This window comes from Lactuca sativa, chromosome 5, assembly GCF_002870075.4.
Source record: "Lactuca sativa cultivar Salinas chromosome 5, Lsat_Salinas_v11, whole genome shotgun sequence".
Lineage (NCBI taxonomy): Eukaryota > Viridiplantae > Streptophyta > Magnoliopsida > Asterales > Asteraceae > Lactuca > Lactuca sativa.
In genome coordinates this window covers 366419753-366491841 of record NC_056627.2, presented here as the reverse complement: position 1 = coordinate 366491841, position 72089 = coordinate 366419753, and the positions used below count along the sequence as shown (strand labels likewise).

At 34.6% G+C, this 72089-nt stretch overlaps 8 protein-coding genes across 11 annotated transcripts; 3 read left to right on the top strand and 5 right to left on the bottom strand.

Annotated features, from left to right (window-relative positions):
* Positions 1-16109: 16109 nt before the first annotated feature.
* LOC111917615 (blue copper protein) lies at positions 16110-17163 on the bottom strand. The gene is made up of 2 exons (XM_023913277.3): positions 17007-17163; positions 16110-16882 (listed from the first exon to the last, which is right to left on the bottom strand). The coding sequence occupies exons 1-2, from the start codon at positions 17161-17163 to the stop codon at positions 16218-16220; spliced, it is 822 nt and encodes a 273-aa protein (XP_023769045.2). The 3' UTR covers positions 16110-16217.
* A 1763-nt stretch (positions 17164-18926) lies between these two features.
* LOC128126174 (uncharacterized) lies at positions 18927-19764 on the top strand. The gene is made up of 2 exons (XM_052763945.1): positions 18927-18977; positions 19051-19764. Exons 1-2 carry the CDS (start codon positions 18927-18929, stop codon positions 19762-19764), a joined length of 765 nt encoding a protein of 254 aa, XP_052619905.1.
* A 15932-nt stretch (positions 19765-35696) lies between these two features.
* On the bottom strand, positions 35697-40505 carry LOC111917632 (protein arginine N-methyltransferase 7). The gene is given in 15 exon segments (XM_023913301.3): positions 35697-36009; positions 36127-36226; positions 36307-36381; positions 36461-36601; positions 36791-36884; positions 36961-37034; positions 37152-37257; positions 37259-37386; positions 37475-37811; positions 37903-38021; positions 38102-38266; positions 38349-38682; positions 38753-39067; positions 39831-39947; positions 40374-40505. Coding segments are annotated over 14 exon segments (2145 nt in total). The 5' UTR covers positions 39848-39947; positions 40374-40505; the 3' UTR covers positions 35697-35869.
* Positions 40506-44015: 3510 nt separating this feature from the next.
* LOC111917633 (bifunctional adenosine 5'-phosphosulfate phosphorylase/adenylylsulfatase HINT4) lies at positions 44016-49221 on the bottom strand. 4 transcript variants are annotated; one of them, XM_023913303.3, is made up of 8 exons: positions 49047-49219; positions 48845-48955; positions 46575-46707; positions 46423-46469; positions 44888-44964; positions 44698-44764; positions 44488-44565; positions 44016-44346 (listed from the first exon to the last, which is right to left on the bottom strand). In XM_023913303.3, exons 3-8 carry the CDS (start codon positions 46653-46655, stop codon positions 44259-44261), a joined length of 438 nt encoding a protein of 145 aa, XP_023769071.1. In that variant the 5' UTR covers positions 46656-46707; positions 48845-48955; positions 49047-49219; the 3' UTR covers positions 44016-44258. The 4 variants fall into 4 exon arrangements, with proteins under 4 accessions (XP_023769071.1, XP_023769070.1, XP_023769072.1 ...); XM_023913302.3 differs by having other exon boundaries at positions 48845-48942; XM_023913304.3 differs by having other exon boundaries at positions 44016-44343; positions 48845-48942; positions 49047-49214.
* Positions 49222-50423: 1202 nt separating this feature from the next.
* LOC111917599 (uncharacterized) lies at positions 50424-52253 on the top strand. The gene is made up of 4 exons (XM_023913263.1): positions 50424-50664; positions 50952-51703; positions 51822-51846; positions 51952-52253. Exons 1-4 carry the CDS (start codon positions 50424-50426, stop codon positions 52251-52253), a joined length of 1320 nt encoding a protein of 439 aa, XP_023769031.1.
* A 1325-nt stretch (positions 52254-53578) lies between these two features.
* LOC111917636 (chemocyanin) lies at positions 53579-54520 on the bottom strand. Its single transcript, XM_023913307.2, has 2 exons — positions 54120-54520; positions 53579-54048 (listed from the first exon to the last, which is right to left on the bottom strand). The coding sequence occupies exons 1-2, from the start codon at positions 54367-54369 to the stop codon at positions 53693-53695; spliced, it is 606 nt and encodes a 201-aa protein (XP_023769075.1). The 5' UTR covers positions 54370-54520; the 3' UTR covers positions 53579-53692.
* Positions 54521-54648: 128 nt separating this feature from the next.
* On the bottom strand, positions 54649-56705 carry LOC111917635 (fatty-acid-binding protein 1). The gene is made up of 4 exons (XM_023913306.3): positions 56247-56705; positions 55265-55511; positions 55046-55137; positions 54649-54927 (listed from the first exon to the last, which is right to left on the bottom strand). The coding sequence occupies exons 1-4, from the start codon at positions 56629-56631 to the stop codon at positions 54788-54790; spliced, it is 864 nt and encodes a 287-aa protein (XP_023769074.1). The 5' UTR covers positions 56632-56705; the 3' UTR covers positions 54649-54787.
* Positions 56706-59833: 3128 nt separating this feature from the next.
* Positions 59834-61068, top strand: LOC111917601 (uncharacterized). Its single transcript, XM_052763944.1, has 3 exons — positions 59834-59980; positions 60313-60391; positions 60497-61068. Exons 1-3 carry the CDS (start codon positions 59834-59836, stop codon positions 61066-61068), a joined length of 798 nt encoding a protein of 265 aa, XP_052619904.1.
* The last annotated feature ends 11021 nt before the right edge of the window (positions 61069-72089 follow it).

Here is a 72089-nt window from a genome sequence, read left to right as displayed (position 1 = left end):
AGATCTACAATCATACCTTTGAATCTCTTGTTTGATCTTGTTGTCTTGGAGCTCTAGAGTCACAATTGTCACTCCTCTAATGGCTTACAAACACCAAATAGCAAGGAGGATGATTTGAGAGAGAGGAGAGGGGAGGAATTCGGCCAGGGGTTCTCTACTTTTTTTCAAGTGCCGATTTCCCTTTGCCATAGGGTCTATTTATACTTGTAGACTCCTTAAGGGTTACAGCTTAAACCCTAATTGGATAATCTTCTCTTAAAGCAATCCAAATCCATTCCTTAAATAGATTTGGACGATTTTAAGCTATCCTTAGCTTCTAGAATTCGTCCAACCCCTATCCAATATGGATTTACAGTCTAAAGTTTAACTATCAAACAATTGACAGTTTATACCCTCTTATTTAATTAATCTCTTTAAGTCACCAAATTAATTTACAGTCTAAAGTTTAACTATCAAACAATTGACAGTTTATACCCTCTTATTTAATTAATCTCTTTAAGTCACCAAATTAATTCTAATTAATTCTATGACTTATATTAATCAAATAACAATATTATTATTCTTTATATTATTCCCATAATATATTAATAATATTTATTCTCTCTTAATAAATCATCCTATCAAGTTGCTTTGGTGAAGGTAACCCAAAAGGACTATGCACAACCCGGTCAAATACTTACCTAATATAGTTGCAGCCTTAGACACTATTCCAACAATAAGATGTTATCATCTCATAATTACTCGTGATAAATTCCATAAAGTAATTTTCTGAGTGTGGCTTAATCCAATACTCAAATCTCCATTTCTAAGTACTCATGAACATTACAGCAATACTATTGCTATGTCTAACTCCTTATACAATCTACAATCCATTTCATGACAGTCTTAATTTACGACTAACTTCCAAAGTACGAATGACTGTGAAGTTTGAATAATCGAATTATTCAGGATGTAAAACATGCAAAAATGAAACACAAGAGTAAATAATTAACAAACGGCAGTAAACAAAATCATAAATAATTCTCTATTATTTAATCACCAAAAGTCCATTAAATTTACTTTGTTACAAGTTTCAAACTAGTTAACTAACTACTAAAACTAATATCATATCTCAGGCTAATGCTCCTAGCATGATGAATGTGTTTAACCATACTCAGACCCTTTGTGAGTGGATCTGCAGGATTTTCTTCAGATGATGCCCTATTCACTACGAGGTGACCTTTTTCTACTCCGTGTCTAATGAAATGGTAATTACTATTGATATGTCTTGATCTGCCATGATCTCTTGGTTCATATGTCAAGGAAACCACTCCTTCATTATCAAAAAATTTCCATTGGCTCCTTGATGGCTGGCATAACTCCAAGATGTCCGATGAAGTTCTTTAACCAAATTTCTTCCTTCGATGGTCGCTTGCCGCTATGTACTCTGATTCACAGGTAGAATCAGCCACTGTCTCTTTCTTGCAACTTTTCCAAGTAACTACTCCTCCATTTAAAGTAAACACCCAGCCAGATTGAGAATGGAAGTTTTCTCTGTCTGTTTGAAAGTTCATGTCACTATACCCAATTACTCTCAATGTATCACTTCCACCAAGCACTAGGATCCAGTCCTTTATCCTTCACAGATATTTAAGAATATTCTTAACTGCTATCCAATGAGCTTTACCTGGATTTTCCCTGATAACGACTGACCATGCTTAAAGCAAAGGACACATCAGAGCAAGTACATATCATAACATACATGATAGATCTAACAACGGAAGCATATGGAATTCTATTTATTTATGCTTTCTTGGAATTTTCCATACTAAAACCTTTTAGCACCTTTTCTAAATATGTACTTTGACTAAGTCCAATTAGTCTTTTACTTCTGTCTCTTAGAACTCTTATCCCCAAAATATAAGCAGTCTCTCCTAGATCATTCATAGCAAAACACATTCCAAGCCAAGACTTAACCTCTTGAAAAGTTGGAATGTCGTTTCTATAAGAAGTATGTCATCAACATAGAATGCTAGGAAGGTAACTATACTCCCACTAGCTTTGACATATACACATGACTCATCTTCACTTCTAAAGAAGCCAAGCTCTTTGACCTTCTTCTCAAAACAAAGCTTCCATCTACAAGAAGCTTGTTTCAACTCATAGATGGACTTCTCAAGCTTTCACACTCTATTGGGAAACTTTGCATCAATAAAACCCTCTGACTGACTTATGTAAACATCTTCATCCAAATTCCTATTAAGGAAAACGGTTTTGACATCCATCTGCCAAATTTCATAGTCATGAAAGGCAGCTATGGCTAGCATGGTCCTAATTTTTTTTATCTTAGCAATTAGTGAGAAGGTCTCATCATAGTTAATCCATGGGGTATGAGTAAATCCCTTCACAAACAGTCGTATTTTGACTGTGTGCACATTAACTTCCATGTCAATATTGTTATTGAAGATCCATTTGCAACCAATTGTCTTCTGACCAGGTTGTTGATCAACCAAATTCCAAACTTGGTTGTCATACATGGACATAATCTCGCTGTCCATTGCCTATTTCCATTTGGCTGCCCCAGGGCCTTCCATTGCTTCCTTTGTAACATCTCGATGACAATGTACTTCTAATTTCAACCCTATAATTTAGTTATGTTGAATTTTGGTCCCTAAGTTTAAGAAAGTGTGAAAAAGGAGCCCTATTGGAATTTTTGTAATATTGGCCTTGGGAGTACGCCATGTGTATGTGGTGTATGGTGAGTATACTAGGGCATGCCATAGTACGCGAGGCGTACATCAATGTACGTTGGGCGAACTTGCCAGATATTGAAACCCTAATTTTTAGGCGTGACACGTATTTAAGCACTCTTATGGCCTCATTTCATCTACCTTATCTGCCTCCATTCCTCTCATAAGTCCTTGCAACCCTAGTTTCACCTTGTGGAGCCTTTTCAAGCTTGGAGTGTATATTTTGATTCCTTAGAAGAAGAAGGAAGGAAGCCAAGCTCATCTTGAAGGAGATAAACACTTGGATATGGGATTTCTACATCATTTGCAACCTTCCAAAGGTATAAGGCTAGAAACTTTATCCCTCTAGTATATAGATCCAAATTTGGATGTCTTTATTGAGTTTTTGGTTCCAAAAATGATAGATCTTGAACATGGAATGTTCTTAACCATTAAGTTGTCCTTTCATACCCTAGAAGGGGTCTTAAGTCATAAAAATTGGTTCCAAATGATTAGTCTTACTGCATGCATCATTTAGATGGTCTTAATGGAATAAGACCTACTTATTGGTCATGCTAAGTGATAAAGTTGGAGACTTTATGACTCCTAAGAGTATTTTAGCCATGGATCTGAAGTATGGACGTAAGAGCTTAAGCCATTAAGCTCTTAATGGAATTTATAAATTTGCGAGGGTATGCTCTTCATACTCGGAGTACGCCCTGCGTACGAAGTCCACCATCCTGATGGCGGTCAACCTACGAGGCTTCGTGTACGCCTAACATACCTCCGGAGTATGCCCTACGTACGCATCCTGAGTTGACTCGGTTGGTTTGACTCAGTTGACTTAGTTGTGTTTGACCAGTTGACTTTGACTTTGACCAAGTTTGAGCAAAGGGTATTTTGGGATTTTGATGGATATCGATCTTTCGGTTAGAGTAGGTGCTGGTTTGAGAGTTGAGATTCAGAGTCGAGAACTCATCAACTTTTGTCTAGTTTGCGAGGTGAGTTTTCCTCACTGTACTTTCGGGTCGAAGGCACCAAGGCCGACCCATTGGATTGTTATTCTGGTTTATCGTATGTTGGTATGATGTAGTGATCTGTTAGATCTATATCCTGATATATATATATATATATATATATATATATATATATATATATATATATAGGATGATGCTATGCTTAGTGATCTGTAAGATCTGTCGGAATGTCTGTTGACTGGTTATATGTATGATTATCTGTTATGTATATGTCGACATGGTTTATGTGTGGTTGGGTTGAGGCGGACCAGTGTAGACTGAAGGCCAAGAGACCTAGGGCGTCCCGGATAGAGTGCAGTCCTGAGGGGTGTACCAGTCAGGCTGAAGGCCTGGAGAACGTTCCAGATAAGATAAAGGCCCAGTGAGGCGTACCAGTCATGCTGAAGGTTCTGTGAGCATACCAGATAGATTGTAGGCCGATGGTGCGTTCCAGTCAGGCTGAAAGCTCTATATGCATGATGTTTGTATTATGCTTATGTTATGTGTTTATACTTTGGGGGAACTCACTAAGCGTTGGTTTACAATTTTGGGTTATGTTCTAGGTACTTCGGATGATCTCATGAAGGCGAAGGTGTGGTCGTACACATCCTCATGTTTTTGACTTATGATTTTGGGAGACTCTGATGTTGAACATGTTTAGAAAGCAATGATTGTAAACAATTTGTGAAATTGGTTGGTTTTAAAAAATTTAAATTTCTTGTAATTTTTATGAGGGTTACATCCTTGTAGTTAGTTAGTTCATCCAGATTTACTAGTGTACTATCATTGTTAAACGTATCGTTGTATGTAGTTATATGGAAACCATAGAAATCAGGTAGCATGCTAACTCTACTGGAACACCTAAGAGGTAATGAATTGTCAACTGGTTCAACTAGAATCTCTTCCTCTGGTTGAACCCCAATGTCTTCATAGGTTCCTTCATCGTTTAACTCTTGTTTCTCTTCAAGGTTAATGGTACTCTCACTATCCTCTTTGCATATGAGCTCTTTCTCATGAAAGACTCCTATTCGTGCTATAAAAACCATGTTGTCACTAGGTCTGTAGAACAAATATCCAAAGGAATAATGTAGGTAATAGATTGTAACACCCGTGTTTCTGGGCCAGACATTAATGATGATGTAATAGTCTAAGTTAACCTTTGTAACCCTTTTTGAAATAATAAGAATGTATTATTTGAGTATTATGTGTTTTATGTTTAATTGCTTGATTGTGTGGCTTAAATGAATTAAGAATAAAAATAAGCGTGAAAATGAAATGTTAGATAAACCCAATATTGATACATGAAGACACAGTGGTCGTGACGAGGTTTCTGAATCTATATAGAATGCCGAAATCCGAGTTATAACAAAGAAGTTATGACCTGTCGAAGTTTCGCGATAGAACCGGCACGACGCTGAATGACGTAAAATCCGAATTAAGATAGAGCGATATTTAGACTTAGTGATATAAACGAAAGTCGTAGAATATGTTAAACCGAGAGCGTGCATAAAGAGAACGTCTAAATCTGACTTCGTATAAGGAAGTTATGATTTTTCTAAGTTTCGACTAAGCGGTATGCAGCCCGAAGTTCGAATTTGAGATCGAGAGATTTCTTGCCGAAAAAATCTAAACGGGAATCGAAGATCTTGTCGATAGTAGTCCAACGGTAAAAAGACAGACGAAAACGGATGTCCGATGAAGAAGATAGGAATTTCTAACGGAGTTTTCCTGTCCCGGCCTACTAAAAATAATATAATAAAAATAAAAGTCAAAATTAGTTGATGGAGTCTAAACGAAAGTTGTAGAGCATAATCTCACCTACGCGTGCATATAAAGAATGTCGAAAACGAAGATCGTATGCGAAAGCTATGAATTTCTGAAGTTCGAGGCACGTATGGAAACACCCTGTGTTCCTTTGGGGAACGCCCTGCGTTCAGTGCTTGGCTCCGGATTGGCCACGTCGATGCTGACTCAACGGATAAGGAATAGGATCGGAACCCCGCTCCTACGCACCGTGTTCGAAGGGAACGCACTGCTTTCGCGGCAGATTTCACCCTAGAAATAGATATCAAAGGGCAGCCATTTGTGGTTGCCAAATCTCTTCTCTCTCACTCTTATTTCATCGATCTACGTGCAAATTATACCCCCAAAGCCCCGGTATCATCCCGAGACCCGAAGCGAGTCCCAAAGCCCTGAAGATCCCGAGAAGTAAAGTTTCTGAGCCGAAACTCTTCCCGCAAGAAGCCCGGTTTTTTGTGAAGATCTCCCGGTTTCACCGAAGAAATACTACTTTTAAAGCAGTAGTGCTGTCCGATCATCTTCTGATCAAGTGAGTGTATATTCCTTTTCTTCTAACACATAGATATAAAGTATCTCTGAGTGAATACGTGCTATGTGTATATAGATATATATTATCTGTTACTTGGAATGAATTTGTATATTTGGAACGAGGATTAAATGAATATCTTATCAATTTCTAAGTTGCATATGTATGTATATGTATATTGTTATCTATAGAATGTTGGGTAGAACTTGGGTAGATAGTCGTCGTGTGATAAACTGATGAGAGGCCTCAATGTTGTTGTTGATCTAGTCATCTAGCGGAGTATGGATGACGACCACAGACTCTTTCTAGACAGTCCAGTGGAACGCTGGCAGGTTCATAACCTGTAGGTGTTGTGAACGATGTGTTCGCCGGTGTACTCTATCCCCCTCATCATTGCCTTTAGGACATCTATTGTTGAGGAAACTCCTTGCAGTAATGTTCGTCCCGATGCAAATCCTAGATTAGGTCCCTTGAGATAGATGTTGTTTTAGGGACGTAAAGTGAGGATAACGGGAATGGGTAATCGGGTTATTGTTAGTTGGTGAAATTAAATATAATTATTTATTGTGGGTTGAAAACCCTATATGCTCACCAGGCTCCCAAGCCTGACCCACTTAGTTTTGTTGTATTACAGGTGGTGACGCGAGAGCATAAGTTGGATGACTTATCAAGATCTTTTGATATTAGACCAGTTGTTATATGTAACTGTTGTATGGTCTATCTTTTGTTGTTTATGCTTTTGGTCTGTTTATCAAAACATGACATCCCGAATATTGTTATATAATGAAAATGCATCTCTTGATGAAATGCTTTGATAAACTTTATTTTATCATATTTTGTTTTGGGAACAAATTTAGCAACTCTTTTAAATCAATGGATTTACTCTTAAATTATTTTAAAAGCATAAATTAAAACGGTATTTTCTGGTCGTGATTTTGGGGATGTCACATAGATGCAAATACATCTCTTGCTACGAGGTTCAAGCTTGTCGTGAGTCTCTCGTCTAATGAAAGCTTCACAACCCCAAACCTTTGTATGTGCTAACGAGGGAACCTTCCCTGTCCATATCTCGTGAGGTGTTTTGGCAACCTTCTTAGTTGGGACAAGATTAACAATATGGGCGGCAGTCTCTAAGGCATACCCCCATAATGAAATTGGAAGACAAGCTCGACTCCTCATGGAACAAACATTGTCTAACAAGGTTATGTGCCTCTCAGCCACACCATTAAGTTGTGGTGTCATAGGAGGGGTCAATTGTGAAACAATTCCACATTCCGTGAGGTAGTTGTGGAACTCGATACTAAGATACTCTCCGCCTCTATCTGACTGGAGCATATTTATCCTCCTGCCTAACTGATTCTCGACTTCATGTTTAAACTCTTTGAACTTTTCAAAGGTTTCCGATTTATGTTTGATTAAGTAAATATAGCCATATCTATTATAATCATCTGTAAATGTTACATAAAATCGATTGTCATCCCTTGTGGTGGATCTGAAGGGCCCACACACATCTGTATGTATAAGTTCCCACAAACCTTCACCTTTTTCACAAGATCCGGTGAAAGGTGAATTTGTCATCTTACCCAAAAGACAAGATTCACACGCATCATTCGACCTTAGGTCAAATGAATCCAACACTCCATCCTTTTGGAGTTGGGCAATGCATTTATTGTTAATGTGTCCTAGATGACAATGCCACAAGCATGCTTTTTCTATACCATTAGACGATTCAATTTGAAATATATTATTCCCTAAATTGTCTACATGCATCATAGTTTCATACACATCATCACAAGGTAAAACTTCAAAATAAAAAACACCATTTTTATAAGTAGAAATTGAACCATTAAAATCATTAAAAGAATATATGAAACCTTGTTTGAATAATGCATGAAAAGAAATAATTTTTCGTGTCATTTCTGATGAGTAGCAACAATTTATTAAATCTAAACTAACACTATTACTAAGCACTAGACCATAAACTCTAATATTGGTAACATGACAAGAATGTCTATTTCCCATGATCAAGTTCATTCTACCGTGCTCCACCTCCTCACTTCTTTTTAGCCCCTACAAATCAGAACAAATGTAAAATCCACATCCTGTACCAAGGATCCAAGAACAAGATGATGATGAGTTATTAGATGAAATGGTGTATATACCTGTAGAAGTTGGCTTCACTTTGCCTTCCCTGATATCTTGCAGATACTTTGGGCAACTTCGTTTCCAATTCCCTTTATCATTGCAGTAAAAGCAAGTGGCCTCTTTGGGACCAAATACTGGAGGAGCATCAGAACTGGATTTACCTTTGGGTCCATTGCTTGACAACCCAACATGAGACTTTCCCTTCCAATTTTTCTTTGGAGGACCTTTCCGCTTCTTCCCCTTCCCTTGACCAGTAGCTAGAACAGGAGCGCAGGACTAGGGTTTGAGATCTTACCCCTCAATCCAACTTCAGTTGTCTATAATAGGTTGTGCAACTGAGCCAAGGTGGTCTCATTGTTGTTCAAATGATAAGTTAATATAAATCAATCATAACAACTTGGTAAGGAGTTCAAGACTATATTAATAGCTAACTCCTCATTAATGTGCACGTTCAACCTAACGAGGCGCTCCACATATGTTTCATTCTATTCACGTGGCTACAGATAGATGCTCCCTTTTTCATTTTGCATGCCATGATGGACTTAACCACCTCATACTTTTTTTGACGAGCTCGCTTATGGTACTTTTCCATAAGGTCCTTGTTCATCTCGTACAACCAGTAATCCTCATAGAATCTTTGCAACTCAGGGGTCATCATGGCGACCATGATGCAAGCAACTTTTGTTGCATCGTCGTAGTGTTTTTTATAGGAGGCATATTCTTCAGGATTGACATTGGCCTCTTCGACTTCAATTAGTTTTTTCTCAAGAACATACTCTTTGTTCTCGAAGCGAAGTGTCATTTTAATGTTTCGCATCCAATCATTGTAATTGGACATCCCAAATGACTTTGGAGCATATTGATAACAAGGAGAAGTTGTTGTGTGAGGAGGATGAGGAAGTAGAAGCATCAACGTTGGTATACATCTATAAAAGAAAGTAGTTTTAGTTAGTTAACAATAATCCTTAATATAGAAACCCAAAATAAAATATTAAGGCTATGATCCAACTATATAATTCACAACTTAGAAAAGGATGTCGTAATCTAATTGTAAATTTTATAAAGCTAGGTTTAGTGAAATTCTTAGGTCTTTTGAGATTCATTGAAACTATTAAATGTCATGTTTGATCTCAGATTATGCTCTTCTATTTGTGATTAGGATACCGAGAATCACAAACAAGATGTGAATAACCATGCAAATATGCTTTGTAACCTCAATGTCGTTTATCATCTCGATTGATGTGCTAGTAAACCACACACGCTTCATTAACAACGATAAATAATGAGATTGGGAATTTTTAATAAAAGGTTTAGTTACTTTTAAGGGATAACGTCACTGTAGCACAATGAACTTTTGTGAGTTGTCCAACTTGACCAATTATGTTTTTTTTGCGCATCAGGTCATCTAACTTTTACTGTACATGTGAATTAGGTCATTATCGTTAGTTTTTTACTATTCCTCCGTTAACTAGTTATCTAAATGCCATGAATGGCCCCTATGGTTTAATTTTTTTTCGTAATTGGTCGTTATCAGCCATGTTTTAAATCACACAACTAAAACTACCACAATTATTAAACTCTAGGGACCAAAGTGTAACATTTCACGACTTCTAAAAACGCATTGAATAAAGAATGTGGATTCATTTTTTGACCACCGTCTTTATCTTTTGGGTGATGTTTAGCTCCACTCCATTTCATCTCTTTCATAGTGTTTGATCGAAACCAAAACATAATGTCGTTTGGAGTTATATACGCAACTGCCATTCCGCAAACTAAATCTCCTAATAGAACAGCTCCAGGTAACCAACATCTGCTAAACTATATGTGTTTAAACCTGTTGAAAATCTATGGCATGAAGATAACCAATCGACAATGTCTTTGATTTGTGATTCAGTTAGAGTCACGCCTAAAGGATAATACTTTCCTTGATTGTATAAATCAGCTCCATCACATCTCACAAGATCCATAATGCTCAAAGGGTTGAATCGTCTTTTTCCATTTGTCTTATTTTTCCGGACTTTTCCTTCAAAGCGTCTTCCAGATATGCTAGGGCTTTTCCTGCTAAGATACTCCTCATTCCTCCACTGTCAATCGATAGAACGCGGATTTTGCCTCTCTGGTTCTTAATCGATTAAACACCTTCGTAGTCAGCCGCCGCAACAGAAACTTCCGGAGAAACCTGTTTAGGCTGCCAAAGCTCCTGATCGTCATAACCATAACCGAATAAAAACTTGCTCTCGAGGATCGAAAAGATCTCGTAGCTGAGTTTATCGGTGTCGATGCTCGGTTCTTGTAACATTTCTAATGATGAATGATTCAAAGCCATTTACTTCTAATAACAACAATCAATTACTTTCCGAAATCTTCACACACACACACACACTTTCCAATTAGAACCCTAGGTACGTAAACATTAATTTCTGAACAAATATAGTCGTTAAACACACATACATGTGTTTCTTCAGCCAAATTTACACGATCAAGTGGATTAAACAAAAGCAAAAGCAAGGGCTCATCAAGAACCTCCCGCCAAAAAAACATGAAACTCGAGTTCTTGTCACAATAATACGTAACAAGTTCTTCAACTTTTCCATCAATGTCAGACAGTTAAACTTACTAAATCTCAAAAATTATTCCACTTGATTCCAAATAATAAAAAAAGAATTGCAATTAGAAGTGGAATCAAACTATGAACATGTCAAAAGAGTTGATCAGAAAAATGGAAGGATGGATAATGGAAAAAGAAGACAAATGGAGGCCGTGAGGATCTAAATCGTCTCAGATGCATGATTTCACGAGCACGAAAAGCCCTTTCAACCAGATTTAATGGGGAGAATAATGTAAATGTTACACTTTGGTCCCTAGAGTATAATAATTGTGGTGATTTTAGTCGTGTAATTTAAAACATGGCTGATAACGACCAATTACGAAAAAAAAATTAAACCATAGGGGTCATTCGTGTCATTTAGATAACTAGTTAACGGGGGAATGGTTAAAAACTAACGATAATGACCTAATTGACATGTATAGTAAAAGTTAGATGACTTAATGCGAAAAAAAAACATAATTGGTCAAGTCGGACAAATCACAAAAGTTTATTGTGCTACAGTGACATTATCCCTACTTTTAATAGCATTATACTTTAAATGAGAATTAATTTGTCCTATCAAATCCGTTCGGCTAACGGCCATCCACTAATCAAGGAAACAGTGGGTGAGAGTGAACACCCATTCAAATACCATATTATATACATTTATTTTATACCACCTTATAGACTAGCTTCGTGAATGAGGTGTACTAGCGACTTAAGTGAGTTATTCTTATACATATAGTAATAATTAAGCTTTTAATTTTACGTATAGTATAAGATATAAGATGTATTTTAAACTTTTCAAAATACTAAGTTTATTTTATTTAAAATTTCGTAATTAATAAACAATTAGTTAAATTTAAAATAAACCTAAAATCATTCCGTAACCCAACATTCCAAGATATTCATAGAAACCCTAATTTGTTCGATTCATGATTGAAATTAGGTTTTACTATAAATCAACACTTCGCCGATTAAAGTTACAATATAATTGCTTCTTGTTTCTCTATATTTTTTAATAATTTTTTATCAAAATTTTATGATATACATTTGTGTGATATTGATTAAGAACGAAATATTGGGTTAACAAAATATATTAAGAGAAACAAGAAGCATATATGTAATGTATTTTTAACATTTTTATCATAATTTTGTGATATAGATGATGAATTCACCGGTACGAAAATAAAATCGCCTAGATGATAAAAACAATTAGTTGGATACCAATTGTTCATGAGAGAGCTGAGTCTAAAAAGACGTTATATTTGATACACTAAAAAAGAACTAAAATTTATTCTGAGTATGCAATAAATGTAGGTTTTGATATTAGGCCATGATTAGAGAAAACAAGTAATCAAATCCTCTGTTATAAAACTAGTGGGTGTGGTGCTACACTTGTTACAGTCCACGTATGCGTCATGTCAGCTTTGTCACACTCCTTTAAATTTTTGTCATTTTCATGGCATGGGTGTCACACTTGCAAATATATTTTTTTAAATTAATTAATTTAAAAAAATAAACATTTCAAACATACATTTAAAAAAAAAAACTAAAATTTCATTTAACTAGAATATTAATTAGGATTTATAAGTCTATTGTTGATAATTTCATAAACTATTTATGTAGAGAGAATTTAGGATGGGGGTACTTTTGTTATTAGACCAAAACCTAGGGACCTTTTATGTTAAATCTAAAAAATTGTTGTCTTCTCCCTCATTTGAACGCATACACACAAAGTTTCTTCCATTTTTGTTATCTGCAACTTCAAAAAAAAAAAATTCTCACATTCTCTCCATTTCCCTAACCATACACACTCTCTCATCGGCACAAGTTTACCGAGTTGCCGAGCTTGCCGAGGGTTCGGCCCGGTGTTTGAACACCAAGGTAGCCAAGGTGCTTGCCGAGACCACACCGACTAGCCTAAATATGTATGATGCAACACATCGGGATCAATCAAAAAGTGCATATTGTCACGTTAAATGGAAACAAAGACATGAAAAAAAGAGCACGGCCAAGCAAAATGAATATTCTCCAACAAGAATATGCATGATCATCCGATTAATACCAAACTAGTTGTAAGACTAATATATTACATGGATTAATTTTAAAAAATTAAATATAAATCTACTATAATAAATTAAGGTTTTTTTGTCAAATGTCCCCTTCTCCTTCCTTTAGACACATGACATTTTCTAGAATTTTTAAATTTTCTATTTTCCACTTGTCATTTTATTGTATTTTTCATTTTATTAAATTAAAATTTCATATTTAATATATAAGGTAATATATATATATATATATATATATATATATATATATATATATATATATATATGTATGTAAGGTATTTATTAGAAATAGTTTATATATGTAATGTATTCAATACATTAAAGCTTCATTAATTTTAATAATTCAAAAATTTTCTCATTTTTCTTATAAATAAAATTTTTTCAAATTGTTAAAATTATATATATATATATATATATATATATATATATATATATATATATTAAATAAACCTATGTATGTAATACATGGGTTTCACACATAATATTAAAATATTTCAGAACTTTGAATTTATAAGAAAATAAAAAAAGTAATAATTTTTTATAATGAAAATATTTATTATCTTTAAAATTAAACCCATCCTACATACATTTTATATATCTAAAAAAAACATAGAATGTTTAGTGTAATCCTAATTTGTTGGACGATCTAGATCTAGGTATGCTATCTCTCGGTCAAGAAGATAATACTTTAGACAATTCCCCTTCTAGTATCCGATTTATTCTTGGTTGAAGCAATCATTATCTTTTGCTGGGCTAAAGATATTATATCAACTTCAACTTTAGACGGTGGAAACTTATGTTCCGCTGCTAAGGGTACATAACTAGTTATAAGATAGTACACATCGATATAAATAAAAATATATGATACCTTTGCTACCAAGTCTGAACCACCAACTAGCTATAGATATATATAAATTACGTTCTTACTATGTTTAAATTACGTTCTTCTTTGAAAAACAATGTTAGAAATATAAGCCAGACCATCTCAAGCGCACAATCTAAAAGCAGTTTATAATTTTTTTTAAAAAAAAAGAGCACGGCCAAGCAAAATGAATCTTGCCCAACAAGAATATACATGATCATCCGATTAATACCAAACTAGTTGTGAGACTAATGTATTAATGGATTGATTTTAAAAAATTAAATATAAATCTACTATAATAAATTAAGGTTTTTTTGCCACATGTCCCCTTCTCCTTCATTTAGACACATGACATTTTCTAGAATTTTTAAATTTTCTATTTTCCACTTGTCATTTTATTGTATTTTTCATTTTATTAAATTAAAATTCCATATTTAATATATAAGGTAATATATATATATATATATATATATATATATATATATATATATATATATATATGTATGTAAGGTATTTATTAGAAATAGTTTATATATGTAATGTATTCAATACATTAAAGTCTCATTAATTTTAATAATTCAAAATTTTTCTCATTTTTCTTATAAATAAAAAAATTTCAAATTGTTAAAATTATATATATATATATATATATATATATATATATATATATATATATATATATATATATATATATTAAATAAACCTATGTATGTAATACATGGGTTTCACACATAATATTAAAATATTTCAGAACTTTGAATTTATAAGAAAATAAAAAAAGTAATAATTTTTTATAATGAAAATATTTATTATCTTTTAAAATTAAACCCATCCTACATACATTTTATATATCTAAAACAAACATAGAATGTTTAGTGTAATCCTAATTTGTTGGACGATCTAAATCTAGGTATGCTATCTCTCTGTCAAGAAGATAATACTTTAGACAATTCCCCTTCTAGTATCCGATTTATTCTTGGTTGAAACAATCATTATCTTTTGCTGGGCTAAAGATATTATATCAACTTCAACTTTAGACGGTGGAAACTTATGTTCCGCTGCTAAGGGTACATAACTAGTTATAAGATAGTACACATCGATATAAATAAAAATATATGATACCCTTGCTACCAAGTCTGAACCACGTAGCTATAGATATATATATAAATTACGTTCTTACTATGTTTAAATTACGTTCTTCTTTGAAAAACAATGTTAGAAATATAAGCCAGACCATCTCAAGGGCACAATCTAAAAGGTTTATAATTTTTTTTTAAAAAAAAAGAGCACGGCCAAGCAAAATGAATCTTGTCCAACAAGAATATGCATGATCATCCGATTAATATCAAACTAGTTGTGAGACTAATGTATTACATGGATTAATTTTAAAAAATTAAATATAAATCTACTATAATAAATTAAGGTTTTTTTTTTGCCACATGTCCCCTTCTCTTTCATTTAGACACATGACATTTTCTAGAATTTTTAAATTTTTTATTTTCCACTTGTCATTTTATTGTATTTTTCATTTTATTAAATTAAAATTTCATATTTAATATATAAGTTATTAGAAAGAGTTTATATATGTAATGTATTCAATACATTAAAGCCTCATTAATTTTAATAATTCAAAATTTTTCTCATTTTTCTTATAAATAAAAATTTTTCAAATTGTTAAAATTATATATATATATATATATATATATATATATATATATATATATATTAAATAAACCTATGTATGTAATACATGAGTTTCACACATAATATTAAAATATTTCAGAACTTTGAATTTATAAGAAAATAAAAAAAGTAATAATTTTTTATAATGAAAATATTTATTATTTTTTAAAATTAAACCCATCCTACATACATTTTATATATCTAAAACAAACATAGAATGTTTAGTGTAATCCTAATTTGTTGGACGATCTAGATCTAGGTATGCTATCTCTCGGTCAAGAAGATAATACTTTAGACAATTCCCCTTCTAGTATCCGATTTATTCTTGGTTGAAACAATTGTTATCTTTTGCTGGGCTAAAGATATTATATCAACTTCAACTTTAGACGGTGGAAACTTATGTTCCGCTGGTAAGGGTACATAACTAGTTATAAGATAGTACACATCGATATAAATAAAAATATATGATACCCTTGCTACCAAGTCTGAACCACGTAGCTATAGATATATATATAAATTACGTTCTTACTATGTTTAAATTACGTTCTTCTTTGAAAAACAATGTCAGAAATATAAGTCTGACCATCTCGAGGGCACAATCTAAAAGTAGTTTATATTTTTTTTTAAAAAATCATTTTAAATAGAATTAGGACATATTTTCATGAGAAAACAAAATAATAGCCTTAAAACACTTAAAAACGTAAATTGTTCATAACATAATCCTAATACAAAAATAGAAAACCAAATTCAAATTAGATCTAGATACATAAAGTCATAAACCAAAGATATAAAGAAAAATACGTTACTAGCTAGCTACTCTAAAAACTAAATCCAATCAAAGAAAAGAAAACCGCCATCAACGTCGACCAAAGCTTGACTTTACCGACAAATTGACTTGCAGAGTTCTTGGTCGGCGCCGGTGAAACAACCGGGGAAGGACTGGCCGGACTGGAGGGGGAAGATTTTCTGGGTACCGACGGTGCTGGCAATGGGGATTTAGATGCTGCTGCTGATGGGGATTGAGACGGCGGTGGCGATGGGGATTGAGAAGGCATTGGTAACGGTGATTTAGGCGGCGCTGCTGACGGGGATTTAGACGGCGCTGCTGACGGAAATTTAGACGGCGCTGGTGATGTGGATTGAGACATTGCTGGCGAAGGAGATTTAATCGGCGAGTGTTTTACTGGAGATAGAGACGGCACAGAAGGTGGAGGGTAAGGGAAAGGAAGTGGCTGAATTGGGGCGGAACTGGACGGAAGAGTGGAATGTCTGCCGGCGACCGGTACACGGATGTCGACTTTTTCACCAGCTTCACAATGCCCAGGAATGGTGCAGATGAAATAGTAGTGGCCGGGGTACTTGATCCGAAATGAGTCGTTGCCGGAGGTGAAGGTGGCGTAAGGAGCGGCGCTGCCCTTGCATGTTAGAAATTCGGTGTATGTAACTCTTGCCACGTTGTGGAAGTCTTTATTGTACTCAAAAACTACATACAAAAAAAAAATCATGTAATATTAATATATTTTAAACAAATAATATATTAAATATAATATAAAAATAACAAATAGCTACAATAAAACAATCTAAAATACATAAATTAAATTATTTACCAATGGTGTCACCAACTCGAAATGTTTTGGTAGAAGCCCAAGTCTTGTAATCCACATGTCCAATGTTGGTCCAGCCAGCAGAACCACCAACTTTATAAACTTCTCCACCGACCGCCACCGTAAACGCCGCCAGGAACACCGCCATAACCACGGCCATTGTTGTCCTCATAGTTCTAAGAATTTCGGCTTTGAAACTTTGCTCACCACTATTTGTATTTATCGATTAAAACCAGGAAAATTTGCAAATTTAGATGTAGAATGTAAAGAGCAACGATGTATTTATGCATGAGTTTTAGGAAATTACGGAAATAATATTATTATTTAATTTTTGATTCGCTGAAATCTTTTTCATTAATTAGTTGCCTTAATTAATCATAATCCTTGGTTTCAAGATTTTATTTTGGAAACTATATAATGTACTGATTTTTTCCTTAGTAAATATAAATTTCAAGTTAAGAAATACTAATGGATTATTGAAATGTAACGTTCCAACTTCCAAGTTCTTATTGAAAATATAATCAACATATTCTAATGTTTGAACAAACTTTATAAAGTATTATTTTTGAAGTTTAAATTTAAAAAGTTAAATAAAACAATACTTTTTTCATTTTAGTTAACTTAAATCTTGATTTATTTCGACATACAACCTCGTTTATTTTCTGATTTTTTTTTTCTCTAAAGAGAAAATTTTCTAAATACGCTGTCTAACCTTTTTGTCAAGTTAAGTGTCATATATATATATATATATATATATATATATATATATATATATATATATATATATATATATATATATATATATATATATATATATATATATATATATATATATATATATATATATATATATATATATATATATATGGCTAAATAACAGAGGTTTAAAGTTTTTAAAAGGATAAATTTAGACATTTTTTTAGTTATTAATGTTGTCACAAAAATTCTTTATTGAAAACTCGAATAATTTATTTATTTACACATATTTCAATCAGCATAAAGATTCGATATTGTCCACTAAATATATTATTTGATTTAGAAGAGAAGTTAATTTCGAAAAGAACATCTACTACTTTTATATTTTTCATATTTAAATCAAATTATTTATTACCAAATTAAATCACAGATAAGGTTTTGAAGAATTACATATATATACCATAAATAAATAATAAAATACCATATTTACCTTATCTAATATCCAAATATCATTTATATTTTAAATAAACATACAAAATATTATATTTGTTCAAACATTTTCTCTAAACATTTTAAAACATTTTTTTTAATTAATTTTTTGTTATTTAAAATTATTTATAGAAAATTTAGATTGAGCATAATACCTTTGATACTTTGTATACCAGGTAGAAACGAATGGAAGACGTCATCTTCTTCATGAGCCTTGGAAGCTCATATTTTTAGAATTATGTTTTGTTGACAATCACATAATGTATAAATTATATAAATTATAAATCTATAAACAAAATTAATTATTTGTATATAACTATTTATCATATTATTCAAACAACCATTTTACTAAATAAAACAAAATTCAATTTAACACCAAATGAAAATAAATATCATACATTCATTATGGAAATATATATATGTTATCCTAAGTCGAGTAGGACTTGGAGACCAAGTAATAGCAACCTCGTTTTTAGGAAATTATAAACAAGTAGGTTTCTAGTTTCCTAATTGTAATCTAATTACAAGTCAGTAGTTAGGAGTATATATACACATGGTTTTAGGTCGAGTTATGATCATTGGAAAACATTGTAAACATCGTGAGTTTTGAGTGATATTCTCACAATAATCAAAGAGTTATTTTGATTAATATAACTGTGTTTACATATTCTGATCTTTAATTGGTATCAGAGCTAAGAAACAAGAGGGTTGTGAGATCGAGTTCGTTACCAGATCATCATGTCAGACGGAGAAGATGGTGCAGGGGCTCCTCCGGTGAGAGTGAAGGAGGTTGGGACAACCACAGTCGCATGTACGATGCTTACATCCACCAATTACATTGTATGGTAAAGTGGTATTAAAGATTCACAAGGCTTGGACAGTGATCGATCCAGGAACAAATAAAAATGAGGAGAAAGATTACCTTGCTATGGGGTTGCTTTATCAGGCAATTCCAGAAAGCTTGATAATGCAAATTGGTGATGTCGATTCTTCAATGGTTCTGTGGGAATCGATCAAGGCTCGTTATGTAGGAGCTGATAGGGTGAAAGAGGCCCGATTGCAAACCCTAAACGCCGAATTCGATCGGCTAAAGATGATGGAGTCGGAAACCATCGACGCGTATGCTGGAAAGCTGTCCGGCATAGCCTCGAAATCAGCAGCTTTAGGAGAGATTATTGATGAATTGAAATTAGTGAAGAAGTTCCTCAAAACCTTGCCTCGTTCGAAGTTTATACACATCGTTGCCTCTTTGGAACAGGTGCTCGATCTGAAATCAGTCGGATTCGAGGATGTTGTTGGTCGATTGAAGGCATATGAAGAAAGGATAAAGGAAGAGGATGCCGATGAGAATGATCAATCGAGGGTGCTATTTGTGAAATTGACCGGAGACGGAGGAGTGTCGTCATCTGGTGGTACAGGTGCGTCGAGGTTACAGAGTGGAGCGAAAGGAAAAGGGGCAGGTGGATCCGATGGATATAGTCATAACAACGGATCCGGATCGGGTGGTTCAAATGGGCCCAAATCAAATAAAAGCCTACATGGAAATAAACACAATAGCTCATCACAAGCCCAATGAGGGGAGCCCAATTCCAATTCTAATTGCAAAAATTGTAATTGTTGTTGTCACAAGAATCGGAAAAATATGGAAAAAGACCGATCTAAGGTGATTTGCTTTCGGTGTGACAAACCGGGTCATTTTGCTTCTAAATGTCCGGAACGACTCCAAAAATTACAAGACGGTGATTTTTCGGAACGTGACGACAGTGACGAATCCGTTTTTTAAATACGGATCGGGTTGAAGAATTCTCTAGAAGGACTTAGAGATTCGGGGGTGATTGTTGGCATCCTAAGTCGAGTAGGACTTGGAGACCAAGTAATAGCAACCTAGTTTTTAGGAAATCATAAACAAGTAGGTTTCTAGTTTCCTAATTGTAATCTAATTACAAGTCGGTGGTTAGGAGTATATATACACATGGTTTTAGGTTGAGTTATGATCATTGGAAAACATTGTAAACATCGTGAGTTTTGAGTGATATTCTCACAATAATCAAAGAGTTATTTTGATAAATATAACTGTGTTTACATATTCTGATCTTTAATATTTAAATATATATTATACATTTATGCATTGATATGGTTTTCCCTTAAGCTTTAACTAACAAGAAATACACTAAAAATGTGTAAGTTCAAAGTTGAGGACTAAATTGTGCTAATAAAACTTTAACATTATATTTAGTGTTGATGAATAGTATAACACTATATATAGTGTTAATTTTAGTTAAGGCATATACCCTAAAATATTTTAGTGTTTGTGTCTTTATAATATTACTTTAGTTAGACAACCAAAAATATACTAGACACATCTATCACCATCATCGTTTAATCTCTAAGTTTAAGTTGAAAAATAATTACTATTTTTGGTTTGCTTAAACTAATGCTCTGATACCAATATGACATTCCCTTTTTTCAGGAAAAAAATACTTTACGCTTTAAAATCGTAATATATTTGTTTGCGAAAATTGATATTTTTGATATTTACATTGTTCTTCCTATCTGGGACAGGGATCGTATTTCTCATAAGAAAATTGATATTTTTGACTATTTTATGGCGATTGAGGCGGTTTGGTTGAGCTCGGGTTTGGAGGTATTATTTATAGTCATTTATGCCCCTTATGGGGCGGATTGAAAGAGACATTTGTGGAATAATGTGTTCCAGTTGATTAATTCTTTTCATGGGGAGTGTGTTTTGATGGGGGATTTTAACGAAGTCTGAGATTAGTCGGAAAGAATGGGGTCTCAATTCCATCATTCTACTGCTAGGAGTTTTAATCAACTTATTAGGCAAGCTGAGTTGATTGACATTCCTTTGGGTGGTCCTCATTTTACTCGGAGTAATACGTGGGGTTCAAAGTTTAGTAGGTTAGATCGTTTTTGCTCTCGAATGGTTTTTTGGATTACTTCCCTCAATGTCCGGGTATGGTGTTGGATAAATTTATTACCGATCACAGGCCCATTTTATTATTGGAGCACAATGTTGATTATAGTCCAGTTGATAGCTTATTTTATTTCCTTATTTTTATTAGTTTATTTTATATTTTTAGCTCTTTTTATTAGTATTGCATTGTATATTCTTTATTTTCTTCATCATGGATCGTATCGGGAACTTTTTATTTTGCATGAGGAATTTTGCAAGATTTTGGAGCTTGTTGCGGTTATGGTTTAGCTTGGAGACGGGCTTAGTGGGCTCTCGAGGCATTGTTGGGCTTGGCGGATCCATAAAAGAAGATTTGAGCCTTAAGAGTTAAAGACTTGGATATTTTGGGCTTGTGAAGATGGGTCATAGACTTTTATTTTGGGCTTGAAGCATCCACATTTGAAGCTAAATGATGATTGGTTGGTTTAAATCACATGGATATGGAGGGGACCAAAGGAATCTTTGGTAGTGGAAGGGTGGAGTGGAGAAATGAAGAGCCAATAGCATTTCAGCAACACTTGCGTGGGTGGAATTTCCGTCGTGCGGGTACCTGCGCAACTGCCCAGTTTGGGCATTTTGGTCGTTTCCCACACCATAACCTTGGGGGATGAGATCTATCAGCCACACTCTCGATTTTTCACCATTGGAGACCTAGAGGAGGCGATTTTGAAGCTCAAGACTCATTCTTTTCATCTTTCCAAGATATTAGTAGTTTCTTTATGCAATTAGACTTTTGTGATTGTTATTTTGTTGCCATGAGTGGCTAATTTCTCTATATTGGTTAACTTTGGTTAAAACCTTTGAATGTTTGTGGGTTTTTGAAGGATTCATGCTAGATTATCAATTATCTTATGTTTATGGTTCTAGATCATATTTCTTATGCTTGTTTAATGCTTTGATCGTGAGCTTGGCACTTGAATGAGCTATTGTTAGTTTATTTCTTTGGTTTTGCATTGAATCATTGAATTAACTTAGAACAAGGGATTTATGATGGTAAAAATCATCTCTAGTTTATGAATCATAGCTTCTTTATGGATGTGTAAGCATAAACATCCTCTAGGAATTGGGGATTCCTTCTTTCTTATGGCTGATTAACTTCTTGGGTTCAATTGCTTCAATTAAACCTTTGATCTTGATTAAGAAGGTGTGTTGTGGGCTTCCCCAACCTTCATACTACCTAAGAGGAATCTTGGCATATCATGCTTCAGGATTTCTATAACCATTTTGGGATGAATGATAAGCTTCATGTTGAATCCTAATGATAAACACACAAATGTTCATTGTGTTGAATTGCCTTAGTTAACCAACTATTTCCAATATTTGAGCATCTCACTATCTTGCTTAATTGCAAGTTTTTAGTTATTCAAGTCTTTTAGTTTTCAAGCAATCATAACCCCCCCCCCCCCTTTAGTTTAACTGTAGTTAGTTAGTTTATTTACAATAGTTCTTTTAGATTGCATTGGTGATAGAATACAACCATTTCCCCGAGGATCGATACCCCTTTTTACCATTATATTACATTTTATTTGCAAACAAAGGGTGTAATTTGCTTGGTGGACTTGACATCCCACCAAGTTTTGGCGTTGTTGCCACCAGTTCCATTTCATTTATTTCCTTCTTTGTTCGATATGGAATGGTTTGATGTGGTTGTTAGAGATTCTTGGTCCCAAGTTTGTGATGGGACACTCTCGCCTTGGGTTAAATTTAAGAAAAAACTTCAATTTCTTAAATCTAACTTCCGTGCTTGGAATAATACTAGTCGGACTCGTATGGAAAAAAAAAAGGAAATATCTTTAGGAGATGCTCGAATCTTTGAAAATAGACTCATGGAAGACAAGCGAACGACCGAGATAAGGGAGCAACGAGTCAATGTGCTTAAAGATATTACATATTTTGATCATATTTCACAATTGGATTTAGCTCAAAAGGCTAAAATCAGGTGGGTATTGAGGGTGATGAAATTTCGGTTTCTTTCATGGTTCGTTAAAGCGCAAGCGATACCAAATGGCTATTCGAAGTGTCTTAAAAGACAGGATTTGGGTTGATAATCCAATTATTGTGAAGGAAGAATTTCGAGCTTTTTATCACTCTTTTTTTTTCTAAGAGTAGTGATCCAAGACTTATGACAGATCCTTCACATTTCTCCAAGTTGGTAGTTTCTCAGATTCAGTTTCTTAATGCCCCTTTTACACATGATGAGATTAAAAAGACGATTTGGGATTGTGGGTCTACAAAGGCCCCGAGACTTGATAGGTATACTTTTAGTTTTATAAAGATGTATTGGGAAATTTTATAGGATAATGTTGTTGATTTCGTGACCCATTTTTACAACAATTCTTCGATTCCAATGGGGTGTAATGCTTCATTTTTTACTTTGATTCCAAAAGTTAGAGACCCGAAAAATGTTAGAGATTCTAGACCTATTAGCCTAATTGGTTTCCAGTATAAGATTATTGGCAAACTTTTAGCTAATAGATTGCTAGAGGTTATTGGGAACGTGGTAAGCATGGAGCAATATGCTTTTATTAAATGCAGATAGATTTTAGATGGCCCTTTTCTTTTGAATAAGATCGTTGCTTGGAGTAAGGCTTCCAAAAATCCTATTTTGATTTTCAAATTTGATTTTGAGAAAGCCTGTGATTCTCTCTCTTGGGATTATCTGGTGTAGATTATGAGGATTATGGGTTTTGGTTCTTTATGGTGTGGGTGGATTATGGAGATGTTATCTTCTACCATTGTTTCGTTTCTCATGAATGGGTCCCTTTCATGAGAGTTTCATATGTCTAGAAGTTTGAGGCAGGGTGATCCTTTATCTCCTTTTCTTTTTGTGTTGGCTATGGAGGGGTTGCATGTGGCTTTAGTTAGGGAACATATAGCTAATGTTTATAGGGTGATTTGATATCTCTCATATTCTTTATGTTGATGATGTGGTTTTGTTGGTTGAGTGGGATCAGACGAATGCTCTTCACATTGTCCACATTCTTAGATGTTTCTTTCTGGCTTCAGGTCTGAAAATCAACTTACTTAAACGTAAGTTGTCTGGGGTAGGGGTCACGACAGATCAAGTCCCTTCTATGGCTCTTCGTATGGGTTGTATTTCAGGTACCCTACCTTTCTTCCATTTAGGAGTGCCAGTTGGTCAAAATATGGCTAGGGCTGAGTCTTGGTCTCCTATTATAGATCGTTTATGGTCTAGATTAGTTGGTTTGATGGCGAAAACCATTTCTTATGGTGGTAGACTTACTTTGATTAAGTCTGTTATTGGATCCATTGGTAGTTCTTTGATGTCTATTTTTCTTGTTCCGGATACGGTTTTGAACACTTTAGAGAAGGTGATAGCTACTTTCATTTAGGGAGCAGATTTGGATGAGCAACGTATGCATTGGTTTCGATGGAATAATAGACTTATTACTTCTAGAGAAGATGGAGGTTTGGATGTGGGTAGTCTTTTTGCATATAATAGGGCTTTACTTCTACGGTAGCGTTGGCATATTTTTCATTACACAAATTTGATATGGGTTAGGGTGGTAAAAATTTTATATGGGTTGGATGGGCACTCCTCTCCTCTGATTCCGAAAAGAAATTGGTTGGGTCCTTGGAATGGTATAACTCGAATGTTAGCTACTCTTAAGGACAGGGGGTTAGATTTTAAGACCTTATGCCCCTTAGGATATGAGATGGAGCGAATACTTCCTTTTGGCATGATGTTTGGATGGGTGATACTACACTTAATGTTTCTTTCCACAGAGATTTTGCCTTGGATATTTACCGTATGTGTACAGTTCGAGACCGTATCAGGATTGGTTGGGATATTGGTACTCTTAGATGCACCCCTAGGGTTGGTATTGAGCAGACTCGGTTGGATGCGTTCTTGGTGTTGATGCTGATGGGTTTTGGCTATAAGAACATCCTATGTGCTCATACAAACCCTAATGCTTGGATCTAGGTTTCTCTATTGTACATGCAAGTTATCCAAGACTATAAACCCTAGATCTAGCATATGATAATCAATATAACATATAATTAGGGTTTAGATCATACCTTGATTGTTATGTAGCAATAACAATCCCAAATCCTTCTTGTATTGACTTTAGAAAGCTTAGAGTCACAAATGTCACTCCTCTAATGGTTCACAAACACCAAGAGCAAGAGGATGAGGAGGAGAGAGGATGGAGGCTGCCCAAAATGTGTTCTAACCCTAGAAGAGAAGTTTGTCCACGTTTTTTAGCCTTAAGGGTTCTATATATAGTGAGGCTATTAGGGTTATCTAACAAGGAAACCCTAATTTGGATGCTTAAGCCCTAAGCAACCCATTGATTCCTTTCCTTAAGGCCTTGGACGATTTCTAATGGGTTTCCCCATATAATTCGTCCACTCCTTAATATAAGGCAATCCATAGCCCAAATTGTAATTATCCTATAATTACAATTCCAGCCCCTTAAGTTTAATTAATCTCTTTTAGTCACAAAACTAATTACCAATTAATTATTGACTAATATTAATTAAACAATATGATTTCTCCTTTAATATATTATTCTCATAATATATTACTAAATCATATTTAATCCCTTCTCTCCATAATTCATCCTATCAAGTTGCTTTGGTGAAGACAACCCAAAAGGACCATGCACCATCGGGTCAAGTACATACCAAAACAGTTATGGACTTAGACAGTAATCCAACAGATGCATGATGTCCAACTTTCTTCCATAACAGATAGATTAGGGTGGACTTTAGATACTACTGATGTTTTTTCAGTTTCTTTGGCTCGTTTTTTCTTAGATGGTGATTTGATTACCTCAAATCATATGGTTACTAGATGGAATAATTGGGTCCCCATTAAACTCGACGTAACACCCATAAAAATCATGCTAAATTAAAACTTTTTAAATCATTCAAAAACCAATAATTATTACAATTTTTTTCAAAATGGTTTAATGTTAGAGTATCCCAGAATCTAATCATAAAATCATAAGGAGGTGCACAATCACGCCCTCGCCTTCCCGCGATCATCAGAAGTACTTGAAACATAATCAAAAACTGTAAGCCCGAAGCTTAGTGAGTTACCCAAAAATACCAACGCCATACAAACCATATCAATATCATATAAACAAGCAGCATGCATAATGAGCCATCAGCCTGACTGGACCACCTCGTAGGGCCATCAGTCTATATGGACTGCTCTCCGAGCCATCGACACGTCTGGACCACGTCACAGGGCCTTCAGCCTATCCAGACCGCTCGTCGGGCCTTCGACCTGACTAGTATGCCCTACCGGCTCTGCAGTCTATCTGGTTCGCCCTGGATATGTTGGCCTTCAGCACAGAGAAGGTCCACCTCAACCCAACCCCCAAATCAAATAATCATGTGCACATTCACACTGATCTAACAGATCACTAATCATAGCATCATCCTATATACCATGATACCGACCTAATAGGTCACTAACATAGCATCATCCTATATACCAGGATACCAACCTAATATGTCACTAGCATAGCATCATCCTATACACTAGGATACCGACCTAACAGGTCACTAGCATATCAACATACAATAAACCCGGATACGAATCCGAAAAGGATCAGCATTGGTGCCTTCGACCCTGTTAGTATAGTGAGGACAACTCACCTCACAAGTAGCTCGGGATGATAATGTCAAACTTCCCCAAATACAGTTCCAACTCCAACACCTACATCCACCAATGATCCACTTCCATAAATTTACAAATTACTAAAATACCCCCAAAAGTCAAACTGGTCAACCCTTGGTCAAAGTCAAAGTCAACGATCAAGGTCAACAGTCTGTGTTGACCCAACTCATCGAGTGTAGCCCACTGACTCGTCGAGTTCTTCCAGAACTCGAGAAATCGTGAAAACCCTAGTCGACTCGTCGAGTTTCCAAACAACTCATCGAGTCCATGCGGTGTCCAAATGTCTGGAAAACCCTAACTAACTCACCGAGTCATCTCACTAACTCACCGAGCCCAGGAAAAAACCAAAACGGCCAATCTTCATCTGACTTGTCGATTTGACCATGCAACTTGTCGAGTTGACCAAAGAAGAAATTTTAGGTAAGGAGAAGGCCATAACTTGATAAAGACTAGAACTTTATGACTATAAGGGGCTAGAGGAATCCAGATCTGAAGTTACAACTTCAGATCATGCCCAAAACCAGAAATAACTCCACAACACACTAGAAATAGCCCTAAACCTTTGCATGAAGAGATCTAGCTGGAGAGAAGTCAAGGTAACGACTTGTTACCTTCATGATGATGCTAAGATGAAGTAGAAATCATATCCACAAGCTTCCCCTTGCTCCAAGCTCCTTAGACTTCAAGCTCTCTTCACAAAATCCACCTTCCAAGCTTATTAACACACAAAATGGAGAGTATGCGCGATTAGGGTTTTCTGAGATCAAGGGGGATGGTAAGGGAGGCTGAGGGAGGCTAATGACCCTTTAAATAGGGTGTAAAACCCTGGAAATTAGGGTTTTTCATTTTCCAGCTCCTACTCATCGAGTTGGGGTCCTCCAACTCGTCGAGTAGACCTTCTAAATCACGCGGGCTGACTAATCTCTACACGACGAGTTGGGGCCTCCAACTCGTCGAGTAGGCTTCTTAATTGCATGAAATCCCTAAAATCTCATTCCCGGAAATCGGGATGTTACACTCAATATTCTCATTTGTAGGGTGCAGCTTGAGAGTATTCCTACGAGAGAGAGAGAGAGAGAGAGAGAGAGAGAGATTTTGTGGTAGAGGTATTATGGTGGATTCGATTATGTGTCTGATATGTTCTTGTGCAGTGGAGACATTTGAGCATCTCTTTGTAGGATGTCCATAGTTGATTGATATTTGGAGTCGTATTACTATTTGGTGGGGTTTCAACATTCCATATCAGATGTCTGTGCAATCTTTACTCTCTTGGCCCGATGATGTCACGTTGAGAACCGGTTAATGGAAGGTTTTTGATGAAATCATCTTCACTACTTTTTGTACCATTTGGAATTTTAGAAGTTTGGTCATCTTTGGAACGGCTATCCCAAAAAAGTATTTTCTATTTGATGATGTAGTAGATAAGGCTTTCTTTTGGATTTCTTATACATGTAGCAAATCTAAGATTCGTTGGACAGTCTGGCTTTATAACCCGGTTTAAGCTACTATTTTGATGTAATTGTTTCTTCTAGCTCCTTCCTAGTTTAATAATATTTTGTCATTCGACATCAGTTAAACCACTCCTGTGTTCTTTATTGTTTTATTTATTGTTTTTTGCTAAGAATCAATCGATCCTACTATAACTTTATTTCAACAATTGGTATCAGAGCAGGAGACTGTGTAATCAATACGCATTCCTTTTGTTTGAAGAACTCTTTGGGTTTTCCGCTTTTATCGAAAATAAAGAAACCATCTTCTTCCTGTCGACGGTAACTCTTGTGTTTGATAAAACCCTAATCTCAAGTTTACAGGTCTGATTCTAGCAGTACCTAGGAAAGGCTCCTCATGTCACACGATGATTCTCAAACAAATCCCATCAACATCTCCAACAGCATTGGATCCACTACAAGGGTTCCCATTCTTTACACTCAAGACTATGAAGTGTGGGCGCATCACTTTGAAGATTACGTAGTTGGATCTGAAGGTAATGGTTATCTCATCTGGGAAGCTATCACGATTGGGCCGTTTGTTCATTCTAGAACGGACAGGACAATGAAGACTCAAAAAGAATATAATCAGCTTTTGGTGGACGTAGAGAAGATTCCACAAGACGAAAAGGATAAGCTGCTGTGTAACGTGAAATCCATGAGAATGATCAGATTCGCATTGTAGTCTGACACTTTTCGTTTAGTCGGTTCATGCACGACGGCTAAAGAAATATGGGATAGGTTAAAAGAAATATACTCAACCGATGAGGATCTAAAACACTTGATCCAAACCTTGTTGCTCTCAGAATTTGGAGCTTTTGAACAGAAACCTGAAGAGAAACTGACACAGACCTTCGATCGCTTCAATCAGCTCCTCAGCAAGATGATCAAGCATAGCATTGAAAGAAAAGTGATTGAGCAGAAGGTTACCTTCATGAATGGCTTAAGACCAGAATGGATGGCAGTAGTTTCAATGGTGAAAGCTCATGAACAGTTTAAATCATACTCGCTAGCGAAACTGATGGGTATTCTTAAATCACATGAAAGTGTGGTAACCAAGGAGGCAAAGGTAGTTTCGGGTGTGGGATCGCTGGCCCTTGTCTCAAAAGGCAAAAGTGTAGCAGAAGAAGAGGAGGATTCAAATATTTCTGAGTGTGACCTTACCGGCGAAGAATATGCAATGATGGTCACCAACCCAAAGAAGTTTTCACGAAAGAAGTTCCCTGTCAATAAGAACCGAAACTGGAAAGGAAGTTATAGCTTTGAGAGGGTAAAAGAAGAAACGAAGAACACCTCTCAAAAGGATGACGACGAGAAAGAATTCAAGCTTGTAGGAGACTCTGGATTCGACGGCAATTATTGTCATGGAAAGAACCACTCTGCCAAAGATTGCATGTTAAGGAAGATGGCTGAGAAAAGGGACGGTGAAGATGATGAGGTTTATTACATGCGAAAGATGGGAGAAATAAAGAAAAAGAAGGCAACTAATAGTTCAATGAATGCCTTGATTGTGCTGGAAAATGTGGATGAAGATGATTTCGGTGGCGTCGAAGTCTGGTCAACCGATTCTGAGGATGAAGAAGTCAGAAAACCCTCACATGGAAGAGCTTATGTGGCAAAATAGGAAGTTACTAGTTCGGCTGGGAAATGTTTAATGGTTACTGCTGGAAGACCAACTGAAGGTGAGCATATGGAGCCGAACCTGAATGAGGACAAGTGTTTTGCAGCCAAGCCCATGAGTGAGAGGATCAACGACTGTGATCGGTTGATCAAAAAGGTACAATCCATCCTTGAATCACTTAAAGTTCCTATCACAAACTATGAAGAAGAATTAAATGAACTAAAGTTTAAATTATCTAACTTAAGTGGTAGTCTCATACAAACTCGCTTAGCAAACTCTAACCTAACTGACCAACTCAGCAGGGTGTCTTTGAAGAGTGAGGAGAGAAAGATGTGGATTGAGCTGAAGGAGACAAAGTTAGTTAGAGCTAGGGACGAACTTATTTATTTGCAACGAGACAATTTAAAGTTTTTAAAACAACGGAATATTTTTTGTTTAATTGCAAAACGTTATATGCGAATGTTACTCAGTTGCACTTAGACTGTGAAATAGGGAAAAAGATTCACAATATCATCTTACCATTCCTTGAATTTAAGGAGGATGAGGTTATTGTTGACTGTGAATCAATGATATCATCAGACGAGACTTCCATCCCTTACAAAATAGGACTGGACAAGATTGAGACCTTTATTGACTCCAAGGAACACAAATGCATGCTCAAAAATCTTATGGATGAAAATGATAGGTTAAAAATTAAGTCTGAGACCATTCAAACATTTGACTCGTCAAACACCAAATTAATTTCAGGACATAAAATGAATATAGAAAACACTTCTGAATTTGATGAGGAAAGTGAAATGAGCGAAATCTCGGTGGAAGATGTGGTTGATTGCTCTGAATTATTGAAGAGCGAAACCGAGAATGAAAAACCACTCATATCTGAGAACGCGGTTGAATATGCTCGCCTGTCAAAGGAAAAGTTGAAGAAACTCAAAGAAAAAGCGGTTGTCTATCAGAAATTTTAAACTGTGCCAAATGAAGTATATGTTGTTGAAGGTGTCACCAAGAAACAAACGGCAGAATTGAAAATCTTGGTCGACAAAGATAATGCTGAAGGGTGCGACGATCACTTCTGGTTCGCCCCTATCGATAATGCAGATGAAACCATCGGCTTATCAGAGTGAACCTCGTGGAGGGTAAGGGGTAGATATGTTGTTGAACCCATCAACAAACCCTCAAGTTTTGATAAACCGAGCACGAGTGGAACAAAAGCGATACCAGAAGAACCAAAGAAGGCATCCAATGTATCTTCCAAGACAATCGAAGCTCAAGAAGAGAAGCCGAAATCAAGCTTCAATATTCATAAATCTCAAAAGTAGTTGGCTGAACAGAAACGCCAAAGAAATAAGAGATACATGAAGAATCTGAATGAGCGAAAAACAGTTTTGGAAGTCTCAAAACCCCAACCATGTTCCTTCCAAGAAAGAGTCAAATGTCAAAGGAAATGACAGGCCAAAGATCAACCGAAAGGAAAGTTTCAGTCCCAGCTCCTATTATTCCAAAACTCAGAACCGAACATCCAGTTTCGGTCCTAACGTCAAGGATGAGAACCAAAAGTCTAGTTTCGGTCCTTCTTGCTGCCAACAAAAGCCTTATTCTGTGAAGGATATCAAATGAAAGGGAAAGCTTAATTCGAACTCTACAATCAATAATAAGAAAAAGTCAACTAACCCTAAGACTTAAAAAAATATTCGAAAACCAACTAACAAAACAACATCTGAAACACCAAAATTTAAACAAGACAAAAATAAAATAAAATTTTACACCATCAAAAGAAAAGACAAACCCACTCTAATAAAAAGAACTTATTTGGTTGATATTGTTGTTGCTATTCCTTTTTCTGTAAAAGACTCACCAGGGCCCAAGAGACGTTGGGTTCCTAAATCTGCTTGAATTTGCAGGTTATAAGTGACGAGTAGTTCGATGACGAATGGTACATAGACAGTGGCTGCTCACGTCACATGACAGGAAGGAGGGAAGAGTTGAGGAAGTTTCGGTCCCTTAAGGATGGCGGATGTGTAAAGTATGAAGACAATTCCTATGGCACAATCAAAGGAAATGGAATGATAACCAACAGAGAATTCACAATTCGAAAAGTGGCTTACGTGGAAGGATTGCAACACAACCTCATCAGTGTATCTCAATTGGTTGTGGGAACCGGTTTGAAAGTTTCATTCGATGATGAGGGATTGGAAATTATTGAAAAGCAATCCAAAAGAGTTCTGTTGAAGTCTGAACGCAAGGGAGAGATGTATCATTTAAATCTCAACCCAATTCGAGGAAAACCAACAATATGCCTATTGTCAATGATTTTGTTCCATATTTCATAAGAAATGACCATGTTGCCCTTCAATTGTTTTTTTATAAATACTTCTTATCATATAGTGTTTAGCTCATAATAAGTTCAATTCCAGAACATGAAGCTTCTCTAGGAGTAGTAGCATAGCTAGAGCACAATAACATGATGTTACAAAAGTTCGTCTTAAGGAATGTCAAGGTTTTGCATAATATGGTGTTGGAGGGTAATATTAGAAAAATATTGGTTTCTTAATTTGTATTTGATTGGGAGTGGTTTTTTTTTCTTTTGCAGTCACTTGTTGATGGATTACATGCACATAAGGATTTTGCTTATGATATCCTTAGGTTGAGTGGTAAGTTCATTATTTTTTTTTTCACTTTTTCTTCTGTGCATCTCTTAATAATGCTATAATTTTACAATGTGTTAAGTTAACACGGAGGTTCTTTGTTATATATATATATATATATATATATATATATATATATATATATATATATATATATATATATATATATTCCTATTCATGAATGGGATAAACTTTAGATATATATCCAAGAAAACATGATCACAACGACTTAATAACATATATATGCCATTTTAGAACTCTTAAACTAAGGTCTTCAATTTTAATCATCAATCCATAACTTTCTTTTCTAGAAACAGGTACTTTTATTATTCTTAATACATGGAATACAAATTTATATTCATTCTTTGTATTAGGAGTATAATTGTTTTCTAGATCAGATGTATAACTTTCTATTCTAGATCATATACATATTTATCAGCTGATTAAAAATAATTGTGTTTACTTTCTTTTCTTCTGTGCATCTCTTAATAATGCTATAACTTTCTTTTCTAGATCAGATGTATATTTATCAGCTGATTAAAAATAATTGTTTGATTCTCCTTTGGTTCACTCTATTAGTCTCTTTTTGATATATTATCTGACACAGAGAATGTTAAGGTATTGTGTTTACCCCTACTGGTTTTTGTTGCTTTGTCTATTGTAATAATCTAAGCATATTATTGAAAATCTATGACTCAGTCTGTCTCCCTCACTACTATTCAAGCCCAAAACGTCTTTAATCGTTGACATTTTAAGTTTTATGATTCGATCTATCATTCTCACCATGAATCAGACCTAAATGTAACCAAAATCTTTATTTTCCTGGCAAATTTGTTGATTTTGGGTTTTGAAGTAATATGAAATTAGGAAGATTTAGGATTTGGGGTTTGATTTATAGACCTTCTTAACATCCACACATGCTTTGGCAAATCTACTATGAAAGATTATCTTCTCTTTATTAAAATTGAGTTCATTAACTGAAACATCCACATATGTTTTTATTGTTTTTTAATCCATAATGGTTCAAGAATACTATTTGGTAGCAATGTTGCATATACTTCTGTCCATATATGAAAAAGAAAGCTAATTTACTTGGCTAATGAAAAGAATTTATAGTTATTTTTTTCCAGCTCAAGTAATTGTATGTTTTCCATTGGACATGAATGATACAACTGGCCTTTATAATATTAGGAGTTCTTTTTAAGAAAATAGAACTTAGTTGTTACCATATTCTATCAGCTGGTTTTGAACTCTTTTTTTACTTTGATTTTTTTTTTTTTGTGTTTTCACAAATTCATATTTGTTTTCCGTTTTTTTATTAAAAGTATAATGTTTATTTTGGAAAACCCGGTTGATTAGCTTGTATATTTTTTGTCTGATAGGTGTGGTAATGGTAATATTTCCAAGTTGTCAAGGTCTTATAACCAACAATAACTCCAATGGTTTAAAAGGTGCAAGGATTGACAATTTGGCCTCTAGCTTATGGCTTCATGGTCCGGTCATTAAGGCGCAATCTGGACCAATTTATGGGTGTGGGTAACTTCCGTCGCCAGTTCACTGCTTATATGTTCTTTGCCGATGCACACGTTTTTTGTAATCAACATGTTTCTAAAACATAACCATTCATCGAAAGAGGACTCCTTGCTAAACTAAAACCAACGTCCACCAAAGATAAACTAGTTTTCAAAATGAATTATTATGCGACTAAAGTATTCACATCCTAATCATAAACCATAAACCCTAAACCTTCAATATTAAACAATAAATGAAACTATTTTCCATAATGTCATACAATTATTTACATACATTTATGATATTTTTAAATGGTGAATGCTATTTATAAAGCATTTTTTTTCTTTGGAATCGAATATGTTATCATGAAATAGAAATAATCTATTTTTTACCCAATGGATCCAACATAGGAAAACATATATCCAATATACACAAAAGCGACAAATACAATAACAAATATATTGTTCGTAAAAGAAAAATTAATCATTAAATTAAAACTAATCACCTATAGAAACTAACTTTTGAAAAAAATAATTCACCACCCGTCGTTTGGCGTGGATAAACGGCTACTATGTGTGTGTGTGTGTGTATATATATATATATATATATATATATATATATATATATATATATATATATATATATATATATAATAAACATGATAAATTATTTCCTAAATAAATGGGGCACCTCAGCAGAAGTTGATGAAGGCTATGATCGAGAAAGCTTGCAAGCTTTGCTCGTAAGTGGTGATCATGATCTTGAAATGACATCGACCGCCCAAGATTTAAGTAGTTAGCCCGAAAAGGAAAGGAGGGGACGGATGGACCTGGAATTTTCATGATCGGCCAAGGCCCAGTTTTATTGGCTTGTATTGTAGTCTAGGCTCTAGTGTCTAGTACTGCAAACTGCATTGGTCTGAAGTAGTGGTGCACAAAAAAACCGGTTCACGATCCGAACCGGTGTCCGAACCGAAAACTGGTTCACCTCTGAACCGGTCCAAGCTAGAACCGATCCGATACCGAACTGAAGCGGCGGTTTGAACCAATTCGTATTTCCGAACGACGAGACCGGTTTCAAACCGGTTTACAATGAACCAGACTTTCGAACCGGTTTTGGACCGATTATGAACCGGTTTTTGAACCAATTATGAACCGGTTTTTGGACCGGTTATGAACCGGTTTTTCAAAATGTTTTTTTTATGTAACCTATAATATCCCAAAAAGTAAAACAAATAATCAAAAAAATGTACACTTTCTGCCGGTTTTTTTTAACATGTTCAAAGAACCGGTTCAATAAAACAAACAATCAAAAAAATATACAATTTCTGCCGGTTTTTTTTAACATGTTCGAAGAACCGGTTTTGAACCGGCTTAGGAACCGGTTTAAGATGATCCGGTTTGAAGTGAACCGGTTTGCACTAGGCCGAAGCGGTTTGTATAGGATCGGATAAATTTGATGGTGAACCGGTTTAATTAAGGGTGAACCGGTGTTGACTTTGTTGACTTGAACCGAACCGGTTAGGAAAAAAAACCGGTTTGTACACCTCTAGTCTGGAGTGTGGTGGGACCGACCGGAGAATATTATTAATTAGCAAATGTATGTGACGAAGACCGTTTAGTGATGTAATTAATTAAGTAAATGAATTGCAGCCAAGTGAGGTGAGGTCTAAAAAAAAGGGAAAAGTTTGAGAAGTGTAGAAATTAGAAAAGAAAAAAGGCCCACCCAGACTCTACATAACATAACATTACATTACAGCGCGAGGAGAAAATTAAAAAAGGAGCAAGGTTCAGACATTGACGGAAAGCTCAAGTTGGCCACTGGATGAATCAAAATACGCTTCAATGACAGTTGTTCCAGTACCACCACCTACATTTACCTCCAATGCCTCTGCAAATAGTTTCACACCTTGCTTCCAAAACCGTGAATCTGATCACAAACAAAACAATAATTGGATTGGACTTTTGCAAAGTATGAGATACTGATTTTATATTTTATTTTGATGAGAAGCATTAATTAAGCATAGCATGTTATGTTAGATGTTACCTCCTGGGCCAGTTGACATGACAATGTTGTTACTTGAATCCATCACCCAATCTATCCAAACTGCAAACCCATGGCACACACCTGCCTCTATAAACTCAACCTGTAAATTGATACAAAATATATATTATGTTGTTTTTCTTTCATTACATACCCTAATAAATTAGTACAATTTTTTTTTACCTTGGCTTTCCCATGGCATGAACTCAATGGTTTCATCAAATCAAACTCCATAATGGTGCATGTATCACTAAGTTTCTGCAAATAATTATTACATGGCATGAGTGTGAGTGTGAGTGTGAGTATGTGATTCATTCATTCTAGGTTTTGAAATTACCTCAACTTCTCCACATTGCCAGATAAAAAAGGGTAAACAAGGGCTTTCGCTTGAAGATGCTCCTAAAGTAGAGTTCACCACACTCATACTGTGATCAAACCCTTCAATCTTTTCTAAGGAACGACGACTTCTCCACAGATCCTACACTTCCATCAAAACAATCAACCTCAAAAAAACTTACAGGGATTTCTTCTATGTTCTACTTCTACATTTGGTTCAAATTAACCATTACTACTTTCATATCCTTTTTATATGTAAAAACTTCTTTCTCATATAGGGATAAAAAAATATTCATTTCCCATTTTTTCAAACATGCATGCACTTACTTACCGGGAGAGACATTGCACAAGCCTTGAGAATTCCTTTGCAAGGCATTATGCACACGTCTTCAGATAACACAGAATCAAGCATCGTCCTTTTGCTCCTTCAAACCATTATTTTCAAAATTAAAATAAATACCATTCACTGCAAATGTATTATTACTTGAGAGAGAAATTTACCAAAACTGCAGGTTTTGCCAAGGAAGCATTGCCTCAGCACCAAAATAAAACGGCTCTGCTATTAACAGATCAACCTGTACACAACAAAAGAAAAGCTCTTATTTGTTGGAAAAAACAACTAGATAAACTACTTGATCGTTACTTAAAGTGATGAACAGAAACCCTTTTTTATAAAATGTGGATGGAGTAACCTTCTTTTGATGAGTATCATCCATAGTCCATTGTTGTTTCCTGTTGCTTATAACTTCTACTCGATCCATCGAGTAACCATTTTCATTAGCAACAGCTTTCAAGTATTAAACCCTTCTCCCGAATACCAGGAAACAATGATATTATGTGTGCCTTTTTGGAAAGATGAGCAATGCTGATTGTTAAAAAAACACTATCATCAGCAACAACACACAAAGGAGACTCTTTCTCTTCCAACTGCAATGCAATCACATGAAATTCCACATCATGTTTGTATCACTATGTACATATTTGATGAGACTTGAGAAGGAGACAGAGATATTACAGCATGGTTTATGGCCTTTAACATGGAAAGCCTCCAGTAGCTATCTCCATAGATTGCAATTCTTTCAGGTGAGAGATTAATAATGTGAGAGTCTTGACTTCTAAACTCATCATCATCATCATTCACATATGATCTCTGAGCCTTGAATCCGTATGAAATGTTGGTTTCTGTATGAGTAGCTTCCATACAAACATGTGTGTCCTTGCATACAGACAAACCTTTCCCTTTGGTGAACCAGACACACTGTTTCCAATGGTCACACCAATTTCTAGTACCTATCCATTTAGGGGCTGTGGAATAAAAAATCTCCCCTTCATCATCAAGCTCAAGTACCCACCTAAAATAAAATTAAAAGTACAAGTGTCTATCTATCTGACATGTTTTCATATATAGAAAAAGAAAATCATCAGTAGTTCAAAATAACATACCATGAGATAACAGCATGAACTATACCATCATCAGTTGCCTTTATATACATCTCCTTTTCTCCATGACTGTCTGGCCGTTTCCAAAACTCAAATTCAAAAATTTTGAAAGGTTCCGACAGCTGGATAAATACTAATTAAACTGAGTAGGAAAAATAAAACTTTAAGAAAAAAAAAATGAAGAAATAATATTTACAACTACCAGTCGAATGTCTTCAGCCATTGCATCACAATGCATGGAAAATTGTTGAGGTTTGACCCCTATAATATTCTCCTTTCCTTTTGGAACAAGGTGAATTCCATCTTCCATGTCTGCTTCATTGTTAAATAGATCATGCAGTTTCCACAAGTAAGTGCTTTCCACCAACTAAGAGAAAAACAAAATGAGCTATATATATACATTAAGTATTAAGTATTAAGTATGGTTATTGAAAAAAACAATGAATCACCTGGGCATATGTAGTGGCTCTATAAGGCACTGTTTTATAATTTTCCACCAACAGATTGTCATATGCATGCTGAAGAGTGGGGATCAGGCCTTCACCCAGGAGTTCTGAGTCGAGAATTTCACTCACAAGAACATGAGCACGAGAAGCAATGTCAACACCAACTTGTAACTCGTCAGATCTCTTGTTGAAAAGGCGTATCTTATGATCCATATTATTGGCACGTAAAACCTTCTTCATCAACTTCACCATAGGAAGGTATGATTCACATGCAGTCACCATTCCTGCAATGCCCATAGCCCTTGCACCCATCATAGATAGCAAGCCAGTTCCAGATCTACACAAAGTGCAGAAAATCTTTAAGTCTTAACTCTTAACATAAGCAAAGGGGAAATGTAGTCACATACCCAATATCAAGAACATGACAGCTTTTTGTAACAGTTTTATCAATGGCGTCACGATACGCTTTGTTTCTTGGAGCATCATTGAGCATGTCAAGGTAAGAAGTGGTAGCCAGCATTGGTTTAGGGGATATATCATCGACTTCTTCTTCAATCACTACCCACTCTGAGTTACCGGTGAGTGGGTCGACTCTGAGTTGGAACATAAGACCAGTTGACTCAGGGCTCATTGCTTTACTTGAAGGATGGCTAACACTCGAAAGTGTACGAACTAGGGTTCGAATGCTCAAAACTGCTAACCTATTTAATCCATTTTGAGCCCTGAACTAAATGAAATTAATCATTAAAAAAATAAATTACCCTAATTTACCAAACGAAACAAAAAAGAAATGAAATTAGAAGCAATTAGAAAAGACTAAATGATTGTACCCAACATATCATTAATCATTCTACTTTCAATGTGCCATGCTTTAATAAGAAAAAACAAACACACAACACTTACAAAATGAAAGTAGGATGATATATTACTTTATCCAGAACCAAAATTTGTATCCTAAACTAACGATTTGATTCCAATATCTTACATTTTCATCTCATCACCAGGGCCGGTCCAAGCCGGTTTGAGGCCCGGGGCAAATACAAAGAATGAGGCCCTTTAAAACTTAAAAAAATAGTATTTTTTTGAACAATAAATGATATTACATTACAGCTAGCAAATACAACTAAAAAAATGATTTTTTTTTTCAAGAAGTGTAGATAAATCTTAGAAAAAACATAAGAATCATAAATGTCAATAAACATTAAGCTCTAAAATCTGGTTATCAAGGTATTAAAAATAACACTTTAAGCAACAATAACTTCAATTACCCCTGTAAAACACTTTGATCACTGAACAAGAAATAAGGTTAGATGGAAAAATAGTCTTAATATTCCATCATTATTGGGATCGAAATTTTGAGTCATGACTACAAATTAAGCAATTAATATGCTAAACTATTATACAAACATCAAACACACAACAAAAACCTTAACTCTAAATCCCATAAGTCTCCTAGACATTTTATCAAACATGTGGCGTACATACCCATTAAAGGAAAACATATACCAAGCTTCAGGACGTCCTTCTCTCTTTCTTCAATGGTGGTATTTTATCGCTTATTTATCCTATTCCACTTCATCTATCTCTTGTCAATTTTAGTACCTGAAAATTAACAATTTCAAATTATATACAAATGTTCTATTTCAATACAACCAGATGAACGTAGAAAAACACATAAATAAAGTTGAGCTTCAACAGTTAAATCAATAGATGAGTAGAAGTTTGTGACTCTCGATTCTCAATCGTGGTGGTATGGTGCTATGCTATTTCAGGAAAAAAAAAAACTTGCGAATTGAAAATAACAAGGGCAAGAATCGAGATTCAGTTGTTAGAAATCGTGAAAAGAAGGAGAAGCAAACAACAATAAGACTCTCGATTCACTATCAATTCTAGTATCAATGTATGATAGGATAAAAACTGAAAAGGAGGAAAATGCTTGGACAAAATCAGAGCATTAGAAAGTCAGAAAAGATGAGAAGAAATCGATTCATTTGAAATTTAAATAAGAAAAAGAAGAAATCGACTAACCGTTGCTTCTGGAAATGGAGAATGTTGAAGAGTTATGGCGCCTTGGAAGTCGGATATCGCTCGCCTATTATCAGGCTTCCTCTTTTGGATGGGGCTTGGCCCATTCCTATGGGCCGGCCCTGCTCATCACCAACTGGGCCAATTTTAAACTGTATTCCTAAATCCAAAGTGTTTCACAAACAAGGGACAATTTTAGCTACTTAGACTTTCATAAACCTAAGTTAGTGCATTTAAATGACTCGTGGTTGTCTAACATGGCCAAAAGTTAAAAAAGTTGAAAACTTTGGTAACATGGAAAAACTTATCATCGTAGACAAAAATTAGATCAGATAATAAGATAAACCGTGCTAAAATCAAATAGAAATTTGTAATAACAAGTAACCCTAAAAAAATAAACCAAATTGTTGATTTTAAGTTTTTTCAAGTTTTCAACAAAATGACAAATAATTGAAATAATCCTAGACTTGCTTAATGCTTACTTGTTTCATTCTTGCAACTTGAGAGGGAAGTAATAATTAACTAAGTTTTCAAGAAAATGAGAAATAACTGAAATAATCAAAAGACACTTGCTTAAATGCTAAATGCTTTCGTGTTTCATTCTTGAAGGTGGAAAGCGAAGTCGCCGGAACTGTGGGACCGCCGGACGCCGGAAATGGCGGTGAAAGCTGCGTAAAAAATACTAGAAGTCTGAAGTGGGAGGAGCAGGGGTAGGGGCGTGTGTCGCTACAAAAGAATGGCGAGCAGCTCTTCTGTTTCTTTCTTTCTTCCCTGATCAAACGAACCAACTAATCGGTATCATCGAACAACCAAATTCGTTAAACCTGTTGGGCCACTTTGTTTTGAAATCGGGGTTTTTAAGTTTATGTTATATGATTCATCTTCGAGTTTGGACAACTAAAATAGTTTAGGCTATTTAAAAACATAAGACTTATAAAATTAGAGGTAGCTCGATTTTTCCACTGTAGGAACGATGTATAAAAAAAATTTCTAGAACAGCAACGGGAGTCGGGAGATTAGAGTCTGGATTTGGTTTGCCTCCATCGGACCACTATACCAGGCAATAATTTCAGAAAAAAATTATATACTAATATTATTTGGCCGAGATTAATGACCCCTCCAAAGTTGTTAAAAAATATTAATCTTACATTTTCGAGATTTACATGTATACTAAAACTCAACTAATATTATAAATTTGCGATTATAATAAGAACGATATTAGTTATTACAATTATATATCTTCAACAAAATGATTACACTTGTTATAATCATTATGATTGAGACAAAGATCAAGGATCCAATTGAAAAAATGAGAAATGTTAAGGGCCAAAAATTCATTTTCCAATGTTTTTTATAACTTTAGAACCGTTATTTTCCACAATTTAAATTCAGAACTTTTGGGATTAAAAACAAATGTTTTTAAAATATTATTTTAAACTACCCTAACAAAAGATGTTTCGACGAACAATTCCATTCAGGTCAAAATGTGCTGTAACAAATCTTTTACATGAATTGTTGTCGACTACAAAATAAAATAAAGTAAATTACACGAATGGTCCCTATGGTTTAGGATAATTTGCATGTCTGATCCCTAACTTATTTTTCTAACTCGGACCGTCCTTACTTTTCGTTTTTGTTTCCCGGTTGGTCCCTATTTAACCTAAAAAGACTATTATGCCCTCATTAATTTTTTTAATTAAATTTATTGTTTTTTATTTATTTATATTATTAAATAAACAAAACTCAACGTCATCCCACCCCACAACCCTCCTCTTTCACCCTTTTCATCTCATTCTCGTTTTCCACCTGATGTATCTCTGTATCTCTTCCTCCTTGCAAATCCAGATCGATGATGCTTTCTTGTTCTTTCCGATGGCCGACAATATCTGTTATCACCACCCCTTCGTTGTCGTTGCTACAACTTGGAAAAGGGACACCGGCCGCCGCTACTACTTCCCGGAAAAGAGACCCTGGCGATCTTTCATATCCTCTCCACTGGATCATCAACAACATGCAGGTCCATCTTTGTCGGCGCTCCCACTGCCGCCCTATGTTCGACATCTTCACCCCTTAACCTCTGTTCCAAATTCAGGCCATCCCTTTCTCTCTCAGATACCATCGATACCAAAACCCACAAAAAAAACCCAATCTGAAAAATCAAAACTTCACAATCACGGATTCAAGGATTTGTCATCTAAAATCAGAGATTCAAGGTAACAATCGCCTTTTCTTCCGGACTTCAATCGACTCTCCCTCACTGCTAGCATCAGGTTTTCTTCTTGAAAATTTATATGGTTACTAGCACTGATTTACCATCTAAAATTGATTCTCAGGGGAGATTAAGATAAGAGTTGTAGATCCAAGAGATGGGACTGAGTTGCACATCCATGAAATCGGGTTAGATTTCATGGAAATTTCAAATATTGGGAATGGATTTGATTCAAGTTTTTTTTATTACATTTATCAAGAAGAAAACCGAAAACTCTGATTTCGTTGATGATGGTTTCAAGAGATTCATCAGATTTGATTACATAGGTTTAAAATTTGGTTGTATCTTGATTAAATTGTATTTGATTTGATTCTATTTGGTGGCGGTTTACACGAAGAAGACGTAGTTGTCGAATGAAAATTATCGGGCAAAAAGGAATCAGCATGGAAGCGTGAGGGGTGATTTTGGTAGAGGAATAAAGAGGATGGGATCATTAAATATTAATAATTATATAAGTAATCATATAAAAAAATTATTAAAAAAACCAGTAAGGGCAAAATAGTCTTTTCATGTTAGACAGGGACCAAGCGGGAAACAAAAACAAACAGTAAGGACGGTCCGAGTTAGAAAAATAAGTTAGAGACCAAGCTCGCAAATTACCCCAAACCATAGGGACCATTCGTGTAATTTACTCAATAAAATATTTATTATTTTTTAGTAACAATCACAGCTTCTCTACGTAAAAAATAAATAAATAAAAACTATGATATTGTTGGTTATTTTTGTAAACAACCAATTTTTGCTTAATTTTGAAAAGAAGTAAATGAGATTAGTCTATTTGTTTTTGTATGTCTCTTTTTTTATTTTATTTTAAACAAGAACTAGCCAAAATTTACAAACATTCCACCCAATAACCACATATTTTGCAGGTCCACTGCACAATGCTTTAAATATCATCGGTTGCTAACATTTTGCAGGGCAAGAGAACAAGAGAAAAAAATTTCTTTTTTTTTGGGAACTGCCGCCATATATTGCAGGGTAAGTATTGAGAATTGGGTAATGTAGCGATAAATGGGTGAGAATTTCCCTGACACTGCAAAATGGGGGGATTTCGCATAAACTGAAAATGTCTATTTTTTTTACTTTTCGATTTTATAGGTTATTAAGACAATCAATTAATGTTGCTTTATGTATTTTTATGTCATGTGGTGGGTTCTTTTGTAGTGTTTTCTTCAAAATCGTTGTCGCAATGACAAAGCATCCAATGCATACTACAAAACATATGTCCCTTCATCAAAACACACACACACACACACAAACAACTCCAAAGTTCTCTATTCTATTGCTTGAATCCAAACTATGCAAATAGAAAATTGTATTCACATTGCACAAAGTGACATTTATGTTCAGATTGTCCTTGGCACTACAAATGTGTATATTCAAGAATCAATGCGATTGAATTAATTAGCATGAAAAGTTTTGAAACGTACTTGTAACCAAAAAAGAGTGCATATTTGTATGAGCTGTACTTGGGTGCAATGCAATTACACACCATACATGTGATATCGTGTGGCATTAACACGCCCTTACCACAATTGTGTGTATGTAGTAATTAAGGTCAATTAACATGTAAAACAATTAAAATAATCTCTTTATATTTGGTAAGGAGGGAGAGTTAACTATGGTTTCAATTTTTCCAATAGTTTCCGGGCCTCAATAAATCCACCCAGCGGTCCCAAAGATGTGTATTTCACTGTTTTCCACCTGCTTTTTTTTTTTTTTGAAAAAAGATGTTAATGATTCAAATGGTTTTTACTTACACAACCCTTTTCTGAATTGGAAGCTATTATTATTAATCATCATCATCATCAGAAGGAAAATAAAATAAAATGGTGCACACACACACACCTGGATACATATGGAAGCGCCAAACAATGAAGGTGGAGATGATTTACACTGTTGAAGGGAGGCTGATGAAAACCAAATCTGTTTAAGGGAATTTAAAAGAGATGATGATGATGATGATGATGATGATGATGATGATGATGATGATGAGCAAGATTGAACTCAAAGTGAATTTTAATTTTTTAATTATAGATATATGAAATTGGTACCTACCTGTATTGAGTCGAATTAGGTGCATCTCTCTGTAGCAGTGTCTGCCCCACATTTAACATATGACTGACTGACCGGAAATGAAGAAAAATCAGTATATATATATATATATATATATATATATATATATATATATATATATATATATATATATATATATATATATATATAAGAAAAAGAAGAATGAGCCTACCCAAAGAATAGTCTTCTGTCCTTCTGCGGAGGCTCTTAACCGTTGCAATGTGCTCCACCGGAATCACCAAGTAATGTCTATTTTTAAATAAATAAACAAAAATTATGTCAAAAGATTACTTTGTTGATTATTTAGTGGAAACAAAAAACCAATTTCAAGTGCGCCACATAAGATGCCACGTGTCTTCCATGTGGACATAGTGTAATCAAACCTGTTCTACCTGGTATATATGTCACAATCACAATGCATGGTATAATAATAAATATAAAAAAAACATCAACTTATGAAAAAAAATGACTGGGCAGCACTCTAATGGTCATATGTGACATAGACATATCAGCTCACAGGTTGCATGCCAAAGCAGTGGCGGACGCAGAACATTTTCGTAGGGGTGACACTAAATTTTTTTTTTTCCAAATAAATCTATATTAGTAGTGTCACTCATGTTTTAAGTCGGTGCACCCAATAGAAAAAACATTAAAAAAAAAAAAAAAATTACACTACGTGCCGGCGTCGGAGCAGTGACCCGGGACCCCTGGGGCACCACTAAGGTCCGCCACTGTGCCAAAGACAAATCAAATTACTCAAGTCCAAGAAATTAAAGGCAAAGGTCCACCTAATTAAGTTTATATGGAACTGAATACTCTTACAGACTTGTGCACTTTCTATTTCTATTTCTATTCTAATGGAAGAAAACATTTCTCATATAAAGAGGTCCAAAGCTTGAACATCTAACAAGATGTTCATTCTCAAGCACAAGATAGAAGAAACCCTAAATATAATGTATATGCTCTGCTCTGCTGAATAATGGGTACATAAAGTAGGCTACTTTTAGTATTGACTCACCAGTAAAATATGTGTCACAGTTATGGAACAGCTCAGCTCATAAAACAGAAATTCACATTCCAAACCTAAAAAGCATGAATGGTGATTGATTATAAGTTAATACATTTAGTTATAATACCAAAGGTTTTTGAATGTTACTCATCATTATCATAGCTAGCTAGGTCAACCAAAAATGAACCTGAATACCTGATGCCAGAACTGCATACAAGCAAAAAATAAACGCCATTCATCACACTCAACTAAAAACTATATTTCATTATCTAGGTTCAAGGTCTTACATATCTTATCGAGATCACCTTTCAAAACCCATTTAACCCTTATTCTCTAAAATCTAAATCTTCAACCAATAGATTGTTACTCGATTAAAAAACAATAAAAATACAGATTGCACTACACTACACTCATTCTTAACTCCAGTGCTCACATATTCATAAAATCAATGCTATACCAAGAAAACACTTGTTCTAAGCCTGCTTTCAAAAATTCACTCTGTTAATGAAGCAAAATCAAACCCTAACGCAAACAAACAAATGAATAATGAGATCAAATGATAAATTCACAAAGAGTAATAATGTGTAACATGCGATCTGATCATACGCATACGCATAGTCCAAATCAAATTGAGTACCAAAAACAACTTTCAACCTAAATTACTGAAATTTGAGGAAAATCCAAATTAAATTGAGTACCTAAAAGCTGAAGGATTAATGTCTTGAAACGCTACAACCTTTTCATCCTGCACAAATCAAAAAGGTCACATATCAAATAACAAGTAAATTATCGAAATCAAGGAACATAAATGTCAATATCAAAAACTGCCAGTTAGCGAGAGAGGCCAGACCGTGTGGAGGAGGGTAGTGGTGGTGGAATTGTGAACAATCTGACAGAAGATGCAGGAAGGAGAGGCAGCCATTCCCGCCATTATCCGCCCGCCCCGATGTTTAGGTTCGCTCTCTTTCTTCAGGCGGATCCTCCTATAAATTAGAATAGAGGAATGTACAATTAGGCCATCAATCTTTAACCTTTTTGTAAACTCGGTCCATGACATTTAAAATTTACCGATTTTGCTCAAAACTTAGATCCTTTTCGTAAAGCTTTCAATCCAGTATCATAAAAATATAGAACTTCATTTAGAGAGTACATTTGTGGCATTAAAAATTATTATAAATAGTGATAGCACTTTTTCTAAAAAAAAATCTTTAAAAAATAAATAAAATAAAAAAAAGTTTATATTTAAAGACATTTTTATAAATCTCATTATTATTATTTGAAATCCCTACAACTTTTCATCTTATAATATTTAACGGATTGATTAATTAAAATATTTTTACTAGATAAGTTAAAATTAGCAAGAGGCTTGGCCATGGTGCTTAGGCTAGATGGAGTGGTAACACTTCTAGCACATTACCACATCATTTTTTTGAGTATCACGTCATTTTTTGTCTTAGCACCTAATTTTTAGCATTTCATAGCGAGCGGTAACACTGCTAGCACTCCATTTAATCAAAAATATGAAATTTGGTGAAAAAATGATTGGATCCCATGAATAAGATAGCAGCCAATCACATGCAAGCATCATTCCCTCTCTCCTCTCGCCAAGCCCTTAACGACCTTCATCTAGCGAGCCCCCTAGCGAGTGCTAGGGGCTGGTGTTCTAGCTCCTTGGCGACCCTTAGTGACCGTGCTTGGCGATTCGACTCCATCCGGTCTTATAGTAAGATATGCAACTTTCTAGAATCTAAATTTTAAAGGAAGGTTTACCTTCTTATTTTTGTTGAAAAAATTGAGAAGAACGTATCTGTTAGACTTATTAATGAGAAACCAACACTAAAGTTTTTCTATGTTGATAAAGACAAATTCTTGAATTCAAACTTCACAAGATTTTGAAATTTAAAGACATGTTAATGATACCGTGGAGTTGGCAACTAAATTTATATACCAATAATGGGTGGAGTTAAGGTGGTCCGAATGTTTTGTTTTTTTTTCTAAAGTAATCGTCTATAACCTTTAAAACCGTTTTATTAAAAAAAACAGGTTTAATTATTTTAACATGCATGTGTGTATCTAACAGGGGCTTCCCCTCTTGTGGGCTTGAGGACTGGGGAGTGGAGTTTTCACTGTGAGACAATCTGCCTTAAACGTTGCATCAAACAAAGTGGCAAAACATAAGAAAGCGTGCATGAAAAATCAACACACGTTTATACCCTTTGCATTTGATATTTTCGGTTTCCTTGCGCCAGAAGCTATGGAGCTACTCAATAGAATACAAAGGGTCATGCATAATAATGTTATGACTCCAAGATATATAGATGTTGTTTATAAAAAAATTAGTTTTGCCATCTAAAAAGGGGTTGTGACACAGCTTGTTGCTCGTTTACCCACAACGTCTATGTAAACTTTTGTTATGAATTTGGTAATGAAAAAAACCAAAATGATATGGGCTGAAAAAAATTGTGTATAGAACTCAAACTAGGCTCAAATGGATCGTTTCAGCTACATATATCATGCATATAAAGTGCCTTACTAATTCCATCTGCATGGAAAGTACCTGGTAGTATTTGCCATTGTATGTATAAAAAATATTTTATGGCACAAATTTTGTATCCATAAAAACTATTGCTTTTTTAAAATCCAACCATTTTAATGACAATTTTCGCCGTAAAAATAACATTATCAAACTAAAAGTCACTATACATATTCATCATACTAACCTTTTTAACTAAACTAATTATTTACAAATTCAATTTTTGTGGATTGATTTTATTGGGTATTATATCGAACACATGGTATGCATTTCAATAAAGATCAATTATAACACATACTTACCATTTAACTATTGCCAATATACAAACCATTAGATATCATATCAATTAGAAGTAATGAAATTGTAATTAATTTAATGATAGAGCACAGGAAAAGGAACAAACAATTAAAACAAATGACTGAAAAAATAAATTACTTTTAATACCTTTATTTTTCTTAAACGTGTATATAACTTCACAACAAGTATTGCAACAGGATCAATAATGAAGAAAATTTGAAGTGCATCAGAGTTCAAAATTAGTAATTTCAAGTTGAGCATTAAAGGGTAAAAACAGGAGTACTACATACCTGCTGATGATGAAGATAACTGTTGATGGAGAAAATCACAGTAGAGAAAAACGCAGCGAGAAGAAGAAAAAACGCAGCAAGAAGATCGATGGTTTCACCTGTACGTAGAGACTAAAATCAGTTGAAGGTTAATATTCGACAAACTGAGATCAACTGAACGTTAGTAGGTGGGGACAAACCCGACTAAAGGTGATAAACGTACCTGAATTTTGACCTAGGTTTGCATGAAATCGATTGAAGATGAGGAAAAGAATATTATTCAATTCACCAGGGGGGTGCCGGGTGTTCTGAATTTTGACCGTTTGCTTGAAATCGATTGAAGATGAGGGAAGCAAGAATATGATTGCCGGGTGTTCTGCCCCAATCTTTTTTAAGTTGCAACTACATTATTCACAAGAAAAAAGAAAAGCCCACTTATAAAAATGAGCCCACGTGAGTTAATTAACTTTGTTTAATCCCCTACCATTCTTTTAAAAAACAATTATTTTATATATATATATATATATATATATATATATATATATATATATATATATATATATATATATATATATATTAGTTGTAAGACCATGTATTATATGGGTTTATTTAAAATAAAAATTAAATATAAAATTCTAAACATTAAGAACTTTGAATTTATAAGAAAAATAAAAAAATGTTGAATTATAAAAATTAACGTGTTTTATTTCTTTTTTAAATTTAAACAAATAATTTAGATAAGTAAATAAAAGAAACTAATAAAACTTTAACTTGATAATTTTGAAATTTAAAGGAAAATTTATTAATGAAATTGATATGCATTTATTAGTACATTTAATATTATGTGAAATTTAATAAAATGGAAAAACCATGTGGAATAAAATTTAATTTAAAATTACCATAAAATTACATATGGCAAAATGAATAAGAATATGACATGTGGCAAAAAGATCCTTATTTATTAGACTATATATATATATATATATATATATATATATATATATATATATATATATATATATATATATATATATATATATATATATATATATATATATATATATATATATATATATATGAGCCCACGTGAGTTAATTAACTTTGTTTAAGTCCCTACCATTCTTTTAAAAACAATTATTTTATATATCTATTTATATATCTTATAAAGCTAATATATATATATATATATATATATATATATATATATATATATATATATATATATATATATATATATATATATATATATATATATATATATATATATATATAATGAGTAGAGATTGAGAATTATGAGGCCCATCCTCCATGTTTATTTTTACAACCACCTCACCATATATATTTTATTTAATTTGTCAATACCCATAGAAAAATGCATCCATTTGTTTAAAAAAAGGTTTGTTGATCGACGTTCATGCCTTCATCAAAGGGTTCGACTTCAAAGTGGCTAAATTTGTTTTTCGGCATCATTGTTACATCAAGCAATTTAAGGTCAATTTTATTTTTTATTGTATATTTTATTTACTGTTATTTGTAATTAATAATTTAATTATGGTTTTATAATTTGGTTTATTATAATTATAAATTTATAGGATAAATTATGAGAACGAAAAGAACCATCGATTCTTTTTTCAAACGAACAAAGGATGTACGTGACCATCAATTGCATCCGGTTAGTGATAATATTGAAGAGGATGTTCATAATACACAGCCACAACCTGATAGGAATAATAATATTGAAAAGCCCAATAATATTGAGCATGAAAAAAATAATATGTCAAATTCTTTGATTCGTGATCCAGGAGAACGACCTTCAATCTTAAGCTATCCACGTAACCAACGTAATGAGATTAGACGATTATATATTAAACTACCAACTTCAAAAAGTAAAGTATTCATTCAGTCCTAGTGGTCCAAGAGGATCTATTGCAGTTTTCAACAAGCTTAGTTCAAAAAAAATTGGTGGTTGGAATATTCTGAGAAAAAAGATGTTGCATTTTGCTTCCCTTACTTCCTTTTCAATAAAAAAAAACCTATTGGAAAATTCAGGTCAGATACATTTACCATATCCGGGTTTAATGGAAAAAAGTAAATTATGGTAAAGATTGTGCTTTCATTGTACATGAAGGTAAGACTCCGGCCTCAACGCATAATTTTTCTGTTAGGTGCTATGAAGATCTAAAAAACCAGTTATGTCACATAGAGAATGTGATAGAGAAGCAAATGACTCAACAAGTTATGGACAATAGACTACGCCTTAAAGTTTCTATTGAAACCATTAAATGGCTCACGTTTCAAGGATGTGCTTTAATAGGTCATGATGAACGACCTAACTCAAGAAATCAAGGGAATTTTCTTGAATTAATAAAGTTCCTTGCTTCTTATAACAAGACTGTTGTTGATGTTATGTTAGAAAATGCTCCTCAAAATGCAAAGTACACATCACCAGATATCCAAAAAGAAATATTACATGTTTTAGCTACAAATGTACAAAAAGCAATTCGTGATGAAATCGGGATGTCAAAATTTTGTTTAATAGTTGACGAGTCTCAAGATGAATCTAAGAAAGAGCAAATGGCTATTGTTGTGAGATTTTTTGACCAAGATGGGCATGTCAAAGAAAGATTTTTGGACTTAATTTGTGTTAATGATACAACTTCATTGACCTTGAAAAATGAGATACTATGTTCTTTATCTTATCATAAACTTAGTGTTCAAGATATCCGGGGTCAAGGATATGATGGGGCTAGTAACATGCGTGGAGAATGGAATGGGTTGCAAGCTTTATTATTAAAGGAATGTCCATACGCTTATTACATACATTGTTTTGCACATCAACTACAATTGACTCTAATTGCAGCCTCTAAAGATGTGACTGAGGTACATAACTTCTTTAAAAACCTTAAAGTTTGTAGTTAATGTCATATCTTCTTCTTCTTCCAAACGTAATGATCAATTGCAAGATGCTTTAATTATTGAAATTTCTCATTTAACTGAGGTTGGAGAAATTGAGAGTGGAAAAGGCATAAATCAAATACAAACATTGTAGAGGCATGGAGATACTAGGTGGAGCTCTCATTTCAAATCAATATGCAGTTTGATGAGATTTTTTGGTCCATCTTGTGTAGTATTGAATGACATTGCTATAAAAGGTTCTACATCTTCTCAAAGATGTGATGCAGCATATGCACTTACACATGCATTATCATTCGATTTTGTCATTGTTATGCACATGATGAAAGAAATAATCGGGATAATTGACAAGCTTTGCCAAACTTTACAACAAAAATCTATTGATATTGTTAATGCTTTATCCTTGGTTTCTGCAACAAAAATATTGATTCAAAAGTTGAGAGATGAAGGTTGGCAATCGCTTTTGGACCAAGTGGTTTCTTTTTGTGAGAAAAAAGCATATATGTCCCTAACATAAATGAAACTTATAGATATGTAATTCGCCAACGTTATAAAAAAGACAATATAACCATAGAGCATCACTACCGAGTTAAAGTATTTATTGCTGCTATTGATAGTCAGTTGCAAGAGTTGAACTCTAGATTTAATGAGTCTGCAACAGAGCTCCTCCGTCTCAGTGTTATGCTAGATCCAAGAAAATCCTTAAATGTTGAGGATATATGTAAATTGGCAACATCATATTATCATATGAACTTTACAGAGCAAGAAAGGAATTTGTTGAAACATGAGTTACAACATTATGAACTAGATGTGCAAAATCACTCACAACTAAAAAATTATTCTACAATTTCTGAGTTGTGCAGAGGCCTACATGAAACAGGAAAGTCAGGTATTTATCCTTTGCTTGATGGATTGATTCGTCTTATTCTACTGCGAAATCTGAAAGAGCATTTTCAGCAATGAAAATTGTGAAAACACGACTTCGAAATACCATGAATGATGATTTTCTTAAAATTTGTTTGCTTGTTAACATCGAGAGAGAGATTGTTGATACATTTCCTACGGATGATATTATAGATGATTTTTATTCCATTAAACAAAGACGAGCACAACTTAAAATGCATAAGGTACTATTTCTTATGTTTATATATATATTTTAATTTTCTAAAATGAACCATATGTATCTATGTTATAATTACTTATTTTAATATTTGCAAGTTAATGGATGAATATGAATCGATGTTTTTAGTTAGCTGAAAACGTTTGAAGATTGAGGCTAATGGAGACAAGTTTTTAATTCTTTGTCATTTTTTTAAAAATTTAGACTTATTACTTTATGCAGGTATAACATTATATTTTAGTATATGATTACAATGTGAGCCTCCTTAATCTTAAATCTTGGCTCCGCCCCTGATTCAGTTAAACTCTGATTTCAACTATAAGGAGGGAGAATGAATTTTCAACGGAGGGAATAGAAAAGTCGCTGGATTTCAATTTTCAACGGGGAGGGAAGCTAGGTTTTCGTTGGAGAGAAAAGAAAAGAGGAAATTGAATATTTTGATGGAGGGAGTGAGCTTTTCGTCTAAATTACGCATCATTCTACACAAAATGCCACTAAAAGTGTTTATTTCTTTTATGGCATATGAAAAGTGTCACTAAAAACTAAAATTAATGGCACAAAAATCCAAACTAAATGACTTTTTTTTAGTGTGTGCAAAGCAGCCAAGTTAAACTTCATATTCAATTTACCTTTTTTTCCTTCCCCATGATTGACTCCGCTTTATTGTAAGTCCATAACATTCTTAAAAGAATACAGAAATCGAAATCGATTCTCATGAGCCATGATTAAATAGAAGAAGGTGGATTAAAAAACCAGTGGTACAAATTAATCAACAACATTAAAAGTCGCTAAAAAAAAGCATAATATTCATAAATAATACTAACTAATTAAGCAACTCACATTGCACAAATAATTGACACAACAATGGTACCAAACAATAAGGAGGTAATAGGGTAGGGGTAGAGAGCATTTGCAGGCGAGGTAGGTGCCATTGCTATCGTTTTTGGTGTTGGTGTTGGTGTAGTCATCGGATACTTCTTGAGGACTCTGACATCCAGCTTTTGCCCAGCTTTGCAGTGGCCCGGAAAGCTGCAAATAAAGTAGTAATGGCCGGGTCCCTTTATTCTGAATGAATCATTCCCTGTTTCATATGTTTTTACACCCACACGTGCGTTGCTGCTGATGTTGCATAACCGGTAACCCATCTGGTTCACTTGCACCACATTATGGCTCGCTGGGTCATAATGGAACCCTACATAATGTTTAATCATATTATTACATATTCTTTTTTTTTTTATGGTATTGAAAAAAGGAGGGACTTACATAGAGTATCACCAACATGAAACTTCTTTGAAGACGCCCATTTGGAGTAACTTGTATTAACAGGAGTAGTCCAACCATCTGAATCCCCAACGTTATACACTTCGGTCATCACTCCTTTGATCATCATTATTAACACAAAACGAAGCATCATTCTTACCCGCTTTACCATTTTTTTCTTTACACCAACTTGGGGTTTGTTAAATTCATACAAAAAAAGATGGTATAAGTTAGGAAGGAGTAGTGCACACATTGATTATGTGTATGGTTGTCATGTTATGATCATGATTTTTGTACTACTTTGTGCATTTGGTTGAAAGTAAGCTTCTTGTGTAACAATAACATACCCTTCTCATTTCTACCAAATCTTATATATTAGCCTTTTTAGTTACCTATGCAAACTGTTTAACCATTGTTTCTTTAACCCTTAAAAAGTTAAAATTAAGACACTATATTATTCAATCCAAAAAAGAATCATTATTTATATCACCAACACTTTATCCACATAGATATCATTTATTAATTCATCTCGTACCATAAAATGATTTTTAAACATTAAAAACCAGCATAGATTAAAAGTCCATACATAATATATTACATACATATTTGCTTTGGATACAAAACCAATTTGCAAGGAGAAAAGATGATTCCGATGTATATGGAATCAGTTATTACTTTGTAATGGCGGATGCCAATTTGAGATCAATATCTTCTTTTGCTTTTGAATCAAAAGGTTCATCGCCTATATAAAGATCCAAAATTGATCGGCATAAGAGTTGACTTTGGACGCTTCCTACTTCCTTCCCATCAACTACATGATTTGTTTGAACCAAGAACAATATTAATTAATACTGGTAAGCTATAAGCTATATATGAGTGTTTCTTTTTGACATACTGATAATTTATAGTATTTAAATATGTGAACTTACTACTGGTCCGGAGCACGTAGCCCTTTTCTTTTGAAAGGTCTATGATAGATCCACGTGGGATTTTGTATTCATCTTTAAACTGAGAAGTGAACCTGTCAAATCAAATATAAAAACGGCTTTTAAGTTTTAACTAAACAACATGTGAAAATGTAAAGAATATAAACAAAACATATAGACAGATTTTATCGTGTGATAAAAGTGGATGAAAAAAAGGCATACTTTTGAAGCAACTCCTTGTTATCAGATCCTCCAAATTTTTTTAATCTGTTTCCCACGGAATCCTCAAATGCATTACGAACAGATCGAATGCTGAGTTTTCCATAAACTATTTGTAGTCTAACAGTAACACTAACATCGCTTTCCATCAATTCTTGAGTGATGTTTTTCTGCTTTACTTCAGTGGTTGAAAGTGTTCCGTATTTCTCACTTAGAAAATTCTTGATATCACTATCATCCGCATACACACCTAAAATTAAAGGGCATTTTGATTTATCCTTTTGTCAATTTTAGATTACTTCAACCAATGTTTATGCAAAAATGCAACCAAACACTTATGAAAGTATTCTAATAAGCAAAGAAATGAATGTATAAGCGGGTAGGTTTTTCAGAGTACAATGCCTTAATAAGAAAAAAAAAATTAAAAGCATGATGTTGTAATTAAAAAAAAAGTAGGATAATATACTACACATATAAATGAAAGTATGTTGCTATTTTTTGTTTTCTCATTTCTACAATCAAACATTTATGGCTGGAAAGAATGGTTTTAGTGCTAACTGATTTGGTTTTTACATATTGCAAGAAAACTGAGTGTTTGGATGTGTTTTTAAAACTCTTTATTATAACTTAAAGTTACAACTTACAATTATCAGTTTCCAACTGTTTCTATAAAGTGAGTCAATTTACTTATATACCCTTATATCGTTGTTTTGCTGTTTTGCATTTCAAAACAATCATCCAAACACCCCTCAAAAAGTGGACGCCTGCCTTTTAAAGTTTTAATTGAATATCAATTTAAAATTTTGAAAAAGAGAACTGCAAATAACTGGTGCACTAATCTAGCTAAATGAGAACCAATAGGGAGTTCAGTGTTCTTTCTTAGGTTTCCGATCACTGAATTTGAAGTTGCGGAAAGAAACAAAGGGCATCGAAATTCATGTAAACACATTACTAATTGAGCAGAAAATTTCTAGAATTAGATTACCGAAGGCGTAAACATCGATGTTCTTCAGCCCAAACACAGCCTTTCTTCTCAATCCAATCCCTAGAAGCCCCTGAGAATCCTTCAAAACTGCCGGAAACGAAAATCCAGTCTTTGATTCGGTGACCACATCGCCGGAACCGTCGGAGAGAGATAGTGAACCCCATAGGGGAGAAGAGCGTGAGAAATTGGAAAGCAATGAGTTCAATGCGTTATGAAGAGATGGACTGGTAGTGTTTTGTGATAAGCAAATGCCAGCAGAAATGCCAGCGCCGATAGCGGCAGAGACGGCGACGGAGCAAGCGATATTTGCAGGTGAAAAGGCGCCGGAGGGGACGCGCGTTGTGGCGGGCTGAGAAAACGAGAATGGGAAGCGCAGAGACACCATTGTGTTCTCCGGCGAGTTTGATACTTTGATTGTTGTTTGTTGCCTTGTTGGCTCGAATTGATCGGTGGATTTGTTCACACTTCACATTACTTACTTATGGGCCTTGGTGGGCTTTTATTACCGACATCTTTTTGCTCTTTTACATGATCAAAATTCTAAGAAGATACCTAACCCCAATAGAAGGCTACGTTTATGCAAAGCTTTTCCAGTTTTTCTACTAAATTACAGAATGTTTTCAAACTTTAACCTTCGTGAATTTAGGATAAAATACTTTATAGCCTTAGTGATCTAAACGAAAATCATAGTATATGTTAAACCGAGAGTGTGCATAAAAAAACATCCAAATTTGACTTCGTATGAGGAAGTTATGATTTTTCTAAGATTTAGCATAGCAGTGCACAACTCAAAATTCGAATTTTAGATCGGCCGATTTTTAACCAAAAAAGTCTAAACGAGAAATGAATTTATCGTTAATATGAGTTCAACGATAAAAAGACAGTCGAAAACGGAGCTTGTATGCGAAAGATATGGACGAAACTTAGTCCTTACTCTTCGAACGCGGCGAATTCGATACAATTTTATAAATTTGAGATAGAGTGAGAATTAGCCGACGGGATCTAAATGAAAGTTGTAGTAGTCATAAATATCAACGCGTGGACATAAATAACGTCGATAATAGAGCTCGTATGCAAAAGATATGGACGAAACTTAGTCCCTACTCTTCGAGCGCAATAAATTCGATACAGTTTTGCAAATCAGAGATAGAATGAGAATTAGCCGACAAGGTCTAAATGAAAGTTGTAGTACTCGTAAATACCAACACGCGGATATAAAGAACGTAGAAAACGAAGCTCGTACGCGGAAGATACAGACGAAACTTATGGCCTACTCTACGAGAAAACCCCTGTAAATAAGAGATGAACTCTTCATATTTTCTTCACACCATAAGCCTTTCTTTCTCTCTCTAACTTCTCTCTAGACTCCCTAAACCCCCCTAAATCCTAGGAAACTTCCCTAGCGCTAGAAGAAAGCCCCGAAGCGCACAAAGGCTCCGAGAAAAAGAGTTTTTCGGCTCAGAAACTCTGCTCTAGAGGAGCCCGGTTTTTAATAAAACTCCTTGTAAGTGAAATAAGTCTATCATATTTTACATATAGCTTATATTTAAATATAATATCATTATTATGAACCTGGAAATAAGATTTATTAGTGATTCAAAGTCGTTATACTGATTGATCTACTTCAGGGGCGGTCCTAGCTAGGTGCTCGGTGTGGCACCGGCAACACCTAGCTTCTGCGCACGTAGTAGAAAAAATATAATTTTTTTTTAATTTTTACCGATTGTGCCACGATGTAAAAAAAATCGTGCAACTACTAAGAAAATTTTGTGCAACTACATAAAAAAAATATTGTCACTCTCCGGAATTACCAAACGAAAAAAAAATAATAATAATAATAACGAGCCCAAATGTCCAATGTTTTAATCAACTATTGTCTAATAATCCAATTGTCCAAAGCCCAAAATAAAACTTAATTGGATAAATTAACAATTGGGCTAATTGCTTGTAAAAAAGATAGCCCAATCTTAATTAATTGAGTGTGTAATTATCTATTATCGGTACAAGGAAAAAAAACACGATTACAATACAGAATCAACTACTCGACTTCTGTTCCTACCTCCAAAATTCGTTCGATACTTCGAGCGTTAGCCTACTGTCGGACTCGTGACCTCACAATCCTTCATCCTTGATCGATTTCATTATTGGATCGATCACAATCCTTGATCGATTTCAACAATACTCAATCACTCAATCGATAGACTCTTGAAGACTTGAAGCAAGTATCGATCAACTAATTCAACTTCTATCTTCTTTCAATTTCGACTGTTTTGGTTTATTGGTTAACAAAATCCACTTCAAAGCCCTACAATACAATTATACAATGAAACAAGTAAGTTTTACTACCAATTCGTTTAGATATTTGAAATTGATATGTTTTTTTGAAGTTATTGATTGACTTGGGATGAAATTGATTTGTTTTATTGAAGTTATATTGTTTGCTTAAGTTATATATTGCTATGTTTTTTTTATTGAAGTCATTGTTTGATTATGTGTAATTGTTATGTTTTTATTGAATTTATTGTTTGATTAGGTGAAAGCAACTTGTTTTATTGAAGTAATTGTTTGATTAGGTGTAATTCTTATGTTTTTATAGGTTAAACTAAGTGGTTTTTTTACCAAAAGACATACCTAAACTAATGAAAGTGGCGAAAAATGTTCCCAAATACCAATCACCAATCAATCGATCCCTTCCGTTTCTAATCCTAATGCAACTCCACAAACACCAATCACCAATCAATCAATCCCTTCGGTTTCTAATGCAACTTTACAAACACCATGCTCTAACCAACCTAATGATAATGTTGACTTTAAAGATCTTCCAAAGGACTCGACGGATAGGCCATTGATTACAAGTTACAAATCAAATATAAGAGATGATGTAAGAAGAGCATATTTGCTTCAAGGACATGTCAAGTAAGGGCACAGAAGTTTCCTAAAAAAATAGGTGATAGATTTAGAAGATTCGTTCCTTCATGGTTTGATGACTTTGATTGGTTGGAATATAGTGCGAAAAATAATAGTGCATATTGTTGATATTGTTATTGTGTGGGGACCTCATGGGACAAAAAGGAGGGAGAGATGCATTTGTTTCCCAAGGTTTTGATACTTGGAATAAAAAAGATGCATTTCGGACTCATGTGGGTGGTGTTGATAGTTTTCACAACAAAGCAAGAGAAAAGTGTGAGTACTTTTATGAGGGAAAAACAAGCTATTAATGTAGTCTTGAGGAGGCAAACCGAAGCAGAGGACCATAAATATAAAGCTCGATTACGTGTTTTTATTATTGTTGTTAGACTTTTATTGAAAACCGGTTTACCGTTTCGTGGTCATGACGAGTCGGTTAACTCGGAAAATAGAAGGCTTTGCATTGAAGTGTTAAAAGCCATTCGAGAGACTAGTGAAGATATTTTCAACAACACTTTAGAAAATGCTCCTAAAAACAATCAACTAATTTCCCCTAAAATTCAAAAAGAACTTGTCCAATGTTTTGCACAAGAAGTACTTTTGAGTATTCGTGAAGAGATTGGTCAAGATGTTTTGCTATACTAGTTGATAAATCTAGTGATGTTTCAAAAAAGGAACAAATGGCTATTGTTTTGCATTATGTCGATAGTATTGGCTTTGTGAAAGAAAGATTCATAGGACTAGTGCATGTGAAGGATACATCTTCTTTGACACTCAAAAACGCCATAAATGAAGTACTTACAAGTAATAAATTGAGTTTTAGTCAGGTAATTTATTCTTTACTTTTTTGTTATTTTAATTTAATATACATATATATATATATATATATATATATATATATATATATATATATATATATATATTGTTTTAAATTTTAATAGATAAGATGACAAGGTTACGATGGGGCTAGCAATATGCGAGGAGAATTCAATGGTTTGAAAGCTTTGATATTACAAGAGAATGACACAGCTTTTTATGTACATTGCTTTGCACACCAACTTCAATTGGTAGTTGTGGCTGTAGTAAAGAAGCATGATGGTGTTAGTGACTTTTTTGAGCAAATTTCGTTGGTGGTTAATGTTGTTTGTGACTCGTGTAGAAGAAAAGACTTACTACGAGAGCAAGTAAGAGAAGGGTGCAAAAATGCTTGTGTAGTGGTGAACTTGAAACCGGAAGAGGTTTAAATCAAGAGACTACACTTGTTCGAGCGGGAGAAACAAGATAGGGTTCACATTTCAACACACTCACAAGTTTGATGAAGTTGTTTGCGGATGTTCTTGTAGTTTTAGATTTTGTGAAAGAGGAGGGAGGGTCATTGGCAAAGCGTCAACAAGCATATGGAATCTTAATATATTTTAAATCCTATGAGTTCGTGTTTTACTTACATATGATGTATGCCATTTTACACCTCATGGGTACATTGTCAAAGCAACTTCAAAGAATAGATCTAGACATTTTAGAAGCGGCTTCGATGGTTAAAGGGACAATGGAGGCATTGCAATCTTTTAGAAACATAGGGTTTGCTAGCATTTTGCCAAAAGTATCCTCTTTTTGTCAAACACACAAATTTGATAATTTAGATATGGAAGAGTTGTATATTGGTGCGAGAAACCGTGGGACTACAAAGACTGATAGGTTGCATTTTGAGGTTGAAATCTTCAACACGGTGGTAGATATGCAACTTACAGAATATTGGGATCAATTTAGTGAAACAAGCATGCAATTACTAGAATACATGGGTGCTTTGAGCCCTTGTGGTTCATTTGCACAATTTGACAAATCAAAGTTATTGAAGTTGGGTAAGTTATACAAGTATGAATTTGATGATTCAGATATGATAGACCTTGAAGGATAACTTGAGATATTTTATCACTCTTGCATCAAAGATGAGCGTTTCACTAGTTTGAAAGGTATTTCCGACCTTTCTCGTTTGATGGTTAGTACGGGAAAGCATCGATCTTATCATTTGGTTTATAAGCTTTTAAAGTTAGCTTTGATATTACCCGTAGCGACCGCACATGTAGAAATATGTTTTTCAAAGATGAAGCTCTTGAAGACAAACTTGTGTAACAAAATTTGGCTATAAATTTTTGAACGACACATTGCTTTGTAATGTCGAGACCGAAGCACTTGCGAAAGTTGAAAATGAAAAAGTAATGGAGCGGTTTCAAAAGATGTCTGCACGAAGAGGACAAATTTAAATTCTAATAGATCGATGTTATATTAGGTTTAACCAGAAAAAAAATTGTGTTAGATGTTTTATATTATGTTTGACCGGAAAAAAAAAATTGTGCAACCCCTACTACTAATTCCTGCGTCCGCCCCTGATTATATATATATATATATATATATATATATATATATATATATATATATATATATATATATATATATATATATATATATATTAATTTCCTTGAGTTATCTTCTTTGTTGTGAACGACTTAAAGATAATTTCTTGAGATAGCTTAATGTTTATTTGTAGTGCTAGTGTTTTGACATTTTTTTTATTCATAATACCTAGAGTAATAATGAGATTATGGTTTATGAATGCTAGTGTCTTTATTGTCTTTTTTTGCCACTAGTAACCACTTATGTATCAGAACAAATATGTATGCTCTTAATGGTTTTGTAAATTATCAAATTTATTTTGGATATGAATTTATGCTTGCATCACTAAGTCTAATGGTTTTGTATTCTCAATGCATCAAAATTATTCTTAACTTGAATGTTAAACGGGGATCCCCGTTACCCCGTAGGGATACCCGCAAACCCGATAGTGTTTGGTAAACGGGTCCCCGTTGGGAATTGGTTCGGTGATGGGATCGATTTTCATATTCGAGGACGGGGGCGGGATTATCAAAACTCGTCCCAAACCCGCCCCGTTTCCATCCCTATACTTGATAGATCATGAAAGTAGACTTTGAGTTAATGATGAATCTAGACTAATAATTAGTCGCAATAAAGATTAGACTAAAATTTAGCGATGATAATGCTAGGTTTCGTCGAAGGAAAATAGAATCGTTAAAAGTGAAGCGCTGCCCGAGTTTGGAATCATCACTTTAACAAGTGGGTGCCTACTTACTTTCATCTTACACATAGATATGAAGTATTTTATATAAATTACGTGCTATGTGTCTATATTGTCTAAATACTTGTTGTATATGTTGGATGAAACGTTTTATACATGTTTTAAATGATCTAAACTGTATATGTATTTTATATCTACAAAATGTGTTAGGTAAAACATGGGTATATTAGAGGTGAGATAAATAATGAGCGATGAAAGATGAGATAAATGATGAGCGATGATATATGAGTGATAAAATATGGTGCGAAGCGATGACCTAAGTGATGATCCAAAACGATGAGCCAAACTATGACCCAAGTGATGGCCCCGTCATCTAGCAGAGTATGGATGACAACCACGGACTATTCTAGACAGTTTAGTGGAACACTAGCAAACTCGCAACTTGTAGGTGGTGTGAACGATGTGTTCACCCGGTGTACTCTAAAAAACCCATTGACAGGTATTACGTGTGGACTCTCGAAAACGATAATGTCAATAAACGAGATAAACCCTTACAACTATGCAGACTTAGTGTCGATTCCTTAGGATACTCATTAGGAATGAATGGAACGAGGAATGGCTAAATCTTAGGGTAGATCCTTAAGAGCAAAGAAGATAACGAGGATGGGTAATTGGGTTGATTGTTTGATGTTTAACATAATAATTATATTATTGTGGGTTGAAAATCCTATGTACTCACCAGTTTTCTCAACCTGACCCACTCAAGCTTATTTGTATCACAAGTGTCTATATGAAGCTTCTTTACACTGAGGGGTTTAAAAGAGATGTAGATCACTAGTGTAAATGAATGTAAATTCCGTTTATGCTTATGTTTCTGTATTGACGATGACATCCCAAATGTTTTAAAATGGATAAAAATACATTTCTTCGGAAATGCTTTGATAATGTATTTATCATGTTTTTCTGTGAGCAAATTCTGCAACATTTTTATTAAAAGAGGTGCTCTGATTTTTATAAAGCATAAACAAAATCGGTCTTTTCTGACCGTGAAAATGGATATGACACACATAGTCCTTTGGTTTGGTCGATATTACGAAGTAACATGACCGAAACATCTTTTTTTTAGTATAAGTTTATGGTTGGGAATTCTAGAAACCTTAAAACCATTCAACACATATGGAGAGTATACCGATTCATCAAAAGAATCTTGTGCCTCGGTCTCACATAAAGAATATGAACTCATATACGTTTTCCCTTCATCTTTTATCAATTATAACATGTAGTCATTGATAGCATCGACTTCTTCATTTGTAGAGACCAAAATAGATTTATCTTGAAAATATGATGGATCATCAAGATGGTTCTGAAAGGATGAATAAATAGTGGATACAATTGAATGAATATGGTCATACGTAAAGGGAACGATAACATCTTCTGGAAATTCAACTTCAACTTCACCATCATTGGGTCAACCAATAGTACCTTCACCAAATTTAAGAATCCATTCAGTAAATCATTTTACCTCTTTGAAATCATTGTTTGGACAGCCGACCTGAAGCCTCATGTTTACATTCAAACGTAAAATTGTACCTTTACGCCATAATCTTGATGAATGCAATGATGCCTGGATAATATCTAAACGATTTCCTCTTTGTATTACTGGAAGAATCTGTCAAAATTCACCTCCAAATACAATGGTCTTGCCTACAAACAATTTATTATTGTCTGATGAAAGGGTAACGTTTCTAAGTGTCTTGTCAACTGCTTCGAAGCAATGGCGGTGCATCATCGGTGCTTCATCCCATATGATAAGTCTATCTTTATTCAACAGTTCAACTACATCGTTACTTGGTGTATATAGAACAAAATGAATCCTCATTCAAGTTGATTGGTATATGTAATCTTGAATGCATTGTCCTACCACCAGAGAGCAAGAGTTCTGCAATATCGCTTGAAGCAATGTTGATAACAATTTCACCTTTAGATATAACAGCAACAAACAGTGTCTTCCAAACAAATGTTTTTCCTGTTCCTCCATAACCATGCAGGAAAAAGACACTACCTTTTTTGTTGTTAACAACATTGATAATTGTATCATAAACCTTTTTTTGCTCGACATTTAATTAGGAACGAGTTGTTTATGTTCGACTTCAAGACAAGATGGATCAGAAGTAAGCTTATCTTGTATTAACATATTGCAAGAATCTTGAATATATTTGTGATCAGGTAACGACATATTGGGTATTTGCTCCAGACTCAGTCCACAACTCAATAAAGATTTCTCAATCTACGACAACGTTGGGTGAAAATTGCTTCCGGTTTTAGCTTCAAGCCCGAAAAGACAAAAAATTATGAAATTATTTATTTTTAATATCAATTAATTTTAAAACGATTTTTGTGTAAATGAGTTAGATTATTTGAAAATGTATCTGTTACACCGATTTCTTGTTCACGAATGTGAAGGACATCATCAGAAAGACAATTATAGATCTCTTTAAAAACATGATGAGGACGGGATCGACTATCCGATGTAATCAATGTAACAAATAGAGACCTACATAATTAAGTAGTGGCCCAATGATGTGTTTCGTGTATAAAAGATATGTACTTTCTATCGTCATCTAATAGACCAAGAGCGTAGCAAGCATCTTTGTAAGATTCATAAACGGTACCGTTAACTATCCTGATATCTTCATAGCAAGTAGGACCCTTTACTTTGTTAAGCAAAAGGCGTAAGTAATAAACATCACCAAACTTGGGAGACACGTGATTAATTCTACCAAGTGACTTTGTCTTTGTTTTTCTTCTTGTCCATACTTTATCTGATTTATTCCAAACATATTGACTTAGGAATTCAACATATGATCATTTTTGTGCCTTTTCATCATAGCTGTTACATTCCATCCAAGCCAAAAATTGAGAAGCAACAATAATGGGTTTAGAAACAACATTAGTAACACGTTGGGATGGTTTAACACAATAGGTTGTTTGTCTTCAAGGTGAAACGACGACCTTTTAACCGGAGGTGCTCTATAATGAATATCATACCCAAAAAGTATCCAGCATGCCTCATAAGCAGAAATATAACGACAATTGTAAAAGTCGACAGTTTCATGACGGTCGTTATTTTATTTATGTTGCTTTTTTTTTATTCTTGGCGTCATAAAAAGGGGTTGTGATTATGTCTGGTCCTTTGTTAATATACTTACAAAAATACTTTATCCATCCAAGTTGATTACACCACTCAATATTCATATGCACTTGGTATTGCTTCAAAAGCATGTTATTATATGGAACAACATATCTGAAAAATGAAAGAAACATATCATAAATAACATTAAAATCATATTATTTTTAAAACAGAAGAAAAACAAATAAGCATATATATTAATTATAATTTTTATATTATAATTTTTATATTAGATAAAGTATCTAAATTATATATATAATTATTATAATTTTTTATATTATATAGTATTTAAATAATATGCCTCATTAGACCTGCAGTCTATCCGGGCCGCCCTGGGTATGTTGGCATTCAACACAAAGCAGGTCCGCATCAACCCACCCCAAACATACAATTAATACATATATATCAAACGCTAGCTAGCATGTACAAACAGTAAAACCGATCTAACATATCACTAATCATAGCATCATCCTATATACCAGGATACCGACCTAACAAGTCACTAACATAGCATCATCCTATATACCAGGATACCAACCTAACAGGTCACTAAGCATATCATCATACAATAATCACGATAACAATCTAAAAAGAAGGGTCGACATCGGTGCCTTCGACCCTGTTAGTATAGTGAGGACAACTCACCTCGCAATGTCGATCGAAACTGTATTATCAAACTCCCGTAACACGGCTCCAAACACCAACAGCTACAACCACCATTAATCCAGTTCCATAAATTCCCAAATTACTAAAATACCCTCATAAGTCAAATCGGTCCACTCTTGGTCAAAGTCAAAGTCCACGGTCAAGGTCAACTGTTCATGTTGACCCAACTCGTCGAGTGCAACTTACAGAATCGTCGAGTTCCATCAGAGCTCAAAAAGTCACGAAAACCCCAGTCAACTCGCCGAGTTACCAAGTAACCCGTCGATTCCATGCATAATCCAGAATATCAGAAAAAACCCTAACCAACGCGTCGAGTTCATGCAAAATCCAGAAAGTGGGAAACCCTCGTCCAACTCGTCGAGTTGGCTATGCAACTCGTCGAGTTCCTTCAGTCCTTTTCTCATTCAGATGCTTTTAAGCGAAACCAAGGCTCCAAAAAGTAGATCTAGGCCCCTAGGGTGTAGTTATCACGTAAAGTTGCTAACTTTACGTACATGCAAGGCTTCAAGAAGCTAAAACACTCAAAACTAGCCTTAGGAAGAGGTTTAGGACATGGAAAAGGGTTAGGGCTAGATAAAGTCGAGAACTTTATGTTCATGAGGGCCTAGAGGAGTCCAGATCTGAGACCACGTTCTCATGACAAGCTCAAACCCGAGAATGACCCCCCTTTACTAACATAAGAAGAAATCTAAGAAATGGAAAGCCAAGGTAAAGACTTTTTACCTTCAACTGGATGCCAACACGATGTAGATACTGGATCTACAAGCTTCTTCTCGTTTCAAGCCTCTAAATCTTCAAGACTCTTCAAGAAATGCACCAAACACACACTTTTAACCTCTCACACACACACACACACACACTCAAAATAGGGGTTAACTCGATTAGGGTTCCTCTCTGGATGTGGAAGTGGCAAGGGTGGCTCGGGGAAAGGACTTAATGTCCTTTGAATAGGGTGCAAACCCTAAAAATTAAGGTTTTTATGCACAACCTCTACTCGTCGAGTTGGGGTCCTCCAACTCGTCGAGTAGGTTCCATAAACTGTGCGGTTTGATCAGTCTCTACACGACAAGTTGGGGCAGCCAACTCGTCAAGTAGGTCTATAATTATAAATATAAGAGCTTTAAAATTTATACCTGAGAGTCGGGGTGTTACACTTTTGGAGATCCTTTAGAACATTTTCCTTTTTTCATACATGACATAAATGGAAATTCATTGACGCATGGTCCATGTATCATGTTGTCACAAACAATTCAATAAAAATTTGGTTCAAGCTCATTGTCTGTCAATTCAGCACATATAACACGATCTATGTCTTAGGGATTTGGAAGTTTAGATTTTTTCTAAAAATAGGCATATGTGACAATGTGAAGACCCCTTTTTTGAAACTCGATGGTATATACAACTGTATGATGCAATTAAATTACTTGGTTAACACATAATATTATAAAATCTTAAAAAAGATAACGAACAATGACATTGTAGATTTATATCTCCATCGACCTCACCCAATTTTTTTCTTCCTTCACTCGACTGATTAGTGAATTAAGTTTTATTTTGAATATTCATGTCAAAATATCGGTCCTGCCTTATGGTTTAAGATTCTCAGATTCAACAGATCTAATTACCTCTTGCCATTTAAGATTACATGTAAATGTTAAAAAATATCTAGATAACCGAACCACTTAACCAAAGTCATTGCGACTAAGTAATTTTGTTGCATGTAACGGTTGTCACCAGTAAAAGAAGATGGAATAATGATACAGTTTCCCATCATAGAAGCATCTTAAATTCCGTCTTGAGCGGCCTCGACCAAGTTTCCATAAGGAACAACACGTAATGTTGGTTGGTTAAACCGTATATAATTAAGGAGGACGTTTTCAACCAATTTATAGGAATCAACCAAAAACTGTTGGAAGAGTTTCGGGAACGTAATATCAAAGATATTTCATTAGCTCTCTGTGTATACGGTAAGCAAAAAACTTTCGCATGGTCATCTTTATTCGTCCTTTGGAGTCTGGTTCGTCTACACCACGATGTAATATATACAGTCGAAACCCATCCTTGGCATAAGGGAACAATAAAGGATATTGAAGTGAAAGATACTGAGGATGAAACTCATTAATATGTTGAATATGTCGACTTTGTGTGTCCAAAACAATATCTCGTGAATTAGAACCATCAATATCACCTATAATGAGTGCATCCACCTCACTTGTGGTAGGAAGATCCCGAAGACACAGATCCCGGTTCAGTCTCCTCCAAAATCCCCTGAAAAGCCAACTGAATAGGAGATTATGTCCTCTGATCACTCGAACGACTCCCCGGCCACAAGGAAAAAGAAAAGAGACTGGAGAGTTGCCAAACTAACTGACGAAATTTGGCATGCTCATGGAGTCCACACAACCTTTGATGAATCATTAATCAATTCATGGATAAGTCCATGTTGCAGACTTCTAGATGAAGACTATGTCCCTCATCTCACTTACTCTCCCCCAAGCGAAAACATGTATTGGGACATTCTTTTGTCCACAATGGGAAATTCTATAAGGTGTTTGAAGACTTTTATCTGCAGAGTCCTAATTATAGAAGACTGCCCATGGAGTTCGAGAGGTTAACACTTTTTCACAACAAGCATGGGAGAGCACTTGTAAACGAGATCTAGTCAAATTACACACCGGATGTTGCTACCAACTACAAGCCAAGATCATTTATCAAATCTCATTTCTTCCAATATACTCTGGTGCACTTTGGCAAAGATTATTACAGAATGCAGGCTGACTATCCGAAGATGAATCATGAAGAGCTATTCTTAATTGCAAAATTCTTCAGTCACAAGATTGAAAAACATCATACAATAAAGACTCCTTACCTAAGGCTCTGCACCTATCTTCGGTCCCTGCTTGCTGACTTTGCCACTATTGATCCCAAAATTCATTTGGCTTTATAGGCAAAACTTGAACTTCCAAATCTCGAATCCCCACACTTCATCACCGAATGTATACAAGAACTGAGTCTAGGAGCCACCAACAATCTAGACCTTGGCATTATTTTTCGTACAACCAAGGGAGCTCCAAATAACTTTCTCCCTGCTCGATCCTTCCATCGTTGTATCAAGAAAAAGCTAGAAGACATCCTTCTGCTGACCGAATAATCCAAATACACAACTAAGGAGGTCAAGCATGAAATTCAAAGAAGGATCAACTGGATATTCCAAGTTAGATTTTTTTGATGGATCATGATCAAGTTCTTCAAATTGAACAAGTAAAATGTGAAAGCTACAAGGTCACTTAGGAGGAAATTGTTAAGACATAAAGTGACCCTCGGTAGCTGAAGTGTGTAAACAATACCGCAAATTTGATGATTCAAAAGAACCGGAGAGGAGTTAAGGCTTACCGAAGAGCCTTGTATGTTGTTAAGCTATATCGAAGAAGAAAAGTATACCTGGGTATAAAGATGTTGTTCTATCTTTTCAATGATAATACAATGATCAACTTTATACTGACATTTCTTCTTAGAGTACACAAAACAGTCATGGGTAGTAGGGCTGCCCAAGCTACTATTATTTTATACTTTAGTATGTACCGTTTTGTCCTATAAATAGATGATTGATCGATCTATTAAGGCTCTCCACTTCCAATATATTTTCTATGTAATCGTTATATTAATACATAAGTCTCTTTATCAATATTATATTTCATATTTAGTTGTTCATCACTTTCTAACCTGTTCTTGAATACAAACCTTGCTACAATTCAACTAAGTATTATTTACTTGCTTATATTTTAAGTAGACTTGTTGCTATATCTCTTCCTTATTATTCCGCAATCTAGTTATTGTTGAGCTTCATTAATAGATCTATTAATTCCGCACTTATCTCAATATCATTCAAAGATTAACCTTTTTTTTACTTAACATACATTATGAAATATTGGAGAATGAAAATTGAACATTAAGTGTTTTATAATACTAAAAAGGTGTGGACAAGAACAAAAACCTATAGTTTGTTAAAAAGGATTGTTAAGAAGACGATGACGAGCAAAGGAAATGCCCTCGTTTCTTTTAATGGTTAGATGGTAAGAAGGATATAGAAGTGTAATGAAATGATGTTACAAGAGCTCGCAACACCTTGGAGGTTGAGTAAAAACAACAAGTGGTGCTTGGAATTCTGAATGGCACGAATGAACCAATGATACGATATTTAGAGCATCTAAGTCATGGAACTTGATGACACAAACCAAGCACATCCAAGTGTAACTGGGTACGTACTAAGTGTGCATATTACTACAAAACTGGATTCGAAAACCAGACAGTGAGCGAGGAAAAACTTATGATAATGAGATCTGCTGTGATGAATCCATATAGAATAGAACTTTGTCTCAAAACATTATGGGTCACTTGACTGTGACTAACGCACACAAAAATCAATTGATAAAAAAGTTGTTTATGTATCCATAAGGAATGGATGAGAAATAGAAAGAAGTAAAGTAACATGATACTTGAAAAGATATTGTTAGGGTGCAAAGTCACTCTTGGATGTCATGTGTGCTTACTCCTTTATATGTGTGTAATGAGGACAACTTCTACCCAAATTTGTGAAATTTCGTCAAAGGCGGACCGTAAACGAATTCGAAAATTGAGATTTTTGGATTTTCCGGATTTATGCAAAGCGTTTATGCCATGTGTTAGGGGGGGGGGGATCTGGATAGAAAAATTCTGAATTGAGCGCTTTCTAATTCCTTTTTGGTTTTATAATCATTTTTCGGTTATAAAAAAGGGAAGAGAGAATTAAATATGAAATTTTGTCACACCCCAAAACCGGAACGGCGTAAACGTTCTAGGGTGGATGACGTCATGTCAAGTATCACAACACATGCATTATAGTAATGAAAGTACAACAAAACATTGCATTAATAGTAATAATTTTACATGGTTTACATTACAACAATTCAAAGTAATACGAGCAAATATAATAAGTACAGCAAGGTACTAAGCCGTCTTCATCAACAGCTCCGGGGGTGTACCTGTCTAATGCTAACCTGAGAATACAAGTTATTTGAAAAGCGAGTATCAGCATTTTTACAAATGCTGGTGAGTTCATAAGTATTTAGTGACATTTATCCAAATAAATTTATAAAGTAGTAGTTTAAGTGTTTACTGTGTATTGGAGTTCTTTCCAGAAAATCCTATATTTTCTTTAATAAAGCAGCCTTCTACCAAGACTGGTCAGTGTTATGTGGTAAAAAGTCAGTTTCCCTAAATTGCTATCATTATCAAAATACTGAATTTGATTATTGAGGAAAGCAAACGACATCAGGGAATAACATATGCCTCAGCAGTGAGGACTGCTGACTAAGGCAAGGAATCATAGACTCCAGGAGAGTATCGAACAAACGACATGTCTGGTTCAGTCTAACAAATAGAGACTCAGACCCCAGAAGGTACCAAAAGAAAGGTACAGCTGGTAAGGTCTAAAACAATGAAAAACAGACCCCAGACAGTATCAAATGAAAGATACGTCTTGTAAGGTCAAAACAGAGAAAACAGACCCCAAACAGTATCAAATGAAAGATACGTCTTGTAAGGTCAAAACAGAGAAAACAGACCCCAGACAGTATCAAATGAAAGATATGTCTTGTAAGGTCAAAACAGGGTGACTCTGAAAATGAATTACCAGCATACAGTGTAAATTGTCGGTGAAATACCGTTACCTTAAAGCCAATGAATTATAAGGTAACCCGGGATACTCGTAACCATACTGACTAGAGTACCAGACGCCCTACAAGCGTCTAAAATATGACATTTGTCACCCGTTGGCTTGGTAGGCCGGGACTGTAGCTAGCAGTCTGGGTGCGGGGTTGTCAATCCCGTATAGATCTATACACACAATGTCCGCTCTCCCTACAGGAGATTCTGGTTCCCAACTAGACGACGGAGAAGGTCGTGTCCTGAAGATGCATCCCAATTAGTGGGTAGAGACTTCCAAATAGTG

Excerpts from the sequence above, each read along its gene's own strand:
- LOC111917615 (XM_023913277.3), bottom strand. The coding sequence starts at position 17,163 with ATGGCCGTGGTTATGGCGGTGTTCCTGGCGGCGTTTACGGTGGCGGTC. Across the intron at positions 16,883-17,006 it reads TCGAGTTGGTGACACCATTG|TTTTTGAGTACAATAAAGAC; the intron begins GTAAATAATTTA and ends TTTTGTATGTAG.
- LOC128126174 (XM_052763945.1), top strand. The coding sequence starts at position 18,927 with ATGTCAGACGGAGAAGATGGTGCAGGGGCTCCTCCGGTGAGAGTGAAG. Across the intron at positions 18,978-19,050 it reads CTCCGGTGAGAGTGAAGGAG|ATTCACAAGGCTTGGACAGT; the intron begins GTTGGGACAACC and ends GTGGTATTAAAG.
- LOC111917633 (XM_023913303.3), bottom strand. The coding sequence starts at position 46,655 with ATGGCGGGAATGGCTGCCTCTCCTTCCTGCATCTTCTGTCAGATTGTT. Across the intron at positions 46,470-46,574 it reads CCACTACCCTCCTCCACACG|GATGAAAAGGTTGTAGCGTT; the intron begins GTCTGGCCTCTC and ends TGATTTGTGCAG. Across the intron at positions 44,765-44,887 it reads GACAGAAGACTATTCTTTGG|TCAGTCATATGTTAAATGTG; the intron begins GTAGGCTCATTC and ends ATTTCCGGTCAG.
- LOC111917599 (XM_023913263.1), top strand. The coding sequence starts at position 50,424 with ATGAGAACGAAAAGAACCATCGATTCTTTTTTCAAACGAACAAAGGAT. Across the intron at positions 50,665-50,951 it reads AAGCTATCCACGTAACCAAC|GTAAGACTCCGGCCTCAACG; the intron begins GTAATGAGATTA and ends TTGTACATGAAG. Across the intron at positions 51,847-51,951 it reads AGAAATTGAGAGTGGAAAAG|TATTGAATGACATTGCTATA; the intron begins GCATAAATCAAA and ends CATCTTGTGTAG.
- LOC111917636 (XM_023913307.2), bottom strand. The coding sequence starts at position 54,369 with ATGTGTGCACTACTCCTTCCTAACTTATACCATCTTTTTTTGTATGAA. Across the intron at positions 54,049-54,119 it reads TCATGTTGGTGATACTCTAT|GGTTCCATTATGACCCAGCG; the intron begins GTAAGTCCCTCC and ends AACATTATGTAG.
- LOC111917635 (XM_023913306.3), bottom strand. The coding sequence starts at position 56,631 with ATGGTGTCTCTGCGCTTCCCATTCTCGTTTTCTCAGCCCGCCACAACG. Across the intron at positions 55,138-55,264 it reads AACAAGGAGTTGCTTCAAAA|GTTCACTTCTCAGTTTAAAG; the intron begins GTATGCCTTTTT and ends TTGATTTGACAG. Across the intron at positions 54,928-55,045 it reads CTACGTGCTCCGGACCAGTA|TTGATGGGAAGGAAGTAGGA; the intron begins GTAAGTTCACAT and ends CAAATCATGTAG.
- LOC111917601 (XM_052763944.1), top strand. The coding sequence starts at position 59,834 with ATGGCTATTGTTTTGCATTATGTCGATAGTATTGGCTTTGTGAAAGAA. Across the intron at positions 59,981-60,312 it reads ATAAATTGAGTTTTAGTCAG|AAGAAAAGACTTACTACGAG; the intron begins GTAATTTATTCT and ends TGACTCGTGTAG. Across the intron at positions 60,392-60,496 it reads TGAACTTGAAACCGGAAGAG|TTTTAGATTTTGTGAAAGAG; the intron begins GTTTAAATCAAG and ends ATGTTCTTGTAG.